The sequence below is a fragment of the Setaria italica genome, chromosome IV (assembly GCF_000263155.2).
Source record: "Setaria italica strain Yugu1 chromosome IV, Setaria_italica_v2.0, whole genome shotgun sequence".
NCBI classification, from domain to species: domain Eukaryota; kingdom Viridiplantae; phylum Streptophyta; class Magnoliopsida; order Poales; family Poaceae; genus Setaria; species Setaria italica.
The window spans coordinates 7,599,053-7,669,083 of NC_028453.1; the positions used below are offsets into that span (position 1 = coordinate 7,599,053).

The following is a 70,031-nucleotide window of genomic DNA, read 5'->3' on the forward strand; positions in this document are numbered from 1 at the left end:
AATTAATTACGAGCCCTAGTTTATATATATGTTTTTTTAATACTTATGTTTCAAAATTGCTAGCTCATATGGGGTCACGGGTTGTCACATCACCAGTAGTACCAAATTGCTGGAATATACGGATCTGTTACTTAGCGTCGCCGTTGATCGTGTTGAATGACGAGATTAGATGACGTTAACCTGTGACGATACTCATGGTTTAGGAAGAGGATACCGAGAGGCCGGGCCCGAGGATTAGCTGGCCCGAAAAAGAGCCTACGGTGAGCAGAAGTGGCTGTAAACAAATTGATATCTGCTTGCAGATCCTCAAGGGTTGTATCCGGTGAGAGAAAGAAAAAGATACCCTGACAGGATGGGGCATGCATCGTGCATCGTCAGAAGAGGGCTCTGATCAATGGTTTCAGTGTCAGTGAAACCACAGATCGTGACATGGAATGAATCAAAATCTCAGGGCCATAAACATTCACATCTGTCTTAGTGGTTAATGTGACTGTTTAGACCAGCTACAGGCGGCGGCTTTGATATTGATCTCATTGGAGACACTACCGGCCGCCTGCTCAAGCTCAACAAGCAACACCTGGACCTGCCATGCGACGCCTCTGGTGAGGAAGCTAGAATCTTCCTACTAGTGTGCACATGTTGTGCCGAAATAGCAAAGAATTTTGTCACCACCATACACCGAGATCTCCATCCCAGGGTCTTTTATTCTAAGCATGCGGCACAGTCATGTGATGACCCTGCAGCCAGCCGCTAATCACTAGTAGAGAATTCACCTTCCATACGCCCCATTTTATCCCGATTTAAAGTTGGTCCGGGATAAAAGGTTCACCAACCGGGACTAAATCTCGGTCATTGGTGGGAGGCTCACCAACCAGGACCTTTTATCCCGGTTGCAAAGGCTAGTGGAAAAAAAGATCCTGAGAGGCCTTTTATCCTGGTTTGAAACAACAACCGGGATAAAAGACCCCCCCCCAACGGGGTAGCTGAAACAGGAGTAAATCCCTCGAACCTTTTTATCCCGGTTTGTAATACCAACCGGGATAAAAGGGGGTCTTTTATCCCGGTTGGTGTTTCCAACTGGGATAAAAGGGTCCTCCATGAGTTAATACAAAAGGATTGCATCCCCTATATAGTTAGATGTGCTGTATAGGTGGGATGGCAAGGAAGCTACGCGTGAGGTTGGAGGTTGTGGGTTCGAATCCCATGCAGCACGCACGCGCATATTTCGCGTGACTTGTGACTAGGATTTCTTTGTTTTTTTTTGCAGCACCTGCTGTGATGACCCGTTTTATCCCGGTTGGTATTACCAACCGGGATAAAAGGGGGGTCTTTTGTCCCGGTTGAGTGACCCCCCTTTATCCCGATTGGTTTATCCCGGATGGATTTTCAGGAGATTTGCACCTTACCAATCAGGACTAAAGGCCAATTCTCTACCAATGAATTAACAGAGTAACAGTGCTGGATCACCAGCACCATGCAACCTACCCATAACCCCCTTTCACGGCTTAATCCATCCATCACCTTCACGACAGGAACCACTCTGAAAGTGAAGACACCGTACATTCCACAATAAGCCCACAACTCCGTGCTCCCCTAGTCCTGTGGAGCTCCTCGGTCTGCCGGTCTGGTCACCGGCCAGTGCGCGCGCAGCATGTGTGGCCCCGCGGCGTCGTGGAGCTGATCGAATTTCGTCTGCGCTCGCGAGGTCAGTAGGCCAACGCGCACGTCGCGTGCACCAAGCACCGGGTCACGCAACGACACGACTGCATGCGTGCACGAAGACGACGAAGATGTCAGCGTATAGCACGAAGCAGCTCAAAGGAGACACGGGCACGTACTGTACACTACAGTGAGCACACACGTCGCTCACCCGTCATCACAGACTCACAGTACTCCATCGGCTAACGCTACCCCCTGGTCCAACAAATTCACGAACGAACAGGTGAGGATTATCCATGTGACCCGTGTTCCGGCACGTTTGCTTTGCGTGCCGCCGTGCCGAGCCATGGATCGTGTCCGGAACGTGTAGCACTGTAGGTGCAGCACGAGCAGGTTGAGGTCATGGTGCCCGTCGTCCCGTTCCCGCGACGCCCCGGCCGGGCAGATCGACGTGGCCCACTCCGCGTCGCACGATCTCATCTCCGGCGCGAGGAATATGCGCGCAAGATATTACGCGAGCGCCCGGCTGCGTATAAAGACTGACGCGAGGCCGCGGCGAGTTCCTTCCTCGTCGTGCCAACGTCCTCTCTCTCTCCTCACAACGCTTAGCCTTAGCGTGTGCGCCGAGAGCGTCACCACACGGTGATCAGAAGCGGGTAGAGCCAAGCGCGGCGGAACGACAAGACGGAGGCAGCTCGGGGAGCGGAGATGGCGCGGCCGTTCCCTGCCGGGGGCGGCGACGACAAGGTCTCGGCGGCCTGGGCGGCAGCGCCGGTGTTCCTCGCCGCGGAGAGGGCGGGCCGGCCGGTGGACCCGGTGATCTGGGGCGACGAGAAGCGGATGAAGCGGGAGCTCGTGGCGTGGGCCAAGGCCGTGGCGTCCATGGCGGCGGCCGGCAACAACAGCTCGTCCTCCTCGCCGTCGCCATATTTTTCCTAGGGGCAACTTAGGTAGATACTGTACTTCCGATTGTATGTATAGTTTTTCTTGCAAGTTCTTTCTTTCTTCTGTTTTCTTTGTGTATACGAATATATGCTCAAGAGCTATAATATAACCTTGCAGTTCCAATCAGCTGCTGAAGCTTGTCAATTCACCTATGGTAGATGCCCACAGCTAATGTACATGATTTTTTATACCATATAAATCAATGAAAAATTTAACTGTACCCCGTAATTAATGATTTGCTACAAATTTGCACATTGCACTAACAGTCAGCCGTCCTCGGTATCAACCACTGGTAGAAAACTCGCCTTTAGTCCCGGTTGGTAGAGAGAAAATCTCCCGAAAATCCATTCAGGATAAACCAATCAAGATAAAATGGGGTCTTTAATCCCGGATCTTTCAACTGGGAGTAAAGCTACCCTTTAGTCCCGGTTGGTAAAACTAAATTCCCGTCGAGATGTTGCTCGAAGCGTCTAAATTCCGTCCATCCTAATAAAATTCTCCTTGTGCATTTACCATCTGTCCATCAAGAATCCAACGAGACCTTCACATATTGCCGCTACTCTTTCCTTCTTCAAGAGTCCATGTTGAATATTTAACATCTATAATTTGGAAATATGAGAATATTATACGAACAATTAAATATAAGAAGCTAGAAAATAATTAACTATTAATAGTTTTATTTTACGTACTTTAAAGTTGTGCGGTATCATCTTTAGTCCCTTAGGTCCCACAAAACTGTGCATGTGCTCACAGATGTATTAGTCACATAGATTATTCCCGGGTTTCTATCTTAAGCACTTCAGTGGGGAAAAAAATAAGTTATGAAATATTCGTGTTATAGAATGTACAAAATGTGCAGACTTCGTACGTACCGGGAAGTCTGTGTTCCATGTAAGTTTTTGTTTGAATGGACCTTTGTGTGTCCTGATGAATTGTCTCCATGCGTTGCGGATTAAAATAATGAATGATATAGTGTTAGGTGAAAATTTAGGAAATAAACTTTTGCATAGAGATAAAGGTCTAGAATTATTACAAGCCTAGCATGTCTTGCATGTCTCGGTACTCCACCGGATCTTTTCTCAACGAATCGAAGACAGTGATGTGGCTTCTTTCAGGCTCAATTATAATGAGGATCTAGTGGAAGCTGCGTACGTAAATGTTCATATATATTAGAGCTAACTAATATTAATCAGGTAAGAAAAAATAAAATGAAAGTAGACGGTACACACACTTACTTGAAGTTGTATGGAAGTAGTATGAAATCCTTGAATTTTTGTTTGTCTAAGAAATTGTATACTTCCACCAAGGTTTTGTCCAGCGCGACCTATATCTGTTTTTGGTTAACTACGGATGGATCCATGAAGCCAATATAGAGGTATGCTTCTCGTCGGCACGTCTGAATTAGCATCCTACATAAAATGGAAGACGAAGTTAGTATGGTGACGCACGCAAAAAAAATAATGATATGAGCCAAAATTTACTTGTAGATAAACGGACATTTACAGAACCCAGACGCTGATCAGAGAGACGTCCAGGGCATCATGATGGTACACTTTGTATATATCCTTTAATTCTAGCCACATGACTTCTCGCCTTTGCCGTAAAAATCTATCGGTTTTACCTTAAGGCCGAACATCTCCCTCGAGTCGGCGAATATCTTTATGTACCATTGATGGAATTCGTACATATTTGTTGATAGCTTCCGTACCAACTCAGGCCTTACCAGAGACTTGCCTAGCTCAAAGGTCCATCTCGGTTCAATTGGCGGTGCAGCTGGCAGCTCAACTTGTCCTGGACATTCATCAACTCTCATACATGTTTCTTCCATGAATTGCAATACTTGTGCTTGTTGATCCAAGGGCATTGCTGCTATTTTTTTAGCGTCTTTTTTTGGTAGATGCCCAAGGTCAGGGACAACACCACTGCAAGATGACTTTCCTTTCCTTTTTTCCCTCTCATCAGCCTTGACTAACGCTCGTTCGTAGTTTGATAGTAGTGGTATCCTCTTCTTAGCTCCTTCTTCCATCCTGATAAAAAAATTTAATTATCTTCGATTTACTGGTTGTGGTTCCATCTCCCTTGCTTTTTCTTTCTTCAGCCTGTTTCTTTAACCCCTCCCTAGCCTCTGCTTGGATTTCGACACACTGTTCCACATGAGTCATTGCCTCCCAGCGTTCCTCATGAGTCACTTCATGCTCCTTTCTTTTCTTTTTTCTCTATCTTAGCTTGGGAGGCGGTGGTCGTGACTTCTTAAGTGGTGTTGCAGGTTCCTTCCTCGGGGCTGCTCTTAGTCCCGGCAACGGTGATCGGGAAGGGGTGTTGTTATTGTCATCGTCACTCCCACCACCAGGATGTGGTAGAGATGGAGACCTTGATCGAACAAGAAGCGACGGTCCTAGAGCAGGTTGTGCTGGAGATGACGGTCTTGAGCTTTGAGAAGATGGTCGCTGCTGGGGATTTGCGGGGAATGGTCTTGAGCTCTGAGGAGGTGCTTCCGTGCCGAGGATGATGATGTAGCGTTTGTGCCATAGAATGATCCTGTGAAGCGCATCTCCTTGTGTTCTTTCCCCGACGCCTCTTGGGAGGTCGAGCTCTAGGTCTTCATATTGGGTATCAGCGATCTGCTCTAGGCTGACGCTGCTAGGATTGGTAAGGCACTCCCGTACGCCACCTGTACATATAGCAGAAGTAAACAAGTTATTAAACTCTGATCCCGAGGCGTGGATCAATTGAGAAGATTGCATAAATATTATGTATAAGTATACCTTAATAGTGAGGTTGCCGACCGGTGCATGCAGCTCACATGAGGTGCGTTGCGTGATGGCATCCACAGCGAACCGTTGCTCGTCCACGGGTAATCTTGGCATCTGCGCATCGGTTTGGTTAGTTGCTGCCTCCTCTGCTCCTCTAGTATACTAGCACCGCACCCTAGAAGCTGGCGCTAGAGGTCAAGGGGAGCGGGTGGGCCTGCGGAGGCGGCAGCAGCAGCTAGGGCTAGAGCCAGAATCAAACTAAAGGGGTGCTAAGCCCCATATAATTAAGCTAACTTCATAGTTTATACTTAAACAATTTCAAGCCAAAATATTAGTTTTACTAGAGACATTCATGGGATTAAGGGCACCACCTACAGATTCGCCCCTATCAGCAGCCATGGCGGAGGGGGGTTGTGTGGCCCCTGTTGATGCTCTTGCGCTGCGACGGCCGACCGGCGAGCCCACCACTTCCAGCACTGGAAGGCGAGGAGGGCATAGGGGCCTAGGGCACCGGGAGCCACCCTTCCACGAGGGAGAGGCCGATGATGGCGCCGGTGCTCCAGTCTTCCCCGCCATGGGCTGGTAGTGGCATCGATGTTGGTCCGAGTGGCCTGGGTAGCGTCAGCGGAGGTGGTAGTGGTGGTCGGCAGTGGGGCTCGAGATCAGATATAGAGGTTATCCTGGCATGATGGGTTGATGGATTTCATAAAAAAAAGGTGATGGGTTGATAGCAAGTGAATGAGAAACTAATGGAGGTTTATTCTATGAGCGACTTATAACATGAGTGCTTTGATGTACTTCTTGGCTTGTAATGTGCAGGTGATTGGATGCAACATGGTGGTCGATGATAAGTGGCAAAGGTCAAATGAGTGTTCATGTCGAGGGATCGTGGCTGTGAAGAATGAACAAGGGCTTGGGACCAAGGGATCCGCAGAGTCCATGCGAGTCCATGGTGGTCTACGTCATGCATATGACGAAGACCAAGGCAAAAGTACAAAGTACATGTGGAGATAGCGTCATCTGAGTCAAGGAAGAAGATGATGGTAATATCATGTACGCAGCCCGTGTGCGGGAGCATGAAAGACTTGAAGATGTCAAGGCTTGGGAGGAAGTCGGAAACACATCTACATCAAGAAGGATGCAAAGCAGTTACTAGGAGATGGATGGTTTGATGGTTTGGGCCTCAAACCATCGACACGATAGGTTTTCTGTTTTGGGGCCATAAAATTCCTTATTTGATATCAGAAGATGACTCAATTCCTTACTTAGTCAAAAAAAATTCCCTTCCTTATATGACATTGAGTTCTAACTTTCATTTCTTATTTGACATTTCTATCACTTTGACATTTAAGTCGCTGAAACAACCTCCAAATCAACTTCAAGAATAATGAAATTTTTTCTACTAAATAACAAAATAGAGATGAACACCATGTACCTTTAAAGTGTTCTTATCTCTATTTGTTCTATCAGTAGAAATACTTTCATGATTTTTTAGGTGATTTGGAGGTCATTTCTCCGAACTTGATTGACAGAAGTGACGGAAATATCAAATAAAGAATGGAAGTTAGAACTAAGTGTCATGTAAGGGAGGGAAAGGAATTGACTCATCTTTCAACATAAATTAAGGAATTTTCTCCCTTAAATTTGAATTTTCCCCAAAACTTCACTCTCTTGTGTTCATGACATAAATCATGATATCCGTGATGAAGTCTTGATTTTTTATGTGGTCTTTTGGACAAAGACTCGCCACGTCTCGGCGTAGCTGTGGCTAAATTTACACACATTTTGGAGGTCATTTAACTGAATTTTCCTTTTTCTTAGATCTTGATAAAAATAGGAACTTTTGGTTTTTTTGGAACTTGCTCTTTTTAGTAGATCTTCTGGAAATAGACTCGTGATGCCTATGAAAATCTATGGTTCAAATTTTGTGATTTTTAAATGTCGTTTTGGTTTAGTTTTTCTATTTTTTCTGAATTTTCTACAATAGTTTTGATTTTGGAAAATCATAAATTCCAGTTTTGAAAAATAAGAGGTTCCGATTTTTAAGAAATTTCTTGATTTCAAGTTAATCTTAACTTGGTTCTTTCATAATATCTTCCACTGTGCTTCAAGAGTTTCCTCGCACCATTCCTAGACTTAGTAGATCTGCTATGACTACGTGAGCTAGATGATCAGTAGAAGAGAGTTATTATTGGTTGATTTTGAGATATAGAAGCTTGTAACCTGTCAAGGTGGTGTATATCAATTAAAAAGTAGCCGAGACATTCTAGCATTATATTAGCAACTCCACGCCAAGATATGCTAGGAATTAATTACGCTACGATGATTTCATCAATCTTAAAGGATTGTGTCAGTATTGTTTTCCGGAAAAAAATAAAAAGATATGTCATTTGTTTATGTGTCTAAATGGTACTTCACTGCTTTGTAACAACAGTACGCTAACACGCCACCACAACGTCACAATAGAAGTGTATCATTACTCTTATGAATCGGATCCCCGATCCAATTTCCCAAATCTCATTCAAGAACAAGGCGTGAAGAAGTTGTAGATAGATCCTGTTTCCCTCACCCATATATACAAAAACATCATCACACAATAGACAAGTATGTGAGAGGAGCCATCTTCTCATTAGTCATTTGGTATTACACATATAGCTCCTATATATAGATGTAGCCTTCAAGGTACATCTCATGACATTAAGGTATTACCTCTCCGCCGCTGCGCCCGCCAAACTTGCTGCATCCAATGCACACGCCCGGCCGCACTAAGGAGTCCATCCCGGACCTTAAAATCCCTAGACCAAACCCCTGTCTAGCAATCTGTTGCTGCTCTGTACTAATGCTTGCCGTCGACCGAATTTTTCCAAAATTTCACGTATCTGAATTTTAGGAAATATGCGAAACAAAGGCTTATGGCGTGTGTGCGCCAGTGCCACGCACTCCCATGATTACTAGAAGAAGCACTAACGTCACCAGAGATACTCTGACAGATTAACCATCTTTGACTTAAGGACTTCGGTGCTGATAAATCAAACAAGCTACACGTACTAACTTTTTTTTGCCTACCACGACAAGTTATCCATCCCTTTCGGATATATCTATGCATCGAAATGGCACTAGTCACAAAAATAATTGGGAATTGAACATGAGCCTTCTATTTTTTGCAACAGCATGTAGGTCATTTTTCCTATTAAAAAACATATAGGTCGATTTCCATTGCGGTTCATGGATTAGGTTCAACTGTCTACAAGTTTGTCTTGTCACTGTCCAGTGGGAAGTAGTAGTTGCAGAGAGGATTAATTCTGTTAGCTAGTAGATGACACAGGACAGCGTCGATAATGAGTAAAGAACTGAAGCTAGTAAGGCACAACACAATCATTTGTTTCTGCAGAGTTCGGTGTGACGGTTAGGAAGAACCATCACCTAGAACTTCAATTCTACCGCGAAATGTGACCAGGAGTGAAGCTAAACTTGGTTTCAATTTCTTTTTTGGAATCTTTCCTGAACAGGCCATTGTTTTATCTCAAGAAAAAGAGAATGCATGTGTTTACGGAGAAAATAGACACCCAAATTAAGTATAAAAAAAATTCGCCAACTTGTCTTGCACGGCTGCCCTCAAAATGAGCATGGCTGGCCACAGGCATCTGGATTGTTCCACCGATGGCGGCAACCTGAAGGAGTGTAGAAATCAGCAAAGTTCGTCAGAGATGATTAACACTGTTTCTGACATGAAGCAAACAAACTAATTGGATGCTGCCTCCTTGCCTACACCAAACCCTTCAACCACACCAGTCAAATCTGGTGTCACATATGCGATCATCTCGTCTTGGTCTATAATTTGAATTGTAATTCAACTCTTTTTCGCCGTTGCTGCAGACCATACAATCCTTGAATTGTGCAGCCGTGTAGGGTAGGATATGCATGAATTTTCTGAGCTTTCACTTGATCCATGCAATTGAAATGTAATACAGTCATACAGATGCCGGGAACATTGGAATGCATGGCTGCTCATGTCCTACACTTCATGTGCATTGAGAATAGTATGCCGAACAATTTAATCAGATGATACCAAGCATCCACGATTACTTTAAAGCTTTTTTTCTTACACACTCATCCTATATGTCCTACATTAAATCAATAAAACCAATTTTGGACATTCACCATCCTACCTGCACCATGCACATTGAGCAGTGGATAAAGTCGTAGCACCGAGCCACTGAATGCTTGATATATATAGCCCATGAGTATGTCACATGCTCTTCCTACATTCCAAGTCTCCCATACATACCTGTACGTACCTGAAATCGTACGGTGAGGTCTTGTAGTACACAATTTGGTCTTCAGGGCAGTACTGCGAACCTAACAAACTCAATATGATCCTTTTCCTTCTCTATTTGTCTATTACCATGAAGTGTCAAATGATTTGTATTTGTCAGGTAGCATACATAAGCAAAGATCTCAGCAGATTATAGAATGGCATGGGTGGAACCTGTAAGAAAAGTAGTTGGTGATAGTTTGAAGCCGTCGCCCGCCAAGGACCAAAACCCATGACATATGACGAATCTTTATCTTCTGCTGTAAGCTAAGTTCATGATTCGTGAGTTATACATGACGACCTTAGAATGCATATTGTGGTCATGTCAAATCAGGATGACGAGCAAGGAGTACAATGTGTTCCTGTAATTAGCCCCAATCAAACGATCACCAATAAAACGATCTATGTGCAAAATATATATCATTTTAAATCTTTTATTTTGATGTCATGTTTACAGTTGATATTATAATTGTATGAAGAGCTTAACCAAAGATAAAGAAAGCACAAATCAGATTATCAGATGGAATGAGATCGTCAAACCCAATAGGATCAATCAATTTTGCTAATTTAACGATGCAACACACATAACCAAATAAGACCTAGCAAAATAAACTATTTGATTTGATGATACAAATCCTACAGTTCCAAAAGGCACAGCTTTGTCCAAAGGCCATCTTTGGGGGCCAAAATCCATAGGCTAAATTTAAATTTGAACCAAACCCATCTTTGGGCACAGCTTTGTCCATAGGCACAATTTAAATTTGAACCAAACCCCAAAAATTCTTCAGCGCTTCCCCCAGCTCCATAAAAGTTTAAGAAAGGTCTGGAACACTATAGGTCAATTAAAACAATCAGCTAAGACAAGCATCATGAACCTACCGGGCTATATGGTAAGTAGAGAAGGGCACATCATAGAAAAACAAATTGGAGATATCTATTCTGGGTTCTACATTAGTTTATAGACCTGTAAGATGCGGCAGGAGGAATGCAGACACAGTGACAAAAAAGCTGTCTGCTTTCGTCCCATGTTGCGTGTTTAGATGGCCTTCAGAAATGAGATGAACTTGCACTTCCAAAGCACGTGGAAGGATGGGCACTGCATGCTACATTAATCCAAGGGTACCTGGGCTCAGAGCTATACGATGATGAGGCAAGTGAACACAGTTCAGCGGTTGAGATATTTGCTTTTTCAGGCAACCAATATGTGTCTGACACTCTTGTTTAAACTCATGTCACACAGTTCTGTACTTGCGCTCCCTGCAGTTCTTGGAACTCAGAACAAATATCTGGCATGACAAGGGCCTCACCATGCTTCCAAACTTGATGTAGCTCAGCAAGTAAGTTCCGCTGTTTCTCAAATTTGATATCCTGCCACAACTGCAACTGCTAATAAGCTGGAATACATTTAGTTCTACTGGACAATATGAATGAAGTCTACACCATGCTTTGCTTAGTGAGCACTAACTTAGTTGTTGAATTCCGTCCACTGAACATGGGTCCTACACTTGGTTCTTTCTGACCTCTTTTTTTCATTTCCAATACACCAAACTATCAATTAGGAAACATAGAGGAAGCTTAGAAATCAAGAATGCAAAAGTTTCTAAAGAAAATCTTCTTGCGGTACTGCTATTAGCTATCTTATTCCAAAAGAGTCCAGCACAACATTACAAACCAGAAAACAACTAGAAATACAAGACAAGTACGATAAAAGAAGCAGCTGAGGTTTATGTCACATCACAGTGTGGTCTTACCTCGCTCACCTAAATAATCAGCACTCTAAAGTTCTCTTATCAAGTCAACAGAATCAATGGCCGTATGTTTTAATATGAGCACAGCCAAGACCCTTGTCCCTTTCCCAAAACCATGCAAATGCAATTTTGCATGGTGAAAAGGGCATATCAGAGTTCTCTTCTCAAATGAATTTGGTTCAGCCTGTCGTTGTTTCTCTTGGAAACAGGGAAGAAGCCTTTATATATAGGTGAGCTATGCTCTGGTACCCAGCCAGCTGAAATACAACAAGCCCACTGCCCACACATTAAGAGAGAGGCAGATCCTCTCTCGCCACCTTCTCGCATTTGTCCTATCCTGTTCTTATCCATCAATGGGGAGGCCTCCTTGTTGTGTCGAGAAGGGCCTCAAGAAGGGTCCCTGGACCCCTGAGGAAGATCATAAGCTCATGAACTATATCCAAAAGAATGGCCATGGAAGTTGGAGGGCACTACCTGAACTCGCTGGTACTTCCACTGTTATATATTTCTGTGTCTCATGCACTTAATTTTCACCAAAACCTTAGCTCAGCATATTTTTCTTTCAGGCCTGAACAGATGTGGCAAGAGCTGTAGGCTAAGATGGACAAACTACCTCAGGCCAGATATTAAGAGAGGAAAGTTCTCCAAGGACGAAGAGCAAACCATCCTCCAGCTCCATTCCATCCTTGGCAACAAGTACTAACTGCACCTACCATTGCAAACTTCTCATATCAACTGTTTCGGCTAATCTTTAATCAAACCCAGGTGGTCAGCTATTGCGAAGAATCTCCCTGGCCGGACAGACAACGAGATCAAGAACTTCTGGAACACCCATCTCAGGAAGAAGCTCATTCAGATGGGTATTGACCCGATGACCCATCGCCCAAGAACAGACTTCTTCGCAGCACTCCCACAACTAATCGCACTTGCCAATCTCCACCAGCTTATTGAACAGCAACAATGGGACGGCCAGACTACCATGCCACAGACTGAGGCAGTCCAGGCTGCCAATCACCAGTACATGCAGGCAATGCTTCAATCTGCAGCGTCCATTGCACCAAAACCCACCACAGTCAGCAGCCTCACCACTGACCTAGAGCAGATCAGCCTCCTCAACCCTCAGCATATGCTTTCTCCAACTCTTCTTGAGAGTACAGGAGGCGAAGACATAGCCAGGCAGGTGCCACACAACCAGCCAATCACTTTCTTTGACCAACCAGTTAGCAATATCAACCTGAGCTCAGATAACAATGTGAGCAGCAGTGAGCAGTGCCTTGTTGAGGGAGGGAGCAGTAGCCGGAAAAGCATGTTGCTATCTGAGAACTCACTACCACCACTCACAGACATGTCGGCCTCCAACCCTTGCAATGCTATCAGCACCTTAAAATGCGGAGCCAGCAGTACACCTACACTATCACCTAGTTGGTCAGAAATCCTTCTTGATGAAGAGCTCATGAGAGAATTTGAATGAACTCCTGAGCTTAAGTTGTACAATTGTACACTACCCTCCAGCTTGCACCTTTTGGATGTTAGGCTTAGCACCTCTTTCTTTTTTCCTAAGATTGTTGCGTGCATTTGTTGATTCATAAAGAATTCGACGCATGAGTCTACACATATATACCTGTATATATAAAGTACATGTAAAAGTTACTCATAAAAACTCCCACATGCTTTGGCTTAACTTGCCTTTTTTTTTCTTTCCTTTTGTTAAACTACCTTACTTACGTGTTACGTCTTGTTTCTCCTGATTGCTCAGAAGTGGACCACTTTGATATAATGTCATAAAGATGTTGGTTGCAGACAGTAGACACTAACAGATAGTGTGCAAGAAGTATACCGTATAGAAAAACATGCACTTTATGCAGGTTGAAGTTCTAAATGCATTTATGAAGAAATACGGTTGATGGTACGTAATAAAAATAAGACATTGTAGATGTTGTGTCAGTGATGCGCAAGGATAATACAGTACAGAGAAAAAACCTTGTCAGGCAGTTAAAGGACTGACTCAAAGTCTCAAACTGCTATGTCAACTAACAGGAATAAGGTAGGAAATGTAGGAAAGACCCAAACAGCTAAAACCACTAATATTTAATTGTACTGGCCATAAATCAATCAACTTATGTCACGCACTACTAGTGTTTTGTCTTCACTCATTGTCATCATGTCCTTGTTTTACAATATGCATCCTCTACTGTGAAACTGTATACATAAAAACTAATTTCAAATGACATGCTTTCATTTGAGCAGGTAAGAGTCCAACCCTTTTCCTCCTAGGATTGACAGCTACAAGTAAATAAAAAAAGATTGCATGCCAAGCATTAAAAGGTCATACAATTTAGGATGAAAACATATTCAATTTACGTTGGGTTGGGCATCAAGTTTCCTATGTCACTGATAAAAAAAAAATGAATATAGGTTCAACAATAGATACCAGCTGCTATTGCGATTTGCAACACCTAAAATTCACAATAATAGATTGCTGATGTGAGATAAATTACTTTCATTGGTTAAAGACTGGTTCATATGAAACCGATACAGTAGCTTTCCTTCTGTCTCTTTGTGGTCTTTGTGCTTGACATATATCTCTGAATTTTCTCAAAGCATCATGATTTCACCACAGGAGATTTGTTTGAACTGAAATACAAGGTCACTTTTGATGTAAATTACAAAAAAGGTTTTGACTGATCACACCAATTGTTGGGCAGAAATTGTCCAACTGCTCTAATTTTAATAATCCAATTCCATAGTGTACTAATATGACATAACATTCAATGATTTCAGCGAAATAGCCCTAGTTCCGCCAAACAATCCTAATTTACAGCCCAAATTCGAACAAAAAATCGAATTAATTACCAAGGTCACAAATGCACGTACTATCTCGCGAACTAGGAGGGGATCTCCGGGTGGAAGGCCTGGCGGGCGCAGCGATTGCGGCGGGGAAGGAGAGCGCGCCATCCAGGGCCGCCGCCGACTCCTGCGCGCCCCTGCTCAGTTCCGCCTACCCTACCGTCTACCTTGTATTGTATGGCTGCATCCCCTATTCTCCTTCATCTCGTGTTGCCTCTTCTCCGCACCACCCACCCGAGCCGCTCCGTGAAGCCCTTACCCGACCACCTCCGGTAGCAACGCCGCCGCTAGACGCGGCGAGAGGAGGTGGGAATGGCTAGCCGCCGGCCGCCGCTTCGGTTCAGTTGTTGTGACCGTTGGGAACGCGTTGGGCCTGCTAATATGGATCACAAATGGTCGGGCCACGTGATCCGGGCCTGATGGGCTTTTTGGTACTTTCGGCCTGATGCCTAAAATGGCCCAGTGCGTACTGTATGGCCCAGGGATTGGTGAGTTTCAACTTTCAAGACGAAGATTTGTTCCTCTCTCTCTCAAAAAAAAAGACGAAGATTTGTACTGGTGATGGTGTTATATGTGTCCCGATCAGGAGGTGTCGGAGAGCAGCACATCCCATGTTCCCATGTAACCATCAGATTGCGCCGAGGAGAGCCTTTGCATCGAGACCAACCGGAAATCCTACGTGCCGCGCGAACCACGCGTGCTCGTTCCGGCGGCCGCCGGGCGCTCGCGTGCGATGGTTGTGCCCGACAACACTACTGCCGCTGAGAGGGCGCAGCCGGAAAACCCGTCGGCCGGCACCGGCCGTCGCCGTCGAGCCCGTGGACGCCGTCGCCGGGGCACCTCCCCAAGGAGCGCTGGCCGGCGCCGCCGGACAAGAGCCGCCGTGCCTGCGCGACCACCTCCTCCCGATGCTGAACCTTCCGGCGGACCTGCCGGCGCACTTCATCGGCGAGAAGGCCGTGAGGCGCGGCGACGTCAGCGCGTACGAGCACCGGTTCTTCCTTCCAGGCGGCAACGACGGCGGCAGCGTGCTGCGCCGCCTCCTCGATATCCTAACCCCCGAGGAGCTCAGCTCGGTCGAGCCGGAGGACGAGACGACGGGGGAGGGGAAGAGGAAGAGGATGGAGACAACGGGGGCGCAAGCGCAATGCGGCCTGCCCGTGAAGCTGGTGAACCACCGCGCCGGCGCCGTGGAGTCGCGGCTCCTGCGGCTGCGGTCCTCCGACGACGCGGTCATCAGGGGGAGCGGGTACCTCCACTTCGGGTCTTGGAGCACTCCACTCCAAAAAAAACCAGCTCCACTCCAACAGCTCCATATTTTCCTAGCTCCACTCCACCAACTCAAAAAAACATGGAGCTGCTGCACGTGTTTGGCTAATAGCAGTACTCCAGCTCAAAAACATTAGCACTTGTTGTGAATGGTCTATTATACCCATGTGAATGGGTCCCACTTGTCAGTCTCCTTTTCTTCTCCTTCTCCTTTCTTCTCCTTTCTCCATTCAGTGGCGGATCCAGGTCCCGGGCTGGGGGTGCTGCAGCCCGGGTCTGGTCCAAAAAACATGCAGTATTTCTTTGTGTTATGCCAGTGCTAATCAGCCTAACTAGCTTCAAATCAGCCGAGGATTTTCATGCAAGATCAATTTACACTGATCCAGTCCTGGCTTAGCTGCGATTCTGGATCCGCCCCTGTCTCCAGTGATGACTTCACCGACGACTCCGCAGAGCCGTCCGCTGAGCTGCCGACCATCTCGATGAGGCTGAGCTCGTGCGCCGACAGCCGCTCGCCCGTCGCCAACTCGACGATCTCCAGCCCCTCCACTTGCTTCGGCTGCTGCATCCGCGGCGCGAGCGGCGACGACCGCGCCGAGTCGTCCGGCGACTGCTTGCCCGGCCTCGGCGTGGCCTGCTGCCGGCCAGGCGGCGCCGGCGAGTTGATGGTGCTGCCGTTCTCGGTAGGGGCGGGAGAAGGTGGCTGCGTCATCAACGGTGTCGTCGGAGCTTGCGTCTTCTCCGGCGAGGGGGAGCCTGGCGGATGCGTCAGCAAAGATGACGCCGGCGTGAGCGCCGGGCGCGGGACGCCCGCAGTGGCCGTGGCCCTGGCCTGCTTCCGCTCCTTCTTCTTCCTGCGGAAGCACGAGCCGAAGGACGGCATGCGCGGCTTCCTGTGCTTCGTCTTCTTCTTATGCTCGCCGCCGCCGCTGCCGAAGCCGCCCTGGTTCGGCATGGCGTACACGAAGAAGGACGGCTCCTCCTCCTGGCCTTGCTGCAGCTGGACGCCGCCGACCGCCGGCGCGTCACGGACCCTGGACAGCGTCCGCTGGTGGCGATGCTTGCCGCGGCTGCGGCTGCGGCCGCGGCCGCCGGGGCACCGGATGCTTGATTCGGCGGGCGGGCGGGCGGCGCGGCGGCGGCCGGCCGGGCGGGCGGGCGGCGCGGCAGCAGCTCGGACGGGAGCTTTTTTTTGTTTGACGAACCGGTAGCCTGTGTAACGAGTGGCAATGGTGGGTAAATATCCACCAACTCCACGAGGAGGTCTGTAAAGTGGATTTTTGGAGCACCTCTTGAGGTACTTCACAAAAAACGTGGATCTACCCCCTGCTCCACCTTTTTTCTGGAGCCGGAGTTGCTGGAGCTAGACGCGTTTGGCTGCGAAATTTTCGGAGTTGGTGGAGTGGAGCAGTTTTTCGTGAAGTGGAGTGCTCCCAAACACCCCCTTCGTCAGGCGGTGCGGCTTGAAGGAGGATGACGTGGTCGAGATCTGGGCCCTTCAGGGGCACCTCGACTTCTTCAGGCTGTTTTAACGATTGCAGGGCCAGGTGTGGCGGAAGCCATCTGCTGCACGTGCTGATGGCCAAGAAAGATGACCGGACGCTGTACAGCCACTGCTCCCTCCCGATGTGCAGCCACTCCTGATCGTTGAAAAGATCGATCACCAAGATGGTTTCCTGCACGCGTCTCAAAGGCAGTTTCTTGTGAACAATTATAAATAAAAGCTCCATGTACGACAGTCTTATGTTTTTCTAGCGCAGATGAAATTAAAGTAGAATATTTTACTAAAGTACTAGACACTAGCATCTTCTACTGTTGATATTTACAATCATGAATGGCAAAACCCTTCATGTTTCGATTCCATATGAAACTCTCATCTACATGTTCTACAGACGTTTACTACTATGCAAAACTGTACAAGCCACACCAGGGGATATGTTGGCACCAACCATCAACAGCTCAGCGAGCTCCGCACGGTCACAGATTCCAAATTCCTTGCTTTTCAGTGCGGCAGACCGTGAGCATCTCTTCATATTTTGAAGCATTGACGAAGCCCCACAGCTGCATCGGACAAGGTTATTGTTAATTTTCTATCTGTCGTTTCAATGTGGCAAATTATGAAAAAATGAATCTTATGCAGAACATGTAGCTCTAAAGTCTTGAATCCGTACCTCGACATCTTTGATTTTGAATTCCTGGGTATGGGATAAGCAAGGGTTGTTAAAAGTCTCTGAGGTGGAACTAGAACCATTCAGCCTGCAGAGGTCCACATAGCACACAGCAAAATGCGTCAGACGTAGGACAATATAAGATGAAAAGCAAGAAATATGGGCTTGTGCCTCAAAGTTGGCTTGTTCTCCATTAATATTGTCACGAATTAACAAGACATGTAAACTAGGAATCTTATGTAACATGATGCAAGGGAAGGTCAGAGATTACAGGTCTCCATCAAGATAAAGAGCGAAGTGACCACCACCTCCCATTGCCAAATAATCAGGCGAGCAAAATGTAAAATAGTTATTAGCACCTGCATTGCAAAATTTACAGGAAATACTAAGGAAGAAAGAAATTAGGAAAAATCCTCACTATTCACTTCTAAAAATATGATGTTTCCTAACACCAAGCCAATAAAAGTATCACCAGTATCTTTAAAGCAACACTGATTGTCATAGATACATGAACACTTTGGTTAAAGGTGTCAGCATCCCAGAACTAGGCATTTGGGATAACTGGATAAGCATGTAGACAAGGATAGCACAGCTAGTAGTCTACAACTCAAAAGTTTAGGAAATCAATGCACAACAAACATGTGTAGGAAACATGAACACTTCCTGTTTTTCAGATTGTTATAAAGATCCTGTAAACTTAGAAAACACAAATTACCTGTTGGACGGCTTATAACAGGACGACCTTCTACATTGGTGAACACAAAGCAGTCATTAGTCCCCTGAAAGTAATGCAAGTACAATCAGTGTAATGTAAAATAGGCATCCAAAAATCAGCAGTAGCACGTCTATCAAACCTGATATTTCCTCTTTATGATAGGCTGCAGTGGGGCCTCAACCAAGCCACCAAAAACTGCTCCTCTTCGATCCCCAACTATCTGTGACAGCAGTAATGCACATATCGTCATGCAGATATCAGTAACTAAATTATACAACAAACTAAAGCATCATGCCTCAATGGTGCCGCACTGTGTAACCATAAGTTTTTATCTAAAAAACTTATCTCTGTATCTAGGATCAAATCTAGTTGCACAGTTGCGAATAAAATAATGTTTGGATGGTATAAGTATGGAAATTCAAGGTGCTGCTGAGGGATATATGTATTTTCTGGCAAACTTTCCAAGGAAAAGTCCAATCAGCACAACAACTGAAGAAAGGAATTGGACAATGAACAGAACCTGTTTTATATGAATCATGAATGTATAGAAGGCAGAACAATACATGATTCCAGAGCTGGACAATAATTCCAGATTCAACATTAAAGTTTCTGGATATATATAAGTACAAAATTTGAACTATCACTTGTTAGATGAAATGTTATACTAAGAAACTTCAATATTAAGGTCTTCAATTAAAACATAGTATGTCCACTTTATAAAAAAAGTGCTATGAGGGTGATGTGAGATGATATCACAGGGTTGGACCTTGTACGATCAGAGTGACAGTGCTCCTGTTTTTGAAAAATACTACATTGACATGACGTTGCATTCTATTGCACTAAAATTAGCAGCTATACTTATATACCCCATATCAGAGTAGTGTGGTGATATGTCATCATCATGCTAGGATAAAAACAGTGATAAATTGAGTAATTATATTCCACAAATTGCAAGGGTAAAAAATGAACACCATATAGAAATGACAGTATGTAGCATACCAGAAGCGAGTAGCCAGCACAAAGCCTGCTCCTTCTATACAAAGTAGACAAAGATATTCCATGCCTCCAGGTACTGCAGAAGTGTGAACATAGGCATCAGAAAATTGAGTATTTAGCAAATATGGAAATAATCAGCACCAAATTTATGTTGCAGAGATGTTCTGAACCTGTAAACTAACATCCAGTTCCTTCCTTGAACAAGAACGGGAAGAGATGAATAAAGAACAGCTCGCATCATTTCTGACAAAAGAACAGATGGTTCGGACATAGCTGGCAACTTATCATGCAAAGCTGATTCCTTTGATCCCTTCATCTCAAATTTGGGTGCAACTGATTCTATTTGACCTATGAATTCACCATCAATGCTGTGGGTAGGTTTCTGTTTGAAATTACTGAGTCCCGCTTTGCTAATAATCCTTCCAATGGAATGCTTCCCTCTACTGAGCAAGCCCTTCCTCCCACCGCTTGCCTTTCCAACAGGTGTTAAAGTTGGATATTCCACATCTAGATCATGCTCAGGTATGGTCTCCATTGAATCCTTGCTGGAGGTTGAGGAAGACATAAATGACATAAGAAATGCTCTGAAGGAAGATGTGTCAGGACCATCAGGAGTCTCAGAATTTTTGTCAGAATCTTCATCACCAAATAGTGTATCTTTTCCTTCAGTGGCCTCCTATAAAGGAGAAATAAACATTAAGCTTTTAAAGCCATGGATTGATTATGGAATGGTTGACAGTAATTACCATTTTATTATTCAGAGACTACAAAACCCATCAGTATTGCTAGAGGTTCTTTTCATTTCATGGAGGTACCATTCAAACTTTTGCTCTATGCAAAATTGCAAACAGTTACAGCATATAAAAGTAATAGTGTTCCACAAGACACTTGGATTTGCCATTTTCCATTCTGTCATTACCCTGGATGTTACTTATCTCCAAATTGAACGCTTCAACAGCTCATCAGTAAAAGCAGCTTACAGCAACAACTTAGAACCAAGTAAACTGGGGAAAAGCACATGAAACAAATGTTTCCTAGAAATAAACTTAAGAACGACTTGGCTAAGATGATGGTGCTGCGTTCGCTCTGGAAACAACAGGAGGTAGAAGTGGTTAGCTGGTAATCTTGTGATTTTGAAAACTGTGAGTTGGCTGTTAGGTTTGCTGATTTGTAAGGCCTGATAGCAAATCTGAGCAGGTGCTCGCCTGGTTCTGTAGTGTCATGAGAGAAATAGTTGATACTTCGTCCTATTTTCCAATAAATATGGACCAGGACTGGTCCCTGGAGCTCTAAAAAAAAGAAAGAAATTAAAAACCACTAAGCCTAAACTGCTATCATATTAAAGTACCAAAACTTAATTTGGAGAACATTCGGATAAATAAGGGGGTGTTTGGATCCTTGAGCTAAAGTTTAGTCCTTGTCACATTGAATCTTCGGATGCTAATTAAGAGGACTAAACATGAGCTAATTATAAAACTAATTACACAGATGGAGGCTAATTCGCGAGACGATTCTATTAAGCCTAATTAATTCATGATTAGCACATATTTACTATAGCATCACATTATCAAATCATGGACTAATTAGACTTAATATATTCGTCTCGCGAATTAGCCTCCACCTGTGCAATTGGTTTTGTAATTAGTCTATGTTTAATACTCCTAATTAGTATCTAAACATTCGATGTGATAGGGACTAAACTTTAGTAGGTGGAACCAAACGGGGCCTAAGTATCTTCAATACTCAGTGTCTCCGAACACATAGAAGATTAGAGCCTAATTGAAATCTGAGTATTGGCTAACTGTGTACCATACCATCTACCAGCAAAAGTAATACCCATAGAGGCCTCTATCACATTCGTACACTCCATATCCCTAGGCCATCCACAAGGACAGGATCCCGATGAATTAGCATCCACATCCCATGTCTCAACTCCCAATTAGCAGCACCACAGCGATGAGACCCTAAACCCCCCAAAACCCCAACAAAAATCAGAAACTCCAATCTCTAGTCGCGGCAACCTAATTGGTAATTGCTCGAATCGAGCACAGCAGGCGCAGAAATGAAACGGGATTTCTGGAGCCGAGCGATCGGCCTTCAGGGTAAAAAGGTGGGGAGAAAAAGGAGGCGGCGCGGGAGGAGCTCACCGGGAGGTGGGAGGGGTGGTGTCGCTGGCGCTCCCGCTCGGAGACGGGGTTGAGGATGACGGTGGCGAGGTCGGACACCAGGTGTGCCGCCTTCCCGCCCAGCGCCGGCAGGTACCCCATCGCCCCCCGCTTCACTGAGCCGCGTCCCCCCTGCGCTGCGCCTGCGCTGGTCGAATTGGGGTTCAGGTCCGGAAAGCGGGCGAGGGGAGCCCGATAGCCATCCCCGTGCTGCCGGAGCCCAAGCCGAGCCGAGCCTCGAGAGCGTTCGAGTGCGCGGGGGTGTTGGGTGAGAGATCGGTGGAGAGAGCGAGAGGTGGGAAGGATGGGGTCAAGTGGAAGCGCAGGCGCAGAGCTCTGCTCGCGCGCCGTGCCCGTGGCCCGTGGGTGTGGGGTGGATCCGTGGCAAGACGGGCAAAGGGTCGACACGAGGCAGTTCTGACTTTTTGCCGTGGCCGCGCCGCGCGGCTGCTGCGGATGGGATGGGATGGGAGCGGGACGAGCCGTGCGCGAGTGGGGGCCTCCGGTTCCGGTTCGCTCCTCCGAGTCCCGCGGCGGCTGGCCGGTTGCCACGCAGCGCGGTGGCGAGGCAGGGGGAAGTGCGGAGTAGGTAGTAGGCTCGTCGCTCGGCCCACCGTCGTCTGGCGTCGCGTGCGTGGCTGGACCGACAGCCGGCCCATCCAAGTCTTCTTGAGCCGAAATGGGCCCAGTAATACCGCAGAATGGGGTGGTGAGACCGTGAGAGTGACAGCGATAATGTATGTTCATCAAAGTCCAAACCATGACAATCCAAACAGAAGCTATTAGCAACACAGAAAGCAACCTGCTTTGACATCAATCAGAATGAGCTGTATGCAAGCCACCAATACAACACACTACCTGTCAACCACTCACGCCAGCAATTCAACATTTCCATTGGTGAAAAATCCTTCCAGCCTTGACAGATCCTTGCAGAACGCAGATCCCAGTTTTCCATGCTTACAATAACACTGATCCAGATCAGACCACTAATTCTAATAATTACTTGGACGCTTTACACGGCCGCGTCCACCACTTTCCTTAAAGCCTTAAACCCATCGTCTGGTCGTAGCGTTGCCGCTGGATACCTGTACCCATTACCCGTATCCACACCCATCCCCTGCATTTCAGCACATTTTTATACTACCCCTCTCCTCCCCCTGCCCGGACGCGCATTCCATTCCACCTCCACCGGGCCCCTGTCTCGAGATCCCGCATCCCATCCCCAGCCACCGCCGATGGCGACGCTCAAGGTCCCCGCCACCGTCCCGGCCGTCGCCGACGACTGCGAGCAGCTCCGCAAGGCGTTCCAAGGTCAGTCCCAGTCCCCTCCGCTCTCGCACGCGCGCACATCGACCCGACCCCCTTTGTCTCGGCGCGCTGCCTGCATTTCATTGTCCATGGGCCCCTGCGAGGGTGCGGTGGTGTGACGCGATCGTGCGATCTGACCGTGCGTTTGTCTCCCTCACCCACCGGGGGCGTGCAGGGTGGGGCACGAACGAGGCGCTCATCATCTCCATCCTGGGCCACCGCGACGCCGCGCAGCGCCGCGCCATCCGCCGAGCCTACGCGGAGACGTACGGCGAGGAGCTCCTCCGCTCCATCACCGACGAGATCTCCGGCGACTTCGAGGTAAACCGAACCACCACTAGTCGTCACCGGCGCGGGGCGACCATCTCCCTCGGCGCGATCAACTGCATCCCTCTAGATCCCTCTCTCATCGGCTTGTGTTGTGATGGGAGCAGAGGGCCGTGATCCTGTGGACGCTGGACCCGGCGGAGCGGGACGCGGTGCTCGCCAACGAGGCGGCCAGGAAGTGGCAGCCCGGGAACCGCGTGCTCGTCGAGATCGCGTGCACGCGCGGCTCCGCGCAGCTCTTCGCGGTCAGGCAGGCGTACCACGAGCGCTTCAAGCGCTCGCTTGAGGAGGACATCGCTGCGCACGTCACAGGAGACTTCCGCAAGGTGATGCTTCCTCTCTCACCTCTTTGGTAGTGCCTGCTGAATCAGTCTCGATATCGCGATCTGATACATCCGCGTGCTAGTGGTTCGAACAGTATTGATACCTTCTAACCTTCGCGAAGGATAACTGGACGTTGATCGGACCTTTTTTTTGTTGATTTTTGTCTCTCCAATGTTGATTTATACCATGTATCTATTGAGGTGTGAATGTGTGATATTGATCCGTTCTGTTCTGAAGTTATAGACGAGTTTAATATCGCTACATGCCATGCTTATTATGTTGACTTTTGGCCCACCATGTAATGGAATGCTAACGAGGTTGGTGGATCGTCTGAAATGATCATTAATGAGATTGATAGTTGTGGGATCCTGTTGTTAAATATCCATTATAGATTGTTCTCTATGAAAATTCATATATGATTTTGTTTACTTTACTTGCATGCTGGTGACCTGTAAAATTTAACAGACCAAATTGCAGTTCTGGATCCTCCTTAAAGCATAGGTCAAATTAAATTAGGCTTCATTCTCCCAAAATCTGATGCTCCCTTCCGTTTGTGATTTCTTCATTTTGTTTGTGTCACACTTAAAATAAGGTTACATATGCAAGACTTAATTTGTTCAGGTTTAGTTTACAGGATAGCACGATTTTAGTTTTGGCAACCTTATTCTAGTTTTGCTAGCTCCCTGAGCTTTTGACAACAGGGAAAAGAGTGCAAAAAAGGAAACATTGCCAAATTCTGTGATCTAACCTTTGTTTTATTCTTCATTTCAGCTGCTGGTGCCACTTGTAAGTGCATACCGCTATGATGGACCAGAGGTCAACACAAGGCTGGCACACTCGGAAGCCAAAATGCTTCATGAGAAGATCCATCACAAGGCTTATAGTGATGATGAGATCATCAGAATCCTCACCACTAGGAGCAAAGCTCAGCTTCTTGCTACATTCAATTATTACAACGATGCATTTGGCCACCCAATCAACAAGGTGCATACATGTCTTTTGCTGTATAAAATCGTACAGGAAGTAACCAAATTATTATTTACATTTTGTTCTGCCTATAAGTGGCTTCTGCATTGCACTAAAGTTGAATCAGATTATGCAGTTATGGAATGAGGTTCATGTACCGGTGCATTTTGTCACTCATTTACATGTATCACGACCCACATTAATACAAATCACCCATTCATATTCCGAAGGAAACTAATAAGCTGCTGGTCGTGCCTGCTTTTGCCGATAGACTTTGTTCTTACACTGTTTGGTTCATTCATCCAATTAGTAAGGAGCACGTGTAACATTTGGAAAGCTGTTTACTCATTTTAGTTCCTGCACCCTTCAAGATCAACCATATCCAATAGTTTAGTGCTCAAACCAAGTTTTGATTTCCATGTTTCTTATGTCTAGATCAGTTGCATCCATTAAGATAGATACACTTTGTTGTCAGCTTGTTCTGTTCAGTATTTGGTATGGAAATTTCACAATGCTCTGGCAAAGCTATCCATGTTCAGTATATATAACTGTAGTTGAAAATTCTTTCTAGATCCTTTAATGTTTTAAGATTTCCTTAGTCTTTTTAAGAGAATGAGTTGCTTTTTCATATGTTGATATATGCACGATCATTTCTTGACTATATTGACTCACAGCACTGCTTCCTAATTTCTGCTAAAAACATTCGCATGATAGCTCAGGTGTTTTGGTGCTGGAATCTATTCTCTCTCAAAATGGTATTTTTCTTACAAACAATAGTATTACTAAATACTAACTGCCACTGCAGAATCACCTTACTACTTAGAAGTATTACACTGTTACTTTTGTCAATTAGATATGGTGATTTTAGACTGAAAGATTACTCAGCTCTCAAATGCCATTCAGAACATTGGTGTATCTGGTAAAAGTGTTGTGTTATGGTTCGCTTGGATGTTTTGCTGTTTTTTCAGTTTCATTTCTGTACACTAGCTGTATGTATCATTTGCATGACCTGCCAATATTCAACTTCGCAGATCTCCTAGTGTTCTCAACAAAAATATTCGCACGATGCATCTCCTATTTTCTAGTAAATTCCTCAATGACCCGCTTCCTAACAAGCTCCGCAATCCACAGGATCTGAAGGCTGATCCCAAGGACGAGTACCTCAAAACGCTGCGGGCGATCATTCGGTGCCTCACCTGCCCCGACAGGTACTTCGAGAAGGTGGTCAGGCAGGCCATCGCGGGTCTGGGCACGGACGAGAGCTCCCTGACCCGGGTCATCACCACCCGCGCCGAGGTGGACCTGAAGCACATTAAGGAGGCCTACCAGAAGAGGAACAGCGTGCCACTGGAGCGCGCCGTCGCCGGGGACACCTCCGGCGACTACGAGAGCATGCTCCTCGCCCTCCTGGGCCAGGAGTGATGAGGCGTCGGCTGTCGCGCGTCGCCGACCGGTGCCGTGCTGTCGTTTGCGGTCTGTTCGGGTAATTAAACCTGGTATGCGTAGCTGTTGGCCGTTGTGAACGTGAGTGGGATCGTTTCTTCCGTGATGGTACTGTCGCTGCAGCTTGCATATAACAGTGGTGATCAAATAAATTGTGTTCACGATGAATCATGGCATTTGTTTTCATAGCGGGATCTCTAGAAAGTAAGCTTCTGACTAAGCTGCTGCCTGTGTGGGGCAGAAAGGTTATAATTCAGAGACATTAGAAGCAGCTTCGAAGCTGACAAACCCCTGCCGACGAGCTGGACGGCTAGCCACGCACCAGTGTCATCAAGCACCGGCTTCGATCTGTAGTCTGGTGTTTAATTGCCTGCGGCTAGGGAAGTAGGGAACTAATCGTCTCGTGTATTCATTCCGCAGGCTAGCGCCGGGAAACAAGAAGAAAGGGCAACCGCGGCAACGGGCTCATCTTGTTGGACAGTTGGGCCTCTGTGCCCGTGCTTCTGAAATTCAGGCCTCTGTAGAGCTCATTTGCTGATGATTGTATGATTGTCTGACTTCATCATGTGTGTTCATCCAGTGATGATACGCTGATAATTCTATGTGGCTTTGCCTAGTTTCTATCTATTTATTAGCCGAATGGATTACTTTAATGCCTACTCCTTCCGTTCCCAAATTGTAGGTCGTTTTAGCTTCTCTAGATGCATAGATATTGTTATGCATCTAGATATAGTGTATGTCTACATGCATAGATATAGTGTATGTCTACATGCATAATAATATTTATGAGAAAAGGTAAAACGACTTATAATTTGGAATGAAGGGAGTACTACACTACTGCAGGGAAGGAACTTCTTGAGACCCTGGCCAATTATTTTTCATCGTAAAAAAAATTCCAACACTAATACAAATAATTTTGTTTAAATTATGCGTTTCAAAGTTCAAAAATCAAAACCAAGACGTTAAACGCTGCTCAAATGGGCTCGACGAGAAAATAGTTGAAAACGAGTAGCAGCTGGAAAAAGAAAGAGGGGCATCTATTTTGCCACGCAAAAAAGAAAAGAAAAATAAAAAAGAAAAAGCTTGGAAGTGGGGCTGGTCGTCACGCGGGCTGCTCCTCTCAATCTCAACTGAGGAAGACCGCCGACGACGAATCGCCTCCGCCGCCGCCGCCGCCGCCATGCTGTTCCTCCGAAGGCACGTCCTCCCTCTTCTTCGCGCGGCCTCCCCGCTCCCCTCCCCTATCTACCACCGCGCATGCCTCCTCTCCGCCGCCCCATTCTCCCTTGAGGACTACCTCGTCGCCGCCTGCGGCCTAGCCCCAGCTCAAGCCAGGAAGACAGCCCAGAAGGCATTCGATGGAGCATCCAAAGATAGCAGGAAGGCATTCGAGGAGATCTCCAACTGCCGTCTCAACTCCGCCTCTAACCCCGACGCCGTCCTCGCCCTGCTCACTGGCGTCGGCCTCTCCCGCGCCGACATCGCCGACATCGTCGTCGCGGACCCGCTTCTCCTCCGCTCCTCGCCCAAGAAGGTCGGCCCTCGCCTGCTCGCGCTCCGCGACCGCCTCGGTGTGCTCGCGCTCCCCAGATCGTTCGCTTCCTCCTGGTCGGCTCACGCGCTGTCCGCAGCTGCGACGTCGTTCCAAAGCTCGAGTTCTTCATATCCTTCTATGGCTCATTTGAACGGCTCCTCGTGATCTTAAAGAATCACAACGGCATTATATGGTCAGATCTTGAAAGGGTGATCAAGCCTAACATCGCGCTGCTTCATCAGTGCGGCCCAAGTGTTCGAGATATTGCCCGTCTGTTCTCAGTCAGAGCCAGGGTGCTTACATTCAGACCAGAGAGCATCAAGGAGATAGTGCTACGCGCGGAAGAGCTTGGGGTTCCTTGCAGCTCGCGAATGTTCTGGCTGGCGGTGGTGCTCGTCTCAAATGCCACCAAAGAGAAGGTTGCTGCCAGGCTCGAATTTTTGAAGAGTACTCTTGGTTGCCACGAGAGTGAAATTGCCACTGCAGTGTCCAAGATGCCAAACATTCTAGGAATATCTGAGGAGTGCCTTCACCGCAAGATTCAGTTCTTGATCAACGAGGTTGGACTGGAGCCTCAGTACATTCTGCAAAGGCCTGCCTTGTTCGGATACAGCCTGGAGAAGAGGCTAGTGCCCCGGTATTGTGTCATGAAGGTCCTGCTGGCTAAGGGATTGCTGGATAGCAATCGGAGTTTTTATTCATTCGCTCAATATGGAGAGGAGACTTTCAAATTGAGGTGCATTGACAGTCACCAGGACTCTGTTCCTGGGCTTGCAGATGATTATGCCACAGCTCGTGCTGGTGTTGTGCCCTATCAACTTTGAACACCTTAAAATATTCCAATATTTTTCATATTCTAGGCAGATGATATAACTGCAACTCACGCTCATTAGCAGCTGTCAATGGTGCGGGCATTCCCAATTCTTCTTTCTGCAGTAGAACTAGTAATCTCTGACTGCTCATAGCCCAAGTTTAAGTTATGGTTATCTATTATTCTGTCAAGGACCTTACTGCACGTGTTTGTTAGTCGCTTCTTCTGTATAGCAAATGGCTGAAGATTATCCTTAAGTGAGTTGTTCTTCTGCGGATAGGCTCTTGTTATATCACTTAATCTAGTTGGAATTTGACAGCACTAGCTTTCCCTTTTTCTCTAACAGTGTTTGCTCAGCAAGTTTTGTTTCTACTGACATTTATAGCACCCACCGGTACTTCTTTGGGGCTTGCCTAATTCGTTTTTAGTGGAATGGATTCATTTTGTTTCTGCTAATGTTTACATTTTACTTCGCTGAGGCTGAACCACTACTTTCAAGTAGTGGCCGAAATTGCTACTGAGAAGAAACTCTCTATGAAACAATTGTGTAAACCAAGTTGTTGTGGCCAACAATATATTCTTGATTTTTAAGAACTGTTTTGGTTCCATGGACCTTTGGCCAAGATGGTTCTCTTTGGTGTTGAGGAATGGGAGACTGACTGCCAAAAATAGATGGCAAGAACTAATTCGTTGTTCTTGCGTTTTCCACAGAATATGCCCCTTTTATATGGGTTATCTTGACTTGGCCCCCTAAAATTATCTGATTATGTAAATCTGAGACTGGCATATAGAGAGAGCATTATCTCTTCTGGAAATAAATCCACGAAAAAGGAAACAAAATATCCTTTAACCAAAGCTTGTTTATTAGCATTTTGATGAATCCTGTGATTTTCTAGCCTGTGCATGATGGATATGCATATCACTATTTATAAGGCTTTCCTTACTATATGTCATATTATGCATTCTGGTTTTACGGCAGCTCACATGATGTGTGGAAGTCTGGAAGATCCTGTTGATGTGTTTTCCAAGCAGGATCACAAAAGCCGCTGTAACCACCGGTGCCCTCCGTTTTGACATGCATTTGAAACTCCATACCTCAGGTCAGCTCCTTGTTTACTGTATGATTGAAGTGTGGTTGCTGTCTAAGTTTCAAGTTAGTAATATTTTCTCAAACAGGCAAACGGTACGCCTCTTTTTTTGTTCTGCTAGTTTGCACGATACGTTCTAGGCTAGTGTTTTGTTCTACTTGAACATTTTTTTACTGAAATCATAGCATTTTCCTTCTAGAAACAATTTATCATAAACATGGAACATTTTTCTCTTGAATATATAACATATGTTCCCGATTCATTAAGAAAATATTCCACATATATAAAATAAAATCTTGAGAAAATTTCATCGAAAGCATAGTGAAGCTTGGTTTTTATTTCAAAGATCTTATCAAAGAACACGATGGTTCGTTCAAATTCAATTTGGTTGTCCGGTATAAAAATTATTGATTTTTTTTGTTTGAATTCGTGCCATCGCTTTTTATTTGCACATGCGTAGTAGCATGAGGGACGCGGGGGTTGGTCGTTGGGTGTATCGTGTATTGGACCCCTAACGTAACCTAATCTTTTTCCGCGTCATTTATGTCAAGAAAATCTGGTACGAAGTAGTATGAACGAACGATCCATGCGACAAACCTCGCCTTTTAGCCAACCATGCTGTAGTTTAGTGCTGGGGCAGCTGGTTAGTTGGATCTGGTGACATTCAGGATCGGATGAGATCCACCTTTGTACATCACCGATACTTCAATTTACTCCCTACGCTTGGTATGAATCTTGGAGCTCTCGCTCGCATCGATCGGTGGCACGTTAGCGGGCTCGCCGGAAACAACGGCAAGGCGGCCGGCTAGGTGGTAGCAGCAAAGTTTCCCAAGGAGGCGCGCACGCTACTACTAGCTGGCATGCCAGCGCGGCCGCCGCGCGCGCGTCATCGGTGGCCGCCCGGGTGGTGGTCGACCGATCGAGCGCGCGTGCAGCACGGCCGGGACAGCCGACAGCAGCACGGGTAGGCGGCGGCCACGGCCAGCCGGCCGGCCGGGCGGGCCGGGGCCCCTACATGTCAAGGCATTGGCGTATACCCTGCATCCGTGCATGGACGGCATGCGAAGTTGATGAGCGTCGTAGTACGCGTACTTTGACGACCAGGGTGAGCAAGTAGAGCTAGGATGCACGAGAACACAGTGTACTAAAGATTTGACATGCATCAGCTAGGTTCGGCAAGCTCAATGCTCATGCACGGAGCAGGTCTTTCGCCCGAGCTGCTTTCAGCCATCGATCGGTCAGTAGTGGCGGAGACGCTGCAGAACTCCACATGGAAATGGAACAGTGCGTCAATCATCAGCGCTACCTAGCTAGAGCATAATGCACGGTTGACGCCCTCGGCTTTGCACGGCGCCAAGTCTGCTGGGACGTTGACAACACTTGTCAAATCGCCAACTCAATCATATCGCTACTAGGCCGCCGTGCAACGCTGGCTTCTTCGCTACTTCTGTGCTTCTGGCCCGCACTATGCAGGGAGGTTTTGCGTGCTTTCTTTCCCTGGATCTTATTGGGCAGCAGCACCACTCGCATCAGTTCATTTTTCTATTGGCGATCTCGATCGATGCGTGAGCGTAACAGCTGACGTGCTCACGCCAATAATGCATGCAGGGTTGGCCAGAGGCCTGAATCTTTTCGACATCCCTGACTACATCTGAATCACCACCTAGCAAAAAAAAAAAAAGGGAAAGCAGCAGATCATGCAGTGAAGGTCACATGTTCTTGGGCTCCTTGGCATCGCGGCCAGAGCCAGTGCAACGTCTTACCCTGCTCTCCTTGCAGGATAAGTGGATAAGAGATCTCCCGTGCATCTCAATGGTACAGATAAAGGCACATGGCCACACATGCATGAGGAAGACAGAAAAGAGGACGTCGCACTTTCAATTTTCAGACCTTGGCAAACATCAAACGAGATGGTAATTGCAGTTAGCATCTTGTGCACGCGAGACATTTGGATCAATAATGCAAGTGGTAAACAAGCAATGCACTGAGCACTGTTGCCTCAGTCATGAACAATATGCTTCGGCACGGATTCCTTTCAGAGAATCAGGTACTACACTACTATACTTCACTGACGACGCTTGTGCATGGGCCAGATCGACAGTTGTGCACGGTAGATTTTAAAATCCCGAGTCTCGATGACGCTTGATGCTTGGAGGATCGGCTTCGCGCTAGAGGCATGCACGTCAGCCTAGTAGCCGCATCGAGCATGTGGCCCGGGCTCGCGGCCGGAGACGACGAAGAAGGCGATCCCTTGCGCGGCATGCGCGGGCGCCGCTCAGTAGATCCACTACGGCGGCGGCGGTAGCGGCCGCGACCAAACCGCTGCCGACGACGACGGCAAGCCGGCCGGCGTCTCTGCCTTTAATTTCACTTGGGCGCACTTGGCCGCACATGGTCGCCGCCTCGTCGGCCACCGGGCAGCAGCGCCGGCGAGTGCGGCATCGATAGAGTACTAGGGAGCACGGCAGTCGGCAGGCCGGCCGCCGGCCGACCGGCCCCTACATCGCATGGAATGGGCATGACCGTGTGAAAGACTTTGGTGATCGAATAACCACGATGATGATGACCACATAATGTGGCGAACGATTTGACTAGCGTGTCCTTGCCATCTCCCGATCATCTCGTTCCCTCTGAACTCCTACAACGCTACGCTGAACAGTTCACATGCATGATGGACACGGACCAAATCACATCAGCTAGAAGCTCAGTTGGCTCCCTCACCTTTACACGACGGAAAAGGGGGCACGCCTGGGCCGAGGGCCGGGGGGCTGATGGGACAACACTTGTCACATCTTGAACGCATATCGCTTGACCTACCCATGCTGCCATGCATGGCATGCAGAGTCATGTGTAAACTAGTTTTTTTTAGAAAAAGGAAATGTGTAAAGTAGATAACTGTAATTACGGTTTAATAACAAAATTCATGTGTTAAGAGACTATAAAACTCTTGACTTTTATCTTACCTAGTTCATGTGTACTCACCATCATAGATAACAAATATAGGGCACCATGCAAACTTTACACCCCTGCAAGCATGGCCATGTGAAGCGCTCAGCACCCTGAACTTTGATGACAACGACGATGCTAACGATCTGACTGGAGATCAGTGTACTTGATGGCGCCCCGGTCCTTTCGGCCGTAGGGTACGCAAGGGCAAGGCTGCACAATTCACATGGACCGACCCCATGCCATTCATGGACCAAATCACATCGATCAGCTAGAAGTACAGGCCCTCCTCACCTTTACACAGCGGAAAGGCTCAAAGGCAAGCACCTGGGGGAAGCTGAAGAGACAACACTTGTCACATCCATGCATGCCCTCTCGTTTGCTGCCCAAGAAATATGGTTTAAAAAAATGGTATTGTAAATGAACTTCTTGTCCTGCTTAAATGAAAGAGCAGTGCTCTCCTCGGCGTTAAAGAAAAAGATGGTAAATTTTGAGCAGTGGTTTAAAATCCAAAATTTTGGAAATTTTAGTTTTCTTCCTCTTTAAATTGGATTATTCCACTCATATATCTATCAAAAAAAATCTAAGGTAGAATTATATTCTTGCAAGTCGAAAGTACCAAATGATCTGACGGGGTGGAACCAGATAGATCTCTCGGCATATACTGAAAAAGAAATTGTACAACCCCTATATGAATTTTGGGCTGGTCCTCATCAAATTATCTCAATAATGGGAGTGTTTGCATCTCAAATAACAGTGACTAAGTCAAGTTTTACTTTATGAAAAATAGTCAAATACCACTTCCTTCGTTAATAAAAAGTAACTCCCCAATTAAGCCATATCGACTTTACCTTAACTGATAATATGATCTATTAAAAAATATTATTTCAAATAGAAATGGTTTAATATTGTAAAGTTACTTTTCATAATTTTTTTTAGCACACAATCAACTTTACATCATCAAAAATATTCTTTTTCATCTATTGACGGTACAAGTTCAAAAGGTTTGGCTTAGAAGAAACCTAAATACCAACTTACTAGAATCGGAGGAAGTAAATATAGGAACGAAGCAGCGTGATTCTACAACACCAAAGTCGATTTTATCTCTGCATCCAATAATGGTCGAAGGCTAGCAGCTCATATTCTATTGGCCATCTCTATGCATAGCAGTTGACAAGCTCTGGCCAATCCCGACACACATAGAATTGCTAGTGACTAGTGAGTCCGTGCTTGACCGTGTGTGTGCATGTGAAGCGCTCAGCACCCTGCACTTGGGTGACAGGTGACAACGATGCCAACGATCTGACTTGCGCATACTCCTATCATCTCCTTTTTCCTAGTCGATCGCTAGCTAGCTAGCTTCTGGCCGGGCGGGACATGCATACACATTTTGGCCACGGAAGCAAGGCTGCGAATTCACATGGAGGGAGACATATAAGCCATGCAACAAGGACCAAATCGCATCGGCTGGAAAGCAGACGTTATTGGATCTCTCTCACCTTTACACGACGGGAGATAAAGGCACCTGCCACATGGGGAGCTGAGGTGACAACATTTATCACATCCTCAACTCTACTCATATCACCTACTCGTATCACCGCTAATAGAAAACTGAGCATTAGTATCGGCTCTAACGGTTAGTTACCCAGGAGCCCCCTATGACCCCCTTTAGTACCGGTTGGAGGCTCCAACCGGTATTAAAGGTCACCCATTAGTACCAGATGGAGCCTCCACCCAGTACTAATGTGCCTGAGGACCTTTAGTACCGGGTGAAGCATCATCTCTCTCCCCTATCTCCCCACCCTACACCTTATCCTTATCTTCCCACCCTCCTCTCCTCACCAGCCATGTACTATCTCTCCCCCACCGGCTACGCACTATCTCTCCTACCTCTCTCCTCCCTCTCCTTTCAGTGCTGCCGCCTCTCGGGACCGTGCCGGAGCTGCGCGCCGCTAGCCTCCGCACTGGAGGGCCGCGCGTCGCTGGCCTCTGGGTCGTTGTTGGCCGCGCGCCGCCACTCTCTACGCCTCTGGCCGCGCTCCCCCAGCCTTCAAGACGCTGGGCGCACGCCGCCGCCTCCGGCGAGGAGCTGCCACCAAGCTGCCCGCGTGAGGGACCGCTGCCGCTACCCCCGTCGGGGACCGGGTCAGGGCGCTCGGAGGCCTGGAGGCGTTGCGGCCGGGAAGCGCGGCACTTGGAGGCCTGCGCGGTGGCCGACGGCCTGGAGGTGTGGCGATGGAGGCCTGGAGGCATGACACTCGGAGGCTTGGAGGTGTCGCGGCGGCAGCCTGGAGGCGTGGCGACGGAGCGCTCAGAGGCCTGGATGTGCGGCAATGGAGCGCTCGGAGACCTGGAGGCGCGGCGATGGCAACCGGGCAGCGGGGTGGCCGAGCATGGTGCGGCGGTGGAACGGCATGCTACGGCGTGTGACGTGGCAGAAAAGGAAAATGAGAAAAGAAAGAAAATAATAGAAAAGAAAATGAGAAAAGAAAGGAAAAGAAAAAGGCCTCGGCCACGCGTGACGTGGCAGGCAACCAAACGGTACTAAAGGCTCCCCTTTACCTTTAGTACCGGTTATTTCACTTGGTACTTAAAGACCCTCTTAATACCGAAATAGCAATACTGGTTGCACAACCGGTACTAAATGAGGGTTTGGAACCGGTACTAAAGGCGCATTCCCTAGCAGTGCACACTCCGGCCCATCCACATGTAGATCCTATCGGTAGATGATCTTGCAGATCCTATCTAGACATTGTCCTCTTAAGATCCTCTCTGAATAGTGGGGGCCAATAGGTCAAGTTTTTGGCTTGATCAGAATTCAGAAGGACAAAGCTATGGTGTACATCAAACCAAGTTGCGACTTGCGATTATCAGAGCCGGCAGTTGTGAATGATTTGTCTTTCTTGTTGAGTTGGTATAGGCCTCTTAACCAATGGTGGTTAAGATGCAAATTATTTATAGTTACCACTGTGTTCATCGAAGACTTTTTGATCTATGCAACGCGAAATTAATGAACAATAATGCAGTGTTCCCTTGATCATGAAGGATGCACCGCCGGAAGCCCAGTATTCCTTTCAATCATGAACTGCGTGGAAATGAACCAGACACCCATTTTCTGTGTGTGATTGGTGCAGATACCTTTCCGGGTATCAGGGTAGTACCTTACTCAGAGAGGAATCTTTAATTATTTTTTTTCCTGAGGGAACGGCCGGCATGATGATTCATAGAATACCCGCTGTGCTTAGCTTGTTGATCCCAACACAATCGATCGATCTATGAATATTTTTTAGCACCGTCTGTGCTAAACATGGAAATGTGCTCTAGAAATGGACCAAAAGGCACCCATGACTCCATGAGTGTGGCTGGGATAGACGATTCTTCTCGTGCATGCCATAGGGGACATGCTTCAGATGATTCATCAGTAAGTTGTTGATGGGATGGGATTTACCGGGGGGGTTTGCACTTGGGACTTTGCGAGGTCCTAGCTAGTATTCGGATTATCGAGTTTGAAAAGGTTCAGTTTCCCCCTTATTGCAGGAAAATTCACATTTAGACCAGCCTGAATATAATGAAGTAGACCAAGCTCGAGGTATGTATATATTGAAGTAAAAATAAGGGAGGTATCGATGATAATGTAGGCAGGCTGTCAGGCGATGGTGGTGCTTGCTGGTGCATGCGTACGTGCATGACCATGTGAAGGCCTTGGTCACCAGACCATGGCGATAACGATGACCTTGTCGATCGCCTGATCCGTTGCGCTCCTCTGGATTCCTATGAGCTAGGCTGCACCCTTCACATGGAGCAAACCATGGGCATGCAGGATCGAGCATCAGGCGGAAGCACGTACAGTTGACTCCCTCCCCTTGAGTTGTTGATACGACGGAAAGACAACTGATGAGGGGGAGCTGAGGGGACAACACTTGTCAAATCCCGAACTCACATCACTGATCACTTGGCCGGCGCACTGAAGGGAGCATCGAGGTCTTGCTTCAGTGCCTATTCCTACACTATACGCCTACACTACACCCCAAAGGCGCAACCAAACTGACTAGCATCAGTTCAGACTTCAGAGTTCGGACCTGGATGAAAATGAAGCAGCATGATCTGTAACTCAGAGTCGGCACTAACCTCTGCATCCAATAATGGCCGCAGCTCATATATTCTATTGGCGATCTCCATGGATGGCAACTGACAAGCTCGGACCAGTAATAATGTATGGTTTCCTGCTACTGGCCCATCAGTCTCTTGTGTGTGGAAACATAAGAAACAGAGTTCACCAGGGTCCTGAACCTTTTGTTTTGGGCATGCCTGACTGACTACAAACATTGTCTGAATCACCCAGGCAAGAAGCAGAACGCAGTAAAAGAGATCATATGCAGTGTGTAAGACCATGAAATTCATGCATGGTTCTTTTTAAAGTAAATTCATGCATGGTTTGTGTGTGTAGCATCTTTCTCCTGCTCGATCTCCTGCAGGGGAAATGGTTCAGATGGGCGCGCGTTTCCTGTGTATGATTGGTTCTGATACCTCTCGGAGGATCAGATACCTCACAGTCACAGGAATCTTTCTTTTTATATGTGCAGGACCAGCATGATGGTTCATAGAATATACCGGCAGCTGGTTGCTGCTCCCAAAACGATCGACCGTCGGCAGTCGGCACACATGTTCTCTGATGAAGACAAAACATTTTAAGTAATGCGCTACCTGTCAGTGCTAGACATGGAGAGGCGCCCTAGAAATTGACAAACACACTCACATGAACATGACTGGGATCGTTCGTTGGTTTTGATGAGCTCAAGAATCTTCTCATGTCCCTGGGGAGACATGCCTTTCTTAATTCAGTACCATCAGTTTTGCATTGCAAACCAACTGTTGTTTAAGCTGTTCCCTCGTGGCAAAGCCATGACCTGATGACCAATAATGATAGTTTTTTTCCCTTTTGAGAGTACCAATAATGATAGTTGATAAATAGGATGGGAACAAAACTATACTTCATTATGACAAGGCCTTGCATCTCATTGGGGCGTCCCAAACAATAATGAATTTCATGGACCGGCTGACACATCCTCTATACGCGCTTATGAAGAACAACCTTGATTTTTTTTTTCAGGAAAAAAGGGGTGGCAAAGTTCCACCTTATTAGAGAGAGGACAATACATGTGTGTTATGCTGCGTCATCGACCTAACTAAAGAAGTTAGGACCGTTAAAGGCCGCTAAACACGCTTATACAACAGCAACAGCGTTGTTTACACAGCGCTCGTGCGCCGATTCGTTACCATTCCGTTGATGTGAACGTGTCTTCTGAAAACGCTACCGCACACGCAATGAAAGGATTAAATTCTAGCTGCGTGATGTGTTGAAGTACCCACCACGCACGCATGCATGATGGCAGTTGCACTGGTTAATTATGCTGCTTTCGCTTCGCAAATCTGATCATATCAGGACTTTGATCCAAAGCTGCATTATAAAAGAACTAGGAACTGTCACTTCATCACCATTCACACAATGACACAGCAGGCAGCTTAAACTAACTGAGCTAGAATAGTTTTGAGGAGCTGGGACCACGGCTGCAAAGTGAGAAAGTCACAGCTGATGTGTTGATCGATCAGGGGGGCCAATTGTGTGGAATCAGTGGGACGGATTATAAGGTACCCCATGTGCACTGCTCCGATATTGGCAAAGTTTGGCATCTTAATAGACTGTCTCCTTAGGTACAACACAACCTGAAAAATCTGCACATGCTTTCTGCCCAAACTCCCATCGTAATTCAGGAATAAGCATCCTGTATACAGAAATATAACTACTCAATGACTAGAGCTCTCCGTCAAGAACATTTGGGTGTATATGTGTACAGTACATGCATGTCTTCTACTTCTACCCAAAGAAAGAAGCACGTTCGTCACACAAGGAGTTGTATGCTTCTCAGGAGGACAACGCCTTTTCAGTTTTGCTGTGTGCACAAGTTGTGTGATTCCGTATAAGTTAGGTTTTGAGTTGTACAAGAAGACACGCTTGAACCCATGAGGGAAGTCCTAGCTAATCAATCAGATTACTCTTTCAGATTATGACTAATGTAAGGCCTGTCCCAAATAAGTTCTCACTTTGTTTCTCTGAGGAGTCAAACAAGTTCTTTCATTATGTTCATCAATTATTCAACACACACTTATGATTTAGCACCGTACCCGCGTGCCTTATTTCTTTCTGAATAAATATAAAAGCGTGCTTCAGTTAACAAGTCATGCATTTCGTACAAGAATACATGTTTTTTTATCGTTGAAATGTATTAGGAGGCACCATTAACATATACCTCCAGAAGTACTGAAAATTTGAAATCCTTCCTCCGGAGGTACATACAAAAATCCCTTCTCAGTTCGTCCAAGAAATCTTAACCTTGTCACGTTCTCAAGGCGGCCCCTCTAATTAGTATCTCCCGGAGAGAATAATGTGGCAAGTCCTTGCCATATTTCAGCAGGCGTACATGCATAAATAACTGGACAACATACAAAGCCATCAGAATTCAGAAATTCAACTCAGCACACGCAATGAGTTCAGTCTTCAGCAAAGGAAACACTACATAGCTGGCATTAGAATAAAATTCTTATCTTACATTTTACTGGAGTAGTGCAGGCTAGGGTCATAGCTACTAGCTAGTCATCACAATTCATACAGGGGATCGGATGAAACCTTCCCGGGTTACACTAAGGGCGGCAGGCAGCTCTGCACATGGATGCCTTGCCGGTTCACATCTGGGGCCGGGCCGCCGGGCCGGGGTACGTTGACATGCACGATGGCATGTAGCTAGGGGAGGGTTATTAGTAGAGTGCAACGACAATTAACGATTAACTAACTACTAATTAAACACGCGGCCGGAGACTTCTTCGCGATCAGCGATCGGCGAGCTGCGTGTGATCCTTCACCGCCGTGCTCGCTAGTGCTACGGCGCCCTTGGGCGCGCCGCCGACGGCGACCGCAGTCGCTTCCACTCCACCAGCCGGACCAAGAACTCCATGACCTGGAAAACCAAGGACCGGAGGAGTTACCAGTCGACATCTTGCATTGCTTGGAGAGTGATGGAATGAGTTGTTTAGAGGGTGACTGTGTCATGCTGTTTTAATTTGTGTGTATGTGTAGCTAGTTTATGTACCTCAATGGGGTCCTGGAGAGAGTAGGAAGCGTCTGTCTCCTTGGGGCACTTGGAGACGAGGATCCCTAGACCCTGACCTCTCTTCTTCAACACCTAAAACAGAGGTTAAATTAAGTTTGGTTATTACTTAGTTGTTTCACCATGGTTGCAACAAACGGGACAGTTGAAATTAAATCATCAGTTGCGCAACATGTACAGTGGACAGCAGGACGTTGGCAGCAATGGAAAACTACTGCAACTTGTAGACTTTGTCCGTGTGCTGCATGTAATGTAACTGATTTCATGTATAAATAAAATAAAATAAAATAAAATATGCACCTTGAAAGCATCCTCGTCGGTCCGGTCGTCCCCGATGTACACCGGCAGGACGTCGCTGCGGTCGTCGAATCCTAAGGTGGGGAACAGTCAGCGATCGATCAGAAGATGTTTACTCTCGCACGCGGCGGCGATCGACGGCGACGATGAGGAGGACGGTGACAGAGATGGAAGCCATGCGCTGGCAATTCACTTACCGAGCGACTTGAGCAAGAACTCGACGGCCTTGCCCTTGTCCCACATGATGGACGGCCGGATCTCCAGGACCTTCCTGCCCTCGGTGAGCTTCAGCTCGGGGAAGTCCCGGAGCACGGCCTTGACCTGCTCAGCCAATGAGCTCCAGCTCTGCAGGCAATTCAACAAGGGGATTAGCAGTTGTCGTTGAAGACGACGATCGATGCAGCGTGAGGCAGTCATCAAAACCCAGGCACATGCATGACGATTGTTCATCGCCATTATTTGAATAAATAAGCTATAGCGTTAACAACCTTCTTGTTTGACTTTCGCCTAAACTAGAGCACGAGTCGGCATCCAAGGCCTGAAGATATTGTAAGACTAGGACGACGAGCGTGAGCGTTGAGCCGGTGGTGGATACTGGACGAACTCACCTTTTCGTCGACGCATCTGAAGTGCACGGACAGGCAGAACTTGTTGTGCTCCACCCTGGCCCCCGGCGTGGCCCTGGTCTCCTCCTCCAGAGCCCTGAACGCCTGCCCATGCATGTGATCCGCGCGTGAGTCTCACGGTGAGTTCCTCATGGTTCAACTAATTACTGGAGTGCAGTAACTTTCAACACGGTCCAAAAGCATTGACGGTGTCGTCATAACTGATAAAAACAAGAGCGATGATGAACTGTCCTGGAGACACACCTTGTCGATCACCGGCAGGAACTCGCGAGCTGGTTGCAGCAGGACCGTCTGGTCGTCCTGCGAATTCGGAGGAAGAAGAAAAGGTAGCAATGGAGTCAGGCGAAGAAAGATGCTATAGCTGCATGGGCTGTGGCTAGTTGGGTGACGCTGGAGCAGAGAAAGAGATAAAAGTATAGCGAGATGATGAGATGGACGGCTACCTTGGAGCTTGGGCCTTTGATGTCCATGCCGTGGCTGCCGGCGTAGTAGAGCTCCGAGAGACCAACAAAACTGCAGACCTGAACGGCAAAGAAGAACAAAGCAAACATGGTTATATGTGTGTGTAATGAGGTTCTGACTTCTGAGACGCCGGAATGTGCGAACCTTTTCGACGCACCGGCCGGTCACGATCGCCGTCGGGAAGTGCTTGGCGACGTCGCGCACCGACGTCCTCATCTGCGCGCAGGCACAACGTCGTCAGCACGAGAGGATCGGAGTTCACGGTAACATCAACGAGCTACCACAGCGGACGGCGGTATCGATCTCACTCACTCACCTCGGCGGTCATAAAGGCCATGTCGGGGTCGGTGACGATCGGGGAGAGCGTGCCGTCGTAGTCCATGAACATTACGATCCTCTTCCCCCTCGCCGCCGCCGTGATCTTGTCGAAGCTTCCCAGCGCCGACGGGTGCTTACTCTGCATGCGCAAGAAATCAAACCAACCGCTGGAACGCAACCAACCGCCGCGCGCGGGCCGGCTCACAAGAACGTCGCAGCGACTCACCGTCCACGCCTCGTACTCGTCGACGGCGGGGCAGCGGGTCGGCGACGACGCGCGGATGGCCTCGACGACCCGGCTGGTGCAGGACCGGCCCGCCGCCGCCATGGGGGCGGCGCTCCGGGCGCCGAGGAACGGCTCGCCGCCGTCGGCCGCGCCGGGGAGGGCGCCGAGGCCGCCGTACGCGCCCCCTCTGCGCAGCGACGAGACGGCACCCGCGGCGCCGCGGCACGCGAAGAGGGGGCCCGGCAGGGCCGCCGCCGCCGCCACCGCAATGCCCATGTCCGGGAGCACCACGTCCTGGTTCGTCATGGCCGGCCGGCCGCCGATGGCGCGCCCGCGCACACACACGGATACGCGCCGCACCAGGACTTGCGCGGTTGCGCCGGCCGCGAGATGCCAAGGCTTGACTACTACTACCACTAGTCCACTAGTGTGGCCTGTGGGTTGTTTTGCAGGGGGGGCAGGCGGTTTTCTTGGGTGCGATGCGAGCAAGGGAGCAGCGAGGTGTCCGGTACTTATAGAGCGGCTGGAATCTCGGCAGCGGTTGCTGTTGGGACTCCGCGGCGGAGGTGGCACGCTTTGCAACCGTCCGATCGTGCCATGCCATCAATAATGTACGTTCACTTGTCTCGGAATGAAGCAAAAGGAGTTTTAGGCCCATTTCTTTTTTTTTTTAAAAAAAGAAGAGGGTGCTCACGGACATAGAAATAGAAAAAGAGGGTCATCGCTACTATGTAATTTGAACTAGCAGTGAAATATTAGTGTAAAAGTATGGATATCCATTAAAGAAAATTAACTTAATTACCTTGTCTTCCGGTTATATACCCATTTATAAAGTGAAAAGGACATGAACCATGTTTCCCAAGTGATAACTGAAAAATAGAGAGGAAAATTTACAACTCTTTGTATAATATTTAATCAAAACCAATAGTAGTCTTGAATGCAATTTGGTGTGCTGGTGGGCCTAAAGGAACAAATGTTTTTAGTCGCCAGCTACTAAATGGAGCTATAGCTGCTAATAGATGCTAAACTGCACATGGAAACAAATAGATGCACCCTCCTCAATCCGCTACAGACGATTATTTTAAAAATTGAAAGGGAGAGATATATATTGGCTCTAAAGTTTTTTTTTTTTGAGGGAACAACGGCAACCCTGGGGTTCCCTGAGATTTTATTGATTAATTTCAAACAAATTTACAGTTATCAAACTGAGAGAGAATTACAACATGGTCCAGGCAGTAGGCTGGCCAAGAAAAGAAGAAAGAAGCAAAGAAAGAAGTGCAGAATAAGCACTCTTTAAACTATGGGAAAGAAACAACTCCACTCAATGAGTTTATTCTTATCTAAAGGGGAATTACATCTGTGCGACCAAAGGAGAAGATCTTCGTGACAGCTCTGTTCGCTTCAGCTTATCAGCCACCAAACAGTATTTTTCTCTCACAACAAATCAGCCGTTTCAGCTTTTCAGCCAGCTTATAAGAACAGGCTACTGAACGTTGGCTTCATCCATTTTCTACACTTCCAGATATTCCAGAGGACACATGTTAGCACCGTAGTTCGTACTTTCTGAATCTGTTCTTGAACAGGGTTAGCGGTCCACAGCTGCTCAACACCATTGGCAGGCGACAAAGTTCTAAGATCCAGGCGAAGGAAAGACCAAAAACTCTCACTGCGCAGGCAAGATATAAACAGGTGAAAGCAATCTTCGCGTTCAGAACAAAAAGGACAGAGGTCATCAGATCGCATATTGCAATAGAGGAGGCGAGCATTGGAACTCAGTCTCTGGTGGTGCAGCAACCAATTAAATGAAAAACTTGCATTTCTGTGGTGAGTGGTCATGCCAAATTTCAGGGGCGAAGCCATCATCCATCTGAGAGCTGAAGCTGATAGCCCGTTTGTTTCTTTAGGACCTCCTAAAATTTCTATCACATCGAATATTTAGATACTAATTAGGAATATTAAACATAAACTAATTACAAAATTAATTGCATAGATGGAGGCTAATTTACGAGATAAATCTATTAAGCCTAATTAGTCCATGATTTGACAATGTGGTGCTACAGTAAACATGTGCTAATGATGGATTAATTAGTCTTAATAGATTCGTCTCGGAAATTAGCCTCCATATGTGTAATTAGTTTTATAATTAGCTCATATTTAGTCCTTCTAATTAACCTCCAAATATTCGATGTGACATAAATTTTAGTCGGGACTAGATATCCAAACACCGCCTGAGAATGTAACGCTCCTTCGATGTAGGAATCTTGCCATTGTGACGGAGTACCCTTACATCAGTGGATTCTTCACTTAAGAGAGCTGGCGAAACTAGAGTTCGAAGTTCCAATAATTCTCTAGCAGCAACATTGGTAAGTCGAGGACGCAGAGAGAGCTGCAATTCGTGTGTAGATAGGACCCGAGCAACAGATGCATTCGGTCTAGTGACGTGACTGAAAAGAGCTGGGAAGGTTATTGCCAGGGGATGAGAACCACACCATAAGTCATGCCAAAAGGAGGTCATTTTTCCATCACCAATGAGAACTTTGGTGTCTTCCCGGAAGGATGGAAGTTGAGCACAAATGTTCTTACAAATGGGAGTGATATTCACCATGTCATCTCCAAAGTCTCGCTCTTCATTCCAACCATACTGCATTCGCAGCCAATCAATCCATGGGGCAGAGGGAGCACAGTGGAATTTGAACAAGAATTTTTTCAGTAAACTCTGTATTTTTCTTTGCAATGTCAGGGACACCGAGACCACCTTTACATTTGGGGAGGCACACATCCTCCCAAGCCACTTTGCATTGTCCACCTTTGCACTTGGCCTCTCCTGTCCAGAGGAAAGCTTGCTGTTTCTGCACAAGTGACTCAACTGTGCCTTTGAACAAAAGAAGAGAGCACATTGGGTACACAGCCTGGGAGGAAACAACAGAAGTCACCAAGGCAGTTCTACCCTTTTCTTTAAGGAGGGGACCTTTCCATCCGGCGAGGTATTTATCAGAACTAGCAATAAGGGGATGAAAGTCAGAGACTCTAAGCTTGGACGTTGAAAGTGGAAGGCCAAGGTAAGGTTGGGGGAAAGAGGACACAGGGCAATCAAAGATGGAAGCCAAGGATTGCGCCTGTTCTGGGTCAATGCAAACAGGCAAAAAAGTGCTTTTTTCAAAGTTAATGAATAAGCCAGTGGCAGCAGAAAATTTTTGAAGAGTCTGCTTCAAGGCAAGGAGCTGGCCCTCATCAGAAAAATTGAAGGACGGGACAAGGGGCCGAAGCAATAACAGGGTGTTCAAACACACCATTAGCCGAGGCACCACTGAGCATTTGTTGCAAGACATCAGCCACAAGAATAAAAAGATAGGGGGAGACACCTTGTCGAAGCCCTTTCCTACATTTGATCCAGTTACCTGGAGTGCCATTGAGCAGAACAGAAGTTTGACTAGTTGTGAGAATTTGCTGGATCCAACTTGTCCATCTTGCAGGAAAGTTTTTAGCTTCAAGAACTCGGTCTAGCGCCTCCCATTCAATTGAATCAAAGGCTTTGCGAAAATCCAGTTTTAGAGCAATGGCTGGAATTTTTCTTTTGTGGCAGGTTTGAACAAGCTCGGCTGCGTATATGAAATTCTCGGAAATGCTTCTCCCTTTAAGGAAACCAGTTTGGTCTGGGTGGACAAGGAAAGGATCGAATGAAAGGCTGAAGTCGATCTTATGGAGTACAGGTGGTCGGACAGGGTGATTTGGACCGTTCATTGTTTGATCGTACAGGTGGGGCCATCGTACTTACGCTGCTGATGTGGCACATGTAGTACGACCAAATGCTATTTTACTTCTTTCCCTCCCTTTGTGTCCGGTCTGTCGGCCATACGAGCATGGGCTCGTCCGCCCGAAGTCTCTCTAGCTGGACGCGTACGCGAACTAAGATGGTGTATTGAGTCGGGCATTGAGAGAGCAGCTTAGTTAGCTAGCTGTCGAGTTGCTACTTCGCTTTGTTTTAGTAAAGGGAACAGAAATTTCGCTGTTTCTTCGCCGTTGGTTGCTGCTGAGACGCCGGCGAGACGGCGACATGCCGACCGGCCGGAGCCTCGCCGGAGAGCGCGTCAATTAGCCGGCGAAACGGCCGTCTCCGACGAGTACGTGTGCATAGCGCTGTGTCAGCGGAGGGTTCGAAGGGTTGATCGTGTGGCGACGGCGAGCAGCTCGATCGTACACGTCGGAGGATCTAGAGGGCTCCATCGATTGGACGGTGCGTCATGTATAGTGCATGCTTTTGGCAGCGCTTGCGGCGCCGTGTGTTTCTGATTGCGATATTTCATTCTATAACCGAGAAAGGAAGAATACTCTTGTTTTAAAGATTGCAAACAAACAGCTACTAGAATCTGAGGGTATATATGTGTACAGTTTGCTATCTGACTTTCCTATGCTAGTCAACTGTAGTTTCATGAAGGCATGTAAAACCCTCTAATTCATCGATGAGTTGAGAGGTTCATATTATTTAATTAACAAAGCATTATGCATGGGAGTGTTTATTACTGGCTGAGGTCAATTTTCACAATGAAGGAGGTAATAAACACCCCTAAAGACTAATTAAGAAACAAAGTCTGAAAACCTAATCTAAGAAATCTGCAAAGGTATATTTTAAATTTTTTTGTGTGATTTTGTTTCGTAGAACTGTTGGATAGTATGTTTTGATTGTTTAGTTCTTTTGTAAACAGAAATAATAAAAACCTAAAATGTACTCCTATATAGCTATATATATAGCAATATGGTCCTATATAGTAAAAACCTAAATTGTCAGCAATACCTTGGTTCAACAGAATTTGATTTCAACTAGGAGCCTGGTTAGAAGCATATATAAATGCATTTTTCTTTTGAAAAATAAAAAAGTCACGTTAATGTGACTTCTCGAATCTCCCACATTTAAAATACGAAGTTGTTCAAAAACTTAGAAAAAACTCAACTTTTACTATCAGTTGGACTGCATAGATAAAATCATGTAAAGGTAAAATTTGTTGTATACATATTTTTTAAAAAAATTCTCGGATACGCAGGAGGGTTGCACGCCTGCGCGTCTTTGAATTAATGCAAGGGTTTTACACAACTCGCATAAGAAGATCTTAACTTTTCCCACTAAAAGTTTTCCACTAAAAGAATAAAACAGATATCTTAACATTTTCCCTTTTAGTGAGAAACTTTGGTTTGCACACTTTTGGAAGTGCACAACAATTCGATAACATTGCCTCTAGCTTTACACAAAAACAAAGGGTACAGTCTGTGTTCTATCAATTTCCCAGGCATACTTCAATTCACACAACGAAAGACGATGATACCTATGCATGAAAATAACTTTTAATTTCCTCCTATATAATGCCATGGTGTGTGGCCCTCCTCCGTGTTTGAGGGAAAATAAGATACCTATGCATCTAGTGCTGTGTCCAACTTGTGATCATTTTGTAAGTGCCCTGTCCCTTTACTTTTTATATACACATTCCATAGAATGATTCAACAGCAAAGCTTGCCATGCATGCACATTGTAGAATTCTCAAACAAGGTGATCAGTTAGATGACATGATCAATGAACAAGCAATGACTACTTGGCTAGCTTGTCCATTGTACTAGAGTGATCACTAGGGTCCCCACTAATAAATTAAGAAGCAATGTAACCACCTGTGCTCTCCCATCCTACGAAGTTTTTGGTCAGTTATTAGTGCCTTGCTTTTGTCTGCCTAGTACGGCTGTTCAGCAACTGTGCATATATAAAATCACCCAACCATCGATGATCGGTACGTACCAAAACAGGGAACATGCGGCTGATCTCGTAAAACCAGGTTCGATCGAGCTTCTCAACAAGATGCTTGTTCTCTAGCTGATCTTCTTTTAAGCAACAAGTGTGCATGCAGTTCCCAACAATGCACCAGTTTTAAATTCCTTAAAAGGGTGAAATGGTCGAGAAATAATGTCGAGAAGAAAGAGCGTTACGAGTCACAGGAAATTTTCTGAAGATTTAATGTCACGCGCAATGGTACAAAAAGAGATTGGATTGTCCATACATAATTCTTTTGCATGATGGCATGCATGATGTGTTGACGTTGCAGCACAAAAATGAAAAATAGGCCCATTGGGATTATCAATTCTCTCCAAGTGAAGATAGGTATTAACTTGGGGAGGAGCTAACTTAGAAATGACTTCAGAATGAGACGTGCGCATGGACTATTAAGGAAATAAGGGGGTGTTTACTTTAGCACCTGTCACATTGGATGTTTGGATGCTAATTAGAAGTATTAAACATAGTCTAATTACAAAACTAATTGCACAGATGGAGTCTAATTCGTGAGACGAATCTATTAAGCCTAATTAGTTCATGATTTGATAATGTGGTGCTACAGTAACCATTTTCTAATGATGGATTAATTAGCCTTAATAGATTCATCTCGTGAATTAGACTCCATCTGTGCAATTAGTTTTGTAATTAGCTCATGTTTTAGCATCTGAACATCCGATGTGACCCTGCTAAAGTTTAGCACCTCGTATCCAAACACCACCTAAGTTTATTAATTTTTTTTTATTTGGCAACGCATGCTGACTTTGCATATACCATTCTCAGTAGGTACGCAAGTACGTTGGTTCCTGATTCCTGTACATCCTTATTTCGTGCTGCAAATTTGCTTGATTGGAGAATCTCTGCCTGCCGGGAGCAGAGACTAATGCAGCCCCTGCAGTCCTGCACCGGTCCTCGTGATTCCGGGACAAAACAAGTACAGATGCTGGAGTGTATTCCGTTTTCATTTCGGGGCAGTACTGATGGAATTGAAGAAGCACAAGTGTCGAGCGTGCAGTAAGCAGTATGATATGCATTTCCTCCGAATTGAAGCTTCAGTGTGTAACTTGAAACGGAAAGAATAACACGGCATGTTTGCATTGGCTACTTGGTTCGAAAAGAACATATCTCATCAGCTTGGTAATGGTACTCCCTAATGATTCACAATCAGGCCAAGAGAGTTAAGAAATGTAACGCAAATGTACTTGTATTCTGTGAAAAAATACTTGTATTTTGTGATACATGTAAATATATTGCCACATGCATAGAGTAAATATTTGTATTGAAATTGCTTTGAGATTAATTCGTACCTGAATGCAACGGATGTGACAAACTCTACTAGCTAGTACCAATCTCATGGTCAATTTGAGTGTACTAGTCCGTCAAACGGTGCTTAATTTCAAGAAACGTAAGTACTAGAAATTTATTAAACAAACTAGAGCCCAAACTAATAATTCGAATTATTTACAAGCACCCTCTCATTTGTTAAATATTATAACACAATACTCATGTAGCTACGTACTTATCTTAAATTTGGGTTGTGATATATTTTAGTAAGTTATATTATTAGATAAATTCTCTAATGTTGCATATGATAGATAGATTTACTTCAAATATTGTGTCCAGAGATAAATAGCAAAACTCATTTAAAAATCGTTCCTAAGATGATCCTCGATCTCTTCGGACAGTTGGGAATGTTGCACGCCGTCCGATATGAAATCTGTGGCAGTGGTACTGCTACACGGACTGCAGCTACGTACTCCGCACGACATGTGCGTAGTGGCGCTACAGCTTTGACTCAGGCCTGCACGTACGAACAAGGGGCCATGCCGCCACTTGCCGCTGCCACGTGCGGGGGCCTGCATGCGCCGGCTCGGCCAATCCACGGCCGTCCGTGCTAGTCCATCCCTCCATGGCGTGCCTTGCGCTGCCTCTCCTCTCCTCCTCCTGCCGTCGCCATTACTCCCGTGCATGCATCTGCATGCACCGCTCGGCTTGTGCTTCTACGTCGTCGTCGTCGTCGTAGCATTGTCATCTACCTATAGCTACTGCACCGGCGCTAGCTATATATGGGGCACTATAGAGTACTGGTAGCTAGAGTATATGCTACAATAACCAATGATTGTGCATTCGTGCGTCTGTTCTAACGGGTGCTACGCTACCGGGATGATGATGTGGCGCGGCATGGTTTCCTTCAACTCCTAGCTACTTTGGGATAAGTTGTTGATGGTCTCGAGAGTCATGGCTCGGGAATATGATCGAGCATATTAGCAAGTGACGTATACTGTTCTTTTGATCCTCTCGCTGGGTAGTAGTAGAGGTGAGTAGTGAGCATAAACATGACGCACCGTAGATGCTTCTTCAATTCATTGCGAGTTAGTTTGGTGTAGAACGAAGTGGTGGTGTGCATATCGAGACTGGCCTTACGAGGTGATGAATGATCGATGTGGCTGGGGATGGCCAGAAAGTGTTGCCATACGCAACCTGAGGAGTGTATACTGTAGCAGCAGTGGCGAAAGCAGGATTGAAGTTTAGAGGGGTTCTTCTTTCCTTCTTCTTCCTCCCTCCCTTCTTTCCTTCTTCTTCCTTCTCAAATTTGTAGCGAGGCTCCATAGGATTCATGGCGGTAGGGGGGCTTGACCCCCGCACCCCTGACTCACCGCTAGATCCACCTCTAGTAGTAGAGTAGTGACCAGTGAGTCCGGCACTAGGCCACAAAAGGTTTTTGCTGGTGGCTAGAACAGGTTTGTGCTGGTGAGTATCGCACCCGCCAGCAACCTTAAGCCAGCACAAATGCCGTCTATGCTGGCGGGTGCTTGCCCGCCAGCACAAATGCTTTCTGCGCTGGCAGTGTGGTTACATCACCCGCCAGCACAGATGGTTTCTGTGCTAGCGAGTGCTTATGCTGCCCACCAAGAAAATGTATTTTCCCATTCAATATATTATTTCCCGTGGATTATTTATTATTTATATTTCCCACTATTTTGTAGCCACCAAATTGAAATATGTATCTTACAACAAACTTGAATAATAAATAATTCACATTATTAAAAACTGCATCGTACATAACATATAATTCACATTATTAAAATTCCAACATTTGGAATAGAGCTCTTCTTTGCCACACTAATATTAAAAACTATTACTCCCATCTATGAATATTTGTGCACTCGTCCGTCATCAATACGCCAGCTTTATCAAAGAATGCTCCATCCTCATGACAAATCTCGCTTAGGATGAACCTCGCCATGGCCGTACAAATGTTATCGATTTGTTTGTTTTCAATCTTGGTATAGTTACCGTGGATGGTAGGAATATACAGGTAAAGAGTAAATGAAGATTAGGATGTATTACCATTAGGAAGTTAGCACATGGCAGTGTATAAGAAACTTACGTCTTCAGGGTTTGTCTGGTACCTCCCATTGTTTCTGATAAACTCGCACACGTAATATCCGCATAGCACAAAGCTGGGAGATTGCTTGTGGCACTGCAAACAAATAGAAACATGATGAGTCGTTATTAGTGAAAAGTCTACAATATAAGAAAAGGCAAGTTTTTATGTTCTTACGTATTTATGATATATTATTTTCATAGCTTTTGTCCTTTTTGGATTGTGGGGCCCGCCTTTTAGTATGTTAAGCTTGTACGCACTTTGAGGATATAAAGTCAAGAGTTAGTAATACAACTTAGGTGCATAGGATATCAATATGCATATAAGTACTGCCAAGGAATGTCTTACTTTGTATAATACTATGAATTCCTTGTACCTATCTCTATCATAGCTAGTTGAGTCAAGGACCACTGCTTCTCCTAGCTTGGGTAAAATGATGATGCATATCCAATAAGCTCTGCATTATATTAAAATAATTTATATTAAAGACGGTATTAAATAGCACCTATATATATATATAGTAACTAAAACTAGTTTACTCAAAATCGTAAGGAGCTATGATATAATCCTTGTCAGACCTTTTCCGCATCATACGAGCAATGTATACGGATACTTTGTGACTTTCTTCTCTGTGTGCTTGATTTTTGATAGCCTCTTTCTCCGCTTGTGTCTCTGCTGCATTTAATTTTGCTTTGATCGTTTCCATCATTTGAAGCTTGTGCTCTGGCTCGCTTATTCATGCTGGGTCAAGGTATGCTACCTTGAACCTACTGCGCGTCAATCTTCCTCCCTCCATTGCATCCTGCAGAATAGGTCGCTCAGATACTTGACATAAAATATGTATCTAATTAAAATTCATGTATATGGTACATGTAGACTTACAAGCACCATACAGAAATGAGATTCACGTCGAGGCATTGTCGACGATAAAGTCTGTGCAAATTCTCGAAATCGATCACAATATGGTATGGGAGAACGCCAATGAAAACCTTAGTGGGACATGCGCGGTGATTTCTTGAATGCCTTGCTTCATTGCATTCATGATCTATCCATGCAGCTTATTTAGTTCCCATGGGGCCTCCAGCAGATCCCACTGATACAAGAATGGTTTGCCATGCTCATATTTCATTGGCACCTCATGTGACGCAAATAAATTGAGGTTTTGATCCTTTTCCTTTTGTTGAGAGGCGCTGCGAGTTCCAGAAGCCTTCTTCTTGAATACGTTTAAAAACTTGTCAACGTCTGATGGAGCCTTTTGATCATATCTGCTCACCATACGAGGTACTGCTGGCCTCTAGGGAGGTGGAGATGCCGACGAAGGCGATGATGGATCATTAACTTCTAAATCATCTACCCGTTCATCGCCTTCTAGTGCTGCCATCCCATCATCCTCATTGAGAGCTTCTAGGACAGGTGATAGCATTGGCTACTCTTCCTCATTGTTAGCTCCCTGCACATGTGACAGCATAGGTTGGTCTATGTCAACATTTGAATCTGGAAGGGGTGGTTCTTGGCTCGGCCGTGTGCTTTCTGGCGGTGCATTCAGAATGATATCTCAGCGATGCCACAGTACGTACTGGTTCGTCGCATCACCGAGAACCTCAAACCCCTCATCAATAAGGATGTCTATCTTGCACGACTCATCCAACACCGTAACAACTTGCATCCAGGCGTATTCTAGTGGGGGTGCCTTTGGGAACACATGACCCGTTATTGCCATGCCGGTTGCGACCTCTCGAAACTTATTTTGCCATGCCGTTACTTGCATAGTGTATCCACTTGTATGTCATCAACTGGATACCTCACATTTGCAATGGAGCCAGCACTACTCGGAGCAACGAATCCTATCTGGGCAAGTAGCATTGTTGGTTCTGCCTATCATTGACCATCGGATACTGTCGGGTTAGCCACTGTTGCTATGTGCTGGTTGGCCAAGAACTCTAAGAATTCCTGTATGGCGATTTCCCTCATCTTGTCTTCAAGGTTTTTCTTATAACGGTCACGATTCCTGTAGATTGCTTGGTCATTGGGGAATGCTTTACCCTAGGGCAATGTTGATGATATCCCTCGAACACGCCTAGAGTGCTCCGCAGTTCCGATCATGGCGGTTAGCTGACCTTTCTCCCTGTCGGGCTGGAAAAGACCCTTCTTTTGTGCCTCGACGAGCTATGCCAACCTCTCGTAAATTAGCTCTGTTGAGGGCTTCTTGAATGTAACCTTGCATCAGCTGTTACAGTCAGCGTTCAAGCTAGTACCCAATTCCTGTTGCTCTCATCCAAGCCTACAAACATATCCGGTAAACCAACTCTCCTCCGTTCTTCTTCCCCTCTCTTGCATTTAGCTATCTTGGCAGCGTACCCACCCGCACCAAAGTGACGGGGGTTCTCCGTGGCTTTCATAGCCTTCGCGGTATTTTTTTCGCTCAAGGCTTTTGCTTCCGACATGTTCTTCTATTGTTTAAACTCTTCCCATATGTTTGCAGGAATCTTTCCGAATTCATCCCTAGCATTCTTGTCTTTCTGGACATATTCTTTATTAAGAGTAGACCTCCAATTCCTGAAATATCTCCCTAGGACGCCCTCAGCAAAGTGTCTTGTGAATTTCTCTTGACCTTCAGGAAAAGTGAACCTTTCTTTTACTATGGCCCACAAACATCCTTTGTAGTCTTAGGCACCTTCTTCCAATTACTAGTCGTGATACAGTTCTAAAATTCATTCTTGACAATAGCTCCATATATGTTCCAAAACCTAGCAGATATCCCCTCAGGTAATATGGGCTCACCTTTTGCCAAGCTCTTCTATTACGAGTGTACCTTTATCAGGGATCTGGTTTCGGCTTCATTCCCTATGTTTCCTTTTTGGATTACTACTAGAAGCAGTAGTAGCCGAAGGTTGTGGTACAGAGGCAGCTACCTCCTCCTCATGCAGAGTAGATGTTCTACGATGTCGCGGCGGGGAATCCATGAGGATTGGTCATCGTTCTATAGAGAAAACAATAGTTGGAGTTTATCATCTCCATGTGAACAACATACATATCACTAGCTAGTATATGTATGTGCATGCAGGTACCTAATGATCCATGGCTGGATTGTATTCAGCGTCATTTTCAACTGGACACCAGCGAGACCTAGGTGGGCTTGGTTCGTACTCAGGTGGAGTAAAATACGATCCACAATCATCGTGAGAATTTGACTCCTCGGAGGATTCAACATTGTTCTCATTGTTGTCCATCGCTCTTAATATGCAAAATTGTAATACTTGCAGTTAAAAATTATTTATGAATTTATACATATCAGTATCATGAATTTATACATATTTATTATTCATGAATTTATACATATCAATAAATATTTGTACACAAAACTTTTCCTATTACAATTTATAAATATTTATTTTTCATGAATTTGTACTTATCAATACATATTTGTACACCAAATTTATCCCATCACAATTTATACATATTTATTATTCATGAAAATTACAATCCATAAATATTTGTACACCAAATTTTTCCTATCATAATTTATAAATATTTCTTATTCATGAATTTATACATATCAATACATATTTGTACACCAAATTTTTCCTATCATAATTTATACATATTTATTATTCATGAAAATTGCAATCCATAAATATTTATAAACCAATTTTTTTATTACATTTTCTTTCCTGCCATAATTTGCAATCCAGTAATTATATTTGCATGAAAAAAATAAAAAAACAACCTCTTGGGCTCGGGGAGAGGAAGATGCGGCGGCTCGGGGAAGAGGAAGAGGCGCAATGGCATCGGGATGGACCAGCGGCGGCACGTAGGCCTCAGGGACGAGCGGTGCCTCGGGTATGAGCAGCAGCGATGGAGAAGGAGGCACCGCGCCTGCAGTCGGGGCGGAAGCAGGACTCGGGGAGGAGCAACCGTGCAGCATCACCAAGGGGCAGCGCGGCCTCGAGGAGGAGTTGTGGCACTCAGGGAGGAGGTGGTAGGTGGTGCGGCGGCTCTCGACGACCGCGGCGACGTTGGGAAGGAGGGAGGTGTGGCGGCGCTGGAGAAGCGACGGCATTGTGGAAAATCCGCCACGAAATTTTGGCAGCCTGATGGCATGTTTCAAATTTCGCGATGGGACTTAGTAAATTTCAAGTGCTCCCCCGACCTTTACAGGGAGGCATCAGTGCTAGCGGGCACTAACGCCGCCCGCCAGCATAGCTCCTCTGTGCTGGCGGGTGACAATTGTGCCTGCCAGCACAGATCCTTTGTGCTGATGAGTGGCGTTAAGCACCTGCCCGCACAGAGTTTTCACCAAATTTCAAACAATTTAAATACTTGCTAAATGAGTTCAAAAATATTTCAAACTTCTAGACCTGAACATAAATGTTTTATAGTGCGTGTAAAAATATATTTTTATACATAACACAAATGTTTTGACTATTTAGTCCACATGTCACTATAGGTTGAAACACCTTATGAGTTATACGGTGATTATGACTTGGATATCCATTTGGGAAGGATGTAGAGTTATACTATTTCAAAATTGTATTATTATTTTTCCCTATGTTGGTGCACTGGTAAAGTTCTTACATGCCAATTATCATGACTGTTTGACAAATTTAGATTTTAATAAAATTTAGTTATCTTTGTGCACACATGACTTCCATTTGGACCGATCTTGTCCGAGAGGAGCTCGGGAAAAGCTCCAAAAACTAAATTAGATTTGCTCGACAAATTTTAGTGGTGGTAGCAGCTGTGGACGTGGCAGGGGACACTATATGTCTGAGGAGCCACCGTTGTCTTGTCATCCAGGATTTCACTTCACTAATGCCGTCTTTGACTTGCCACAAGGCCATTGAAGCAAAGGATAAGTTCCCAACATAGTAATATTCTTTCCTTCATGTAATTGATTTTTATACTTACACATGAATAATTTCTAAATTTACTTACATATAATGTAGCTTATCAATACTATTAGATGGTACTTCTCCTTTAGTGCAAACTGAGGTTGTTGGTGAACCTCATTTTAAAAAAGTACATATCTCTTTTTAAGTACCTATTCGAGAAACAGATGTCATCTCGATGTCACCAGGAGAGGCCATCCCGATGGTTTCAATTGTCGCATTGGGTCAAGTAGCATCAAATAGGGTAACTTTTGAGAGGATCACCATGGAGGCCTGCCTACAGCAGATTAAGGATCATGGGTACTTTGTGCCAGACTTCTCATATTTTCGAATAAAGCAGCTCAAGGAGGGAGAAAGCAATGTGATTGTGACTACTGAGAGGCTTTGTCGGCTTAATCAACATGACATGGTATGGAACATTCTTTTATCATTCTTTTAACTTTAGTTATATTATAGATTTTAACTTTCATCACGTTATTATCATCGTTTAGGATCTCTTTGGTACTACCAATGCGGCAATAAGCTTTTGTGCAATTTTGGCTTAAGTCTTGGATGTGTTGGATTTCACTAGAGATTGGAAGTTCCAGGCTTATCTCACTTCCTACGGGCCACAACAGTTGACCTATCCATTGTTCGAGATTTATGGTAGTGTATGTGATCGTCCATGTGAAGTGAAGGAGAGTGCACTTATCCGTGCTCTAACTTTTCTTGATGAAGTTCTATGCCGGACGATTGGAGACCTTAACTATGTTCCATATCTAAGGAAGCGACACGAAGGATGAAATATGTAACATGCATGGATTTACCCCTACCCTTTTCTTATGGATTTGAACTTATTCTCTCTAATACCTTAAGTATTGTTGTACGAAATTGCATTATTATCAGAATTGGTTATATTGTATTGTGGCATGGATGTACCCCTACCCTTTTCTTATGTATCAGTTACAAATAATAAAGTCTAATCCACATTAATAAAGTCTTACAAGATAATTAAGTCTAATCCACATTAATAAAATCTTACAAGATAATTAATAAGTCTTACAACATAACTAATAAGAAATATTAATTTATCCTTTAACGATTCTTCCTTCACAGTCACTACGTAACCATGGCTTTATGGATTTATCAATACTTGGTTCAACACGCTTGATTCTTTGTTCATGGTCTTTGAACAGGTCCAATTTCTCGTACTGATTGTAATCCTCAATGTCCACTACACCTTCAACTCCAAGGATCCTTTGTTTTCCAAAGACAGCAATGTGCTTCTTTGCATTCATAGGATCGGTTATGTAGAATACATGTGTGACATGCTCAGCGAGTACCCATGGGTCATCTTTGTGACCTACATTGGCTAGGTCTACAAGTGTCAACCCATAATTGTCATATGTAACGCCATTCGGGTGTTTAACCTATTGGCACCAAAAGACTAGGATCCGGATATTCACTCCATAGTCAAGTTCACATATTTCCTCTATGAAACCGTAGTAAGTTATGTTGTGTCCGGATATATCAATCACCTTTATGCTAACACCACTGTTTTGGTATGCCACGCTTGTGTTGTCCTTTGCGGTGGTATAAAGTGTGCATCCATTAATTTCGTATGCTTGTTATAAGGTGACATTGCTTGATGGGCCAGATGCCAACCTAGTCAATATTACTTCATCTGTGGAATTTCGTTCAAATAGATGCTCCTGGTCCTTCAACCATGATGGGAAATGGTGCTTTTGCTCTTTGATGATCCAATCCTCCGAGCGACCATTACTTTCTCCACGAACCTCATTTAGGTGTTGCTCAATGAAGGGCTATTGTAGAACACTTGAATGCGCTTTTTCCAATTGATAGTTGTCCTTGTCGATGAATCTTTTCATTCCAATGGTACCTCTCCCGGACAATCTACCCTCGTGTTGAGATTCCGGTAAACCAATAGCTCTCTTATCTTTTATGTAGTCTATGCAACAATCAACACTCTCTTCTGTATGGTCGCTCTTGATCATGTTGCCCTCTGAAAATGCCTTGTTTCTGATGTATCCATTGAGAGTCGACATGAACTATTCCTATGTCCACATCTGATGGAAGTACATAGGCCCTAGTTCAGTTATTTGCTAGACCACGTGGCAATCATGAGAGTTATAGCCGGCAAGCATCATGTCCTTCAATGAGACTAGTGACTGAATGTTGGATATGAATTCGGTCGGCACTTTCAATCCGCGCAAGCACTTGCACATAGCCAATCTCTCATCTGGTTTTAAGTTGTAGCTAGCCGGGGGAAGGTATTGCTTACCATTAGAAAGTTCTTGCGGGTGGAGCTCTGGCCTGATTTGAAGGTTAACCAGATCCTTACGTGATTTTAGTCTATCATTTGTCTTGCCTAATAAGCCCAAGAATTCAATGGTGCTATCAATCATATTCTTCTGAAGATGCATCCCATCAATGGCATGGTGCACCGCCAGCTCTTGCCAGTATGGAAAATACTTAAAGAAGATAGACATCTTCTTAAACGGCACGTCAACGACGTCTGTAGTTTTACCCTGCTTCCTTCCCTTTTTTCGAATTATCCGCACCAGCTAATGACTTCTTACCGAGTTTGAACTTGACCTTCTCGTACATTTCAAATACTATTTTACACGTAGCTGGTTGTGGAGCAAAATCATTCTCATTGGTGCCATCGAAAAAGTCCTTAATCCTGCGGTATTTGTGCGTCTTCAATAAGAAGTGCCTGTGCCACATAAACATTATCTTCATAGATCCCTTAAAGTACACATATCATGTTCCATTCAAGCAAACTACGCATGTTGTCTTACCTTTTACCTGACCTGTCAGGATAAATAGGGTGGGATAATCATTGATGGTAACAAAGATAATGGCCCTTAGTGTGAAGTGCTCCTGTCTGTACTCATCGTACATCCGAACCCCATCTTCCCAAAGTTTCTGCATATCTTCCATCAATGGCTCAAGGAAAACTTCTATGTCGATGACAGTTTGCTTCGGGCCTTGTATGAGAATGGTTAGCAAAAGGAACTTTCTCTTGTAACATGACCATGGGGAAGGTTGTATATGGTCATCAGCACTGGCCATGTGTTGTGCGTGCTGTTTCTTTCGCCAAACGGATTTATGACGTCTGTACTCAACGCGAACCGTACATTCCTTTTTTTCATTTGAAAACTCTGGATGATTGACATCGAAGGTCCTCCACGGGCGAGTGCCGGAAGGATGTCAAAGCTTTTCGTCAGCCTTTGCTGGGCGATCAGCATGCCAAGTCATCAGTTCAACGGTCTTTGGGTTTGAGAACAAACGCTTCGGACAGTCCACCACCGGCAAGTACCACATCACCAAGGCAGAGACTCTGCGCTAAGTCGTCGTGTCAGTACCTATACAGGACTCATCCTCCCCTTGAGCACCAGCACTTTTCTTTGCACCCTTCTTCCTCTTATTCCCGATGGAGGAACCGGCACGGTCCTCACGGAAATCGGCATTACTTTTGTAACGGCTAGCATCGCAATTTGGACACTTTTCCAATACTGCGTACGCACCACGGTACAATATGCAGTGGTTCATGCACCCGTGTATTCTTTGCACACACATCTTCAATCGATTGATAATCTTCTTTGCTTCGTATGTGTTTTTGGCACAAAGTTAGGCTTCGGAAGCAACTTGCCCAGCAGAGTAAGGACATCATTGAAACTATTATCTGACCAACCGAATTCAGCTTTCAGGATTAGAAGATAAAGGACGAAACGCAAAACTATCCACTCCTTCCCACAGCCCTCATACATACGGTCATTTGCTGCCTTCTTGAGTGTCTCAAAATTCTCTAACCCTTTAGCACTCCCTAGCAACACTTCCAGTTCAATGTGGTGCAACATGCCCTCCGTATCAACATCACATTCCTTGTCCACCTGTGGTTCCACACGCGCATCTGTTTGATCACCACTTTGATCTACATGGTCATAACCATCATTCATCATAACATGATCATTTTTGTTTGCAGCATCACCACCCACTTCATGATAGCATCGATGTCTGTGTTGTTGAAATTACCTCCTACCTCACCATGGTGATACCAAATTGTGTATCCATCCACAAAACTTTACTTTATCAAATGCCTCTTGATGACACCAGTATCCTCCCATACAATATTGTTGCTGCAGTCAAAATACGGACAACGTATTTGCTTTGTCTTGCAACTGCGAGCGTGCTTCTCCACAGCCTCGATAAACTTTGATACCTCTGACATGAATGTATGCGAATGTCTCCGTATGCCATACATCCATGCTCAATGATCCATTTTTAACAACCTATGACAACAATTCTATGTTATATTAACTAATTTAATGAGCTATGGTGCAATAATTAATAACTCAATTCTACAAGCTCAATTAAACCATGGATGTAGTAATTAATAAGTAGAAAGAAAAAAGATCAAACTCAATTATATATTAAATTCAACCGACCTCATTAATTAAAACTATGGATCTACTAAATAATAATTAATAAGTCAAACTTAATTCTATATTACATTAAAATGACAAACATAGTATTGTAATGGTTATAATATGACCATAGAATTTTATTTAAAAAATAATCCATCTCTAATTATTTTCTCTCTCTTCCCTCCTCTCTCTTCTAGGTCTAGATCTAGATCTAAATGACAACCTAATGAAGCTAGAAATGATGGATAGAACTTGAAAAAGGTTGGAATGGCACAAACTCACCTTTTATAGCCACCTCCTCCAAAGAAAACAAGAGCAAAATCTTCCCCCTTAGATTTGGTATTTTTGGAGCTATTCCCGAACTCCTCTCGGGCAAGCTCCAAATGGAAGGTGGGCTGGAAAAGAAACTGTCTGCGGCCTTATTTGGGCAGCATATGTGCTGACGGGTCACCTAATGCACCCGCCAGCACAGATGCTTAGGTCACACGCTGGTGAGCGCTTAGGTCACCTGCCAGCACAAAGCCATCTATGGTAGCGAGCGCTCGCCCGACAGCCCTAGTCACCTTTGTGCTAGCGGGTACCAATTTCGTCCATGAGCACACTAATTTCGACGTGCCAGCACAATTTTTTTCCCTAGTGCGGTACGTCTGTGACGGTTTACGCAATCAGCTTTGTTTACTCTTCCTGCCCTAGCAGCTAGCTAACCCTAACCGGGCGGTGTAGCAACGACGACGACCATGATGGTTGGTGCCGTCGTGTCGAACTACTACCGGCCGGGTAGCTTTCGTGCACTGCTAGCAGTATGGTCATCGCCCTAGCTTGACCAAAGATCTCATCGCCAGCCACAGCCCAAAAGGACCACCGCCCGCCTCAAACAGCGCTGGCCGGCCGGGTAGCGACTACCGGCTATCTTGCCGCTGAAGCTTTCGTCGTTCGTCGACCCCCCTTTTAACACCGTGGGGCCCCTGTCAGGCCGTCCTCCACCATATCTCTCCCACTACTGGCCATCACCGGTCTGCCCCTGTGCAATGCATCAAGCCATCAGCCATCACGTAGAGCTTTGCATTTCGCAGATAGCAGCCCTGTCTCTTCATCCTCTCGACCTGTGTGCTTCGGGGCTCCGAAGCTGACCAAAGCGCCTCCCAGCCCAGCCACCGGCCGGTCACTAGCTTTGCTAGCTACCACGGCTGTTGGTCGTCGCACGAATGTCATTTCACGTCAACCTGGAACACCCAGAGGCCGGGCAAAGAGAGCGCGAGCGCGAGCACGCGAGAGAGGGGGGACCGGCCGGATCGACGTGACGCATCATCATCATCAATTGGCCGGCCGCGACGACGGGTGGTGACCCGTGACCAGTAGCGCTAGCTCCGTGTTGGGTGCCGGGGCCGCGCGCTACCTATCTGCACGGCCGCGCTGGCTCGACAGCTCGCGCGGCCGAGGGGCCCCTCCTCCGGCCGCCGGCCGGCTGCATGCAACTGCAAGCGTGACGTGCCGCCCACTAGCAGCTACTAGCTCCGATCCCTCGGCCGGCCGGCTCCCGCATCGGTTGTCGCGCGCGCACTGGGTCTCTCCGTCTCTGCCGTCTGCGTGGTCGGTTAGGGGAAAAAAAATTCCATGGTAACGGACCGCGTATCCCAATCCACGGGAACTCTCTCTCGTTGAACGCCACGTGGCCACTCCGTCGATCCGACGATGCCCAACGCGATTCGATTAAGCTCAGCTCAGTTCTCAGCTCATGCATGGCTCAGTTCTCAGTTCTCGTGGTGAAGCTGCACGTGATCGTCGGCTTCGCGGTGATGACGACGGCGTGGTCCAAGAACTCCATACGATGCCGGCAGAAATTACTCCAGACAAGCGCGTGACCCAACAGCCACTATGCATCTAAGGACCTGTTTGGATGACATGTCCTAAAGTTTAGGACATATCATATCGGATATTCGGACGCTAATTAGAAGGACTAAATATGAGCTAATTATAAAACTAACCGCAGAACCTTTATACTAATTCGCGAGATGAATCTATTAAGTATAATTAATCCATCATTAGCAAATGGTTACTGCAACACAACATTGTCAAATCATGAACTAATTAGGCTTAATAGATTCGTCTCGTGAATTAGACTCCATCTGTGCAATTAGTTTTATAATTAGCTCATGTTTAGTCCTCCTAATTAGCATCCGAACATCCGATGTGATGTGTCCTAAAGTTTAGGACATATACATCCAAACAGGTCCTAAATCTTCGAGTCCCGCAGCGAGCTGCTGGCCGTCGTCACCCGGCCCATAGCGACGGACAACAGCGGAGCCTCGGGGGATCTCGCCAGTGCTTTGTCGGTGTGGGTACACACGATGGAAGCCGGCGATGGCTTGGAACAATGTGCGATGGGGTGGGGAGGAACGGCTGGAGCGGACCGCGTCCTGTTTCTGCGTTGCTCGACCAGCTTTGCGTCGATGCCGCGCGGTTCCGTGGTGCCGTAAGCGGCGGCTCCGCCTACTTCGTCCTCAACGTCGAATGTAGAAAAGTGACTGTGAGGAGCCGCGTGTACATGCACTGCTTTGGCGATGGGAGAACTGAGAACTGAGCCATGCGAACTGAGCCGAGCTTAATTAAATCTTAATTAAATCGCGTTGGGCGTCATCGGATTGACGGAGTGGCCACACGAACGTTCAACAAGAGAGGGTCCCGTGGATTGGGATCTACGGAATTTTTTGCCGGTTAGGGGAGAGAGCCGCACGGCACGGCCCCACCACTGCACGCCCGTGCGAGCGCGCATGCATGCACGTGCACGTGTCCGTCCGCTCGTGGCAGGGGGTTTCGCTGTGGCTGAGGCCGCGCCGGCGTTGTTCCCGGCCGACCACAAAGCTCGCGTCGCGCGCACTGTGCCGCATGCATGCGCCACCTTCTGGACACGACCGTGCAGCTGTTTCCGCAGTGCGCTCTGCTTTCAGTAAAAGATCCTGCACGCGCCTCTCCCTCCCTCTCTCTCTCTCTCATATTGACACACACTCACATCTGCTTCCAGCCTTCCACGCATACGCCTGAAACCAATACGGCAATGCACAAGCTTATCTAATCTCTTCTGTCTACATGTCACACCAAAAACTTTGTCGATCACCCGGCAATTATCATTGACGTAGAGGATACCTGTAGATGTTGACGTGGAGCTAGCTACTCACCGTCTCACCGGGCATGCTCTCCTCGACCCACATGGCTAGCTTCGATAATCATTGATGGCACCGAGACGATAAGATCGTCGATCGGCCTACGTACTTTACACGTATATTCTATCGTTGCGAGAGGCGAGAGCTCGTCGGCAACTTGCGCGCATGCATGCGGTAGCTCCGGCGGAGAGCAATCATCCCGAGGGGAAACAGATGGCCACGATGAGGCCCTCACCTCACGTGGCCTGATCGATCGATCTCCGTCGTCTTCGTCTCTCCATGCATGCCATCGTCAGGCTTGATCAGAGTCGTTTTATAAAAGCAGACGCCGTCAGCCGTCGGCAACACATGCTAACTGGTAAGCTGCTAGAAAACAATGGCCACTTGTTCATCCCTGACTATCAATGCACTACTGCGTATAGCTAGCCAATGCATATACACTGGGCTTGCGTTGTGCATGCAGCTGGGTCCTTTTCGCATGCATGTCATCAGACCGAGCTGCAGCCACACACATGTTCGCGTTGGAATCTAGATCACGTACGCGCGCGCGCGCGCGCGCGCTGACCTAGATTCTCCTCGAGGGGAGTGAGCTGGATTGCTGGAATCTGCAAAGTGGCCGGAAACAGCTTACGAGATTCCATTGGTGGCATGCATGCATGGATATGTCGTCGATCCAAAGCAAAGCATCAGCAGCAGCAAACTGGCGCCCCTCGTGTCGCCATATGCTCCGCGCGAGCGCGTACGCGCACGCCAAGGCCTGGATTTATATATGCACCGGTCCTGTCCAGCAACCATTGGTGAGGGAGGTTACTACTGACTGCTTGCCACAGGAATAGAAAAATGAAATCGAAAATATTCGGAGATATTCCCTTTTTTTCCTCCTCGAAACCGAAACGTACGAACATCCTCTATTTTACAAGAAAGTATCCAAATGAATGACACAGGATTATCCAGATAACGCGTTGCAAAGAAAGCTTCTTCTTGTTTTGTTTGTTGGAAGCAAAAGCAAAGAAAGCTTATGACTGTGGCTTATAGAGACAACAGATAGACAGCAGCATTGTTCTCTACAAAATTTGTGCAGGCAAGGTCGTAATGTTGGCCCAAAAGTTAGGGTTCACCGGGCGGGCGGGTCTGTTGTTTCGGCTACTTTTTTGGCCCAACAATGCTTACTCTTCCGACGTATAAAAGCCCGTTATTTTCGGCCCTACAAATGGATTGAAATCCCGTTGTGTCGCAGCTTATTACATTCGCACCACAAACACACAAGACCCACCCGACCAAACTGTTGGGCCCGAATCCTTACATTGGGCTGTACAATATAAATGGGCTGGAGCTCACTGCGGCCCATATAGCTCAGCTTTTCGGACTCGGACTCGGACCCAGTCCAATACTCCGCTGCAGCAGCTTTGGAAACTGCCATGTTCTTTCGCAGATCTGCAGCAGGCCCGCGGCGTGCGGCGGTTTCTGCCGAGATAGATGTGTGAACGGCACCGTATGCTCCCGGCGACCTTTTTTCCCTGGTCGCGGAATCCGTTCGTTATCTTTGGATGCCCCCCACGGGTGAATTAACAAGGCTTCTTTGGGATCGGCAGCCACTCCCCGTCCCGTCCTCCGTGTGGCAACGTGGAGAACGGGAGCCACAGCATATGTTCCCTTGTACAGCAATGGCGCTGCATGCGCCTGCACCGCATCGAGTCATCTAATCTCGTCTTATCTCTGGATTCCCCGACTTGGCTTCTGGTTCCTACTCCTATCAGCAGAGCTGTCAGCAGAGAATTCTGCTACGAGCTTCCTTTCTCTTAAAAAGGATAACGGAGAGGTGCTAAAGTGCAGCCGATTTCGATGAACTTTCAGCAAACAATCCACGACTGTTGGATCCCAATTCCACTGCCCAAGTTGTTTCCTCTACTTCCATCGAGTCAACTCTCCCTGTTCTTCTCCGTCTCTGCTAGGGTGCCACCCATCTTCGGTGGTGTTGGTGTCACAGCAGCCAGATCCATGGCTCTCGCTCTCGCGGATTTGGGCAATGGTCACCTCTATTTACCCTAACACTTCCACAGCCCTCCACGGCCCATGTGTGGTTCTTCGCTGCTTATGTTAAAAAAAAAAAAGGTCTAGCGGCGTGCACACTGCTCACATTAGATTTTGTGACTAATTTGAATCCAAGTGAGTTAACTTGATTTTCATTGCAATTGTGTTTGTCCGGGTTGTCCACATCAGATTAGACAAGCATCAACTCAATTTCAACTTCCATATCGGTGTTACCCACACATATATCAATGTATAGCTATCCTATGTGTTCTAAAAAAATAATACGAGTGTTCACGATGACAGTTTTTTTAGGAATAGTTGGGATTGGTCTATAAGCAAAACCTTATGAAAACCCAATACTAGAATTCTTTGCAATAAGTAAAGAAAAACCGTTGACAGTGCTTAGCATACGGGCACAAACTAATGCTAACTATTTCTTCACTTAATAGTTTATAATCCTATTTACTTCATCAACATGGATCATGAACAGATTAAATACAATATATGCATGAGTGGAGTTTTTTTTTTTTTTGGCTTCTCATTCCTGATGACCTTAAGGTCCCTTTCTGAAGGTAAGCTACTGATGTGAGCAATCCAGAAGGCGACGATGCTTGTGTAAATTTTCAACTTGGAAGACATATAAGTACCTGCAAATGGGCCTCTTTCATGGTGCTTGCGTGATTCTTAAGTTTGCACGCGCAGCTCTAATTTGAAACGTTAAGCTTTTTAAAAGAGTAGGATTGCAAAAGAAGAATAACACTTTTTTGACCAAGCATTCCTTTCTTCTTAACTTTCCTTGTTCCATACTTTTTTGCATTCCGATGCTTATAACAAGGTACAATGTCCCTTGCACTCAGGGGCCACGAATGTAGTTACTCAAGAAATTTTAGCCTAATAAGCTACCTCAATGTGTCCTTGATGACACATGTGCATTTGGATTATGGAACAAGGATTGTTGCCTGTGGGGTATGGAACTAGGGCAAAATACCTACTTGAATCTAGTTACCGCATATCCCTAAATTATATATTTATGTATGATCAAAGAGTTTTTGCAGGCAAGTTTTCAAAAAAAAAATACAGCAGAAGCTAGAAGGTAACATTCAAGAAGCCAAAGCCTTTCCAATTGTCATCATGTATACAGTTATGCAGCAATTAAAGTCATAAAACAAGCATAATAGAAAAACATCCTCCGAGTGCTTAGAAGCTAACTATTGGAGCCATGAAACAGAGAAACATCTGCACAGATTAGACAAAATTCAAATTCAGCAAGTAACCAACAGTTACATAACAATTCATTACACTTACACCCTCAACTGGCCTTGCCGGGAGAGAAAAAACAACCGGCGAAGCAACCAGGAGATCACTAGTTACCATACATGACGCTAATGAATAATCTTAATACAACACTTGTACTACTCCATGACGACCAAATGGTAAAGCTTAGCTTAAACCCTCTCCTTAATGACCGCTACGTTCGACGAGCTCCTTAAACCCTACTCGCAGCCACGGCGGCCCGATGTCTAATATTCCATCGGATCCGCGGCGGCTGCGGGTTAATTAAATTAGACCCATTGACAAAAATTACAGCGCGTGATTGAGCTTGTTGGCTTGATCACGAGAGGATGGAGTCCCAGTCGATCTCCCATGACGGGTACTTGTTCAGGTGCAAGGCGGCTGACTCGTCCCACGGCGCCTCCGTGAAGTCCAGGCTCGCCATCTCCGGGACCGGCGCCACCTGCTGCTGCTGCTGCTGGAACGCCGGTAGGGGAGGAGGCGAGCCGGCGGAGTGCACCGACTCGTCGCCCTCCGTCGTGGTCGTGGACGCCGAGGCCTTGGGCGATTCCGGGGCAGCGGCGGCGGATTTGGAATCGGGCGCGGCGGCGAGGCCCTGGCAGATGGCTGTGAGCTTGGCGTCGACGGAGGCGTCGAGCGGGCCCGCGAGGTGCGAGCCGCCCCGGCGGAGGGACGGGAAGTTGAGGCGCGCCGCGTCGCCGCGGAGGCGGAAGGCCGCCTTGTCGTAGGCGAGCGCGGCGTCCTCGGCGGAGCCGAAGGTGCCGAGCCACAGCCGCGTCCGGTTCCTGGGCAGGCGGATCTCCGCCACCCACTTGCCCCAGTGCCGCTGCCGCACGCCGCGGTACAGCTTCGAGGCGGTCGATGGCGGCGCCACCGCCCCGGCCTGCTTCATGGGCTGCGCCCGCGGGCCGAGGAGCGACGCCACCAGGCCCCGCTGCTGCTGCCGCAACAGGAGCTGCGCCTGGATCTGCTGGATTTGCGCCGGGCTCAGGTGGTTCAGCGCCAGCCCCGCCGCGGCGTCCATCGACAACGTCTGGTACGGCGCCGTCGGCATGGCGTACGACGAGGAGCAGGGCGGCAGGGGCGGGAGCTGCGAGAAGGAGGTGGTGGTGGGAGCTGGCGGCGGTGGCGGGAGCGCGGTGCAAGAAGAGGCGGCGGCGGCAGGTTGGTAGTAGTACGAATCTTGAGGCAAAGCAGAGTGGTAGACGTAAGGGTAGGAGAAGGGGGAGGTGGTGGTGGAGGTGGAGGAGGTGGGGGAAGAAGCACTCCGGATAAAAGGTTCGAGTGCTTTCATGAGCTCCTGGTCCGAGGAGGACGACGAGGAGGAGCTCAGCTGGTTTGTGTCCAAATCTATGGCTGCCATTACGAAGATGAGCAAAAGACTAGCAAGAGCTAAAAACTGGCGAAAAAAATCGAATCTTTTTTTGTCCAAAAACTGAACTGAAAAAGAAATTTGAAAAAAGGGGGCCTGTTTCTTCTGTAAAAGCGAAGAACAGGGATGGTTTGGTTGGTGCAGCCTGAAAGGGGGCTTAAAAACGACCCTTTTCCAGCTTGCTAGATGAAGAAAGCAACAAAACAAAAAGGAAGCTAAAAGAAAACAGAAAGTTCTACGAGAACAGACAAACTAATCCAGGAGAGAAAAAAAGGTTCTCCGGATCTCTGTTCTTCTTCCCTAATGCAAGGAAGAGGAAGACGAAAGGGTTTGAAATCAAAGCTCGAATCTTCTCCGGGTGACGCTTCCTTGCTCGATCAAATAGCACCAGCAAGAACGGCTCCCGGAAAAGGCCTCCTTTTCCTAGCTAGCGTCTACGAGAAGGGTTCAGAGAACAAACCTGTCGCCACCGTGTTCGCGGTGGCTCGCCGTCGTCGTCGTTTGTGGTGGTGGTGGTGGTGGTGGAACGCTCAGCCTCACCGGGGAAGTGGAGTGGGTTCTGGGTTGGGTCGCTGGGGAAGGGGGGGATGGGGAAGGGAAGGCTTGTGCGTGTGGGAGTGGGTGGTGGGGGCGGATGCGTCTCTCTTGGGGAATGGTGGCCTCCGGCGCCGGGGTTTATATAGCGCGGGGGCGGGGGAGGTCAGTCGCCGCCGGGGCCTGCCTGCAAGTAGCGGGCGGGCGCGGGCGTGGCGGAGTCGTGGACGAAACTTCGCGGGGGTGAATAAATGCCGCTGCCCCTGGCGCGTGGGCCCGGCTTGTCTTCTTGGCGCAAGCATGGCTTGCTGAGTGAGCATGGGAAATTACGGCGGCGCCATGTGTGATGCTGCGCTGGGGGAGGTTAGAGTCGATAGAGATGAAAGTAGGTGGGAAAACTCGGAAAAGAGAACAGCGCAAAGAGAAATTCCGATGGAACTTGTTTCTGGAAACAGTTTTCGTGGAATTACGTGTGCTTTCAAGGTTTATTTCGTTTCTTGTATTGGTTATCTTATTTTAAAAAAAGCTAGATGCCTTTGATTTGCTTTGTTCTAAAGAATACGATTTACTCTTTACTAGTTTCGGCAAGGCTGTCATACGATTTCATCCAAATTGGATGCTGTAATCGACAACCATACCTAAAAACAGCCTGCCATATCTTGGAAAATCCTAATGGTATAGAAAAGAGTCTGGACAGCATCTCGTCCTTTTTTCTCTAGGAAATGGTGATCCTATAATATGTATTTGTTCTTAATCTGCTGAGGCGCTCTATTCCATCCTCTCGACTTCTCTGGAGCAAGAAAAGAAGAAAATAAAGCATTCCCACGTACGAGACACACGATTTTATGTTAAAATTGAAATTTGCATCATGTAGAGAAGTGACATGTTCCTGTACCACCATCGAGAAGGGATTCAGGACAGCCACACACAAAAAAGGCTAAGGATCCAGCCGCAAGAAGCATACTAGAGGCGCCCCAGGAGACGCCACGGCCCATCACCCGACCTTCCATGGGCGGGAGTTGAGGGTCACAACTCGCCGGTTCAGCCAGATCGGGGCGAGGCCCGCAAGGGCCCACAGCGCACCACCCACTCCTTGGACAAGGGGCAATTGATGCCATACCGAGAGCATTAAATACAGGGTGTGGCCCTCCTGACCGCCCCACGTCGAGGACATGATGTGGCGAAGGGAGCCGACCTTTAGCCCCCAGGGGGGGATGTTTGAGGGTGAGGCTACACCCCTCGGACCGCTCAGGATGACCTGCAGAGCGAGACCATGTGCGCGGTCGTACGTGCCCACGCACCCCGGCGTTATCATCTCCCTTACCGCTGGAATGACCCATCAAGATCAAGTCCCCTGCCCCCACGCCAGACCCCTTACGGCCAGCAGGCGGGGCAGGATCCAACGTCAGGCGTAACAGCGTGGGGAGGTCATGAGCGCACTAAGAAGGTCGAGGAAAGTCGGAAGAAGTAGCACACCCCGTCCAGGCCGCTGACTCGGGCTCACCCACTCATCTCCGGTACGTATTGGTGTTTTATACCCGGTAACCTACCAAGGGGTATCCCGATGTAGTAGATTGGTTGGTGGGGGATCGCCGGATCTGGAACTCGAAGATAAAAGCGAGAACACAAGACACGAATTTATACAGGTTCAGGCCGCCAGAGTAGCGTAATACCCTACGTCCTGTTTGGGGTGCTGTATATTGCG

General features: G+C 46.6%; 6 protein-coding genes and 1 pseudogene across 7 annotated transcripts; 3 read left to right on the forward strand and 4 right to left on the reverse strand.

Moving 5' to 3' along the window:
* Positions 1–11,692: 11,692 nt before the first annotated feature.
* Positions 11,693–13,101, forward strand: LOC101783233 (transcription factor MYB74). The gene is made up of 3 exons (XM_004966746.2): positions 11,693–11,906; positions 11,987–12,116; positions 12,186–13,101. Exons 1-3 carry the CDS (start codon positions 11,774–11,776, stop codon positions 12,889–12,891), a joined length of 969 nt encoding a protein of 322 aa, XP_004966803.1. The 5' UTR covers positions 11,693–11,773; the 3' UTR covers positions 12,892–13,101.
* A 2,488-nt stretch (positions 13,102–15,589) lies between these two features.
* LOC105914186 (protein VASP homolog) lies at positions 15,590–17,266 on the reverse strand. Its single transcript, XM_012845202.2, has 2 exons — positions 16,978–17,266; positions 15,590–16,748 (listed from the first exon to the last, which is right to left on the reverse strand). The coding sequence occupies exons 1-2, from the start codon at positions 17,264–17,266 to the stop codon at positions 15,904–15,906; spliced, it is 1,134 nt and encodes a 377-aa protein (XP_012700656.2). The 3' UTR covers positions 15,590–15,903.
* On the reverse strand, positions 16,900–21,989 carry LOC101772021 (oxidation resistance protein 1). Of its 2 annotated transcripts, XM_004964921.4 has the most exons (9): positions 21,563–21,989; positions 19,586–20,091; positions 19,419–19,491; positions 18,559–18,639; positions 18,420–18,483; positions 17,976–18,063; positions 17,708–17,792; positions 17,486–17,597; positions 16,900–17,212 (listed from the first exon to the last, which is right to left on the reverse strand). In XM_004964921.4, exons 1-8 carry the CDS (start codon positions 21,680–21,682, stop codon positions 17,514–17,516), a joined length of 1,101 nt encoding a protein of 366 aa, XP_004964978.1. In that variant the 5' UTR covers positions 21,683–21,989; the 3' UTR covers positions 16,900–17,212; positions 17,486–17,513. The 2 variants fall into 2 exon arrangements, with proteins under 2 accessions (XP_004964978.1, XP_004964977.1); XM_004964920.3 differs by lacking the exon at positions 16,900–17,212 and having other exon boundaries at positions 17,248–17,597; positions 21,563–21,988.
* A 677-nt stretch (positions 21,990–22,666) lies between these two features.
* LOC101772684 (annexin D7) lies at positions 22,667–26,119 on the forward strand. The gene is made up of 5 exons (XM_004964922.3): positions 22,667–22,891; positions 23,064–23,209; positions 23,323–23,541; positions 24,311–24,523; positions 25,637–26,119. The coding sequence occupies exons 1-5, from the start codon at positions 22,816–22,818 to the stop codon at positions 25,925–25,927; spliced, it is 945 nt and encodes a 314-aa protein (XP_004964979.1). The 5' UTR covers positions 22,667–22,815; the 3' UTR covers positions 25,928–26,119.
* Positions 26,120–27,080: 961 nt separating this feature from the next.
* Positions 27,081–28,492, forward strand: LOC101773094 (annotated as a pseudogene).
* A 10,394-nt stretch (positions 28,493–38,886) lies between these two features.
* LOC101773502 (probable trehalose-phosphate phosphatase 8) lies at positions 38,887–41,885 on the reverse strand. The gene is made up of 10 exons (XM_004964923.2): positions 41,420–41,885; positions 41,192–41,332; positions 41,020–41,091; positions 40,857–40,934; positions 40,657–40,713; positions 40,396–40,497; positions 39,985–40,132; positions 39,791–39,861; positions 39,473–39,565; positions 38,887–39,340 (listed from the first exon to the last, which is right to left on the reverse strand). The coding sequence occupies exons 1-10, from the start codon at positions 41,723–41,725 to the stop codon at positions 39,263–39,265; spliced, it is 1,146 nt and encodes a 381-aa protein (XP_004964980.1). The 5' UTR covers positions 41,726–41,885; the 3' UTR covers positions 38,887–39,262.
* A 24,479-nt stretch (positions 41,886–66,364) lies between these two features.
* LOC101773917 (ethylene-responsive transcription factor RAP2-13) lies at positions 66,365–68,427 on the reverse strand. Its single transcript, XM_004964924.2, has one exon. The coding sequence runs from the start codon at positions 67,781–67,783 to the stop codon at positions 66,740–66,742; it is 1,044 nt and encodes a 347-aa protein (XP_004964981.1). The 5' UTR covers positions 67,784–68,427; the 3' UTR covers positions 66,365–66,739.
* Positions 68,428–70,031: the final 1,604 nt, after the last annotated feature.

Coding starts and splice junctions, on each gene's coding strand:
- LOC101783233 (XM_004966746.2), top strand. CDS start 11,774: ATGGGGAGGCCTCCTTGTTGTGTCGAGAAGGGCCTCAAGAAGGGTCCC. Junction 11,907..11,986: donor GGCACTACCTGAACTCGCTG/GTACTTCCACTG, acceptor TTTTTCTTTCAG/GCCTGAACAGATGTGGCAAG. Junction 12,117..12,185: donor CATTCCATCCTTGGCAACAA/GTACTAACTGCA, acceptor AATCAAACCCAG/GTGGTCAGCTATTGCGAAGA.
- LOC101773917 (XM_004964924.2), bottom strand. CDS start 67,783: ATGGCAGCCATAGATTTGGACACAAACCAGCTGAGCTCCTCCTCGTCG.
- LOC105914186 (XM_012845202.2), bottom strand. CDS start 17,266: ATGGAGCTTTTATTTATAATTGTTCACAAGAAACTGCCTTTGAGACGC. Junction 16,749..16,977: donor CGCACCGCCTGACGAAGGGG/GTGTTTGGGAGC, acceptor CTCGTTACACAG/GCTACCGGTTCGTCAAACAA.
- LOC101772684 (XM_004964922.3), top strand. CDS start 22,816: ATGGCGACGCTCAAGGTCCCCGCCACCGTCCCGGCCGTCGCCGACGAC. Junction 22,892..23,063: donor GCTCCGCAAGGCGTTCCAAG/GTCAGTCCCAGT, acceptor GGGGGCGTGCAG/GGTGGGGCACGAACGAGGCG. Junction 24,524..25,636: donor TTGGCCACCCAATCAACAAG/GTGCATACATGT, acceptor CGCAATCCACAG/GATCTGAAGGCTGATCCCAA.
- LOC101773502 (XM_004964923.2), bottom strand. CDS start 41,725: ATGACGAACCAGGACGTGGTGCTCCCGGACATGGGCATTGCGGTGGCG. Junction 41,333..41,419: donor ACGAGTACGAGGCGTGGACG/GTGAGTCGCTGC, acceptor TTGCGCATGCAG/AGTAAGCACCCGTCGGCGCT. Junction 39,566..39,790: donor CCGACGAGGATGCTTTCAAG/GTGCATATTTTA, acceptor CCTCTGTTTTAG/GTGTTGAAGAAGAGAGGTCA.
- LOC101772021 (XM_004964921.4), bottom strand. CDS start 21,682: ATGGGGTACCTGCCGGCGCTGGGCGGGAAGGCGGCACACCTGGTGTCC. Junction 20,092..21,562: donor ACCACCCCTCCCACCTCCCG/GTGAGCTCCTCC, acceptor TCTCCTTTATAG/GAGGCCACTGAAGGAAAAGA. Junction 18,640..19,418: donor GTGCTGGCTACTCGCTTCTG/GTATGCTACATA, acceptor CTGCTGTCACAG/ATAGTTGGGGATCGAAGAGG.